The 72,089-nt window shown below is 35.9% G+C and overlaps 5 protein-coding genes across 6 annotated transcripts; 2 read left to right on the forward strand and 3 right to left on the reverse strand.

The window, feature by feature from the left end:
- The first annotated feature begins 4,833 nt into the window (after window positions 1-4,833).
- On the forward strand, window positions 4,834-10,065 carry LOC112013992 (transcription factor GTE12). The gene is made up of 13 exons (XM_024046370.2): window positions 4,834-5,762; window positions 6,075-6,132; window positions 6,234-6,377; window positions 6,457-6,521; window positions 6,702-6,765; window positions 6,844-6,984; window positions 7,064-7,128; window positions 7,232-7,283; window positions 7,381-7,461; window positions 7,556-7,677; window positions 7,821-7,887; window positions 9,446-9,567; window positions 9,665-10,065. Exons 1-13 carry the CDS (start codon window positions 5,007-5,009, stop codon window positions 9,866-9,868), a joined length of 1,941 nt encoding a protein of 646 aa, XP_023902138.1. The 5' UTR covers window positions 4,834-5,006; the 3' UTR covers window positions 9,869-10,065.
- A 5,050-nt stretch (window positions 10,066-15,115) lies between these two features.
- LOC136064229 (eukaryotic translation initiation factor 4E-1-like) lies at window positions 15,116-15,514 on the reverse strand. The gene has a single exon (XM_065765718.1). It carries the CDS (start codon window positions 15,512-15,514, stop codon window positions 15,116-15,118), a length of 399 nt encoding a protein of 132 aa, XP_065621790.1.
- Window positions 15,515-23,059: 7,545 nt separating this feature from the next.
- LOC112013994 (eukaryotic translation initiation factor 4E-2) lies at window positions 23,060-25,797 on the reverse strand. The gene is made up of 5 exons (XM_065765738.1): window positions 25,373-25,797; window positions 24,281-24,446; window positions 24,070-24,195; window positions 23,307-23,372; window positions 23,060-23,184 (listed from the first exon to the last, which is right to left on the reverse strand). Exons 1-5 carry the CDS (start codon window positions 25,669-25,671, stop codon window positions 23,134-23,136), a joined length of 708 nt encoding a protein of 235 aa, XP_065621810.1. The 5' UTR covers window positions 25,672-25,797; the 3' UTR covers window positions 23,060-23,133.
- A 5,113-nt stretch (window positions 25,798-30,910) lies between these two features.
- On the reverse strand, window positions 30,911-33,855 carry LOC112013989 (protein SRG1). Its single transcript, XM_024046368.2, has 4 exons — window positions 33,485-33,855; window positions 33,050-33,294; window positions 32,474-32,798; window positions 30,911-31,329 (listed from the first exon to the last, which is right to left on the reverse strand). The coding sequence occupies exons 1-4, from the start codon at window positions 33,731-33,733 to the stop codon at window positions 31,060-31,062; spliced, it is 1,089 nt and encodes a 362-aa protein (XP_023902136.1). The 5' UTR covers window positions 33,734-33,855; the 3' UTR covers window positions 30,911-31,059.
- Window positions 33,856-36,820: 2,965 nt separating this feature from the next.
- LOC112030631 (uncharacterized) lies at window positions 36,821-41,217 on the forward strand. Of its 2 annotated transcripts, none has more exons than XM_065765748.1 (5): window positions 36,821-37,478; window positions 37,579-38,690; window positions 38,787-38,866; window positions 38,987-40,821; window positions 40,961-41,217. In XM_065765748.1, the coding sequence occupies exons 1-2, from the start codon at window positions 36,842-36,844 to the stop codon at window positions 37,626-37,628; spliced, it is 687 nt and encodes a 228-aa protein (XP_065621820.1). In that variant the 5' UTR covers window positions 36,821-36,841; the 3' UTR covers window positions 37,629-38,690; window positions 38,787-38,866; window positions 38,987-40,821; window positions 40,961-41,217. The 2 variants fall into 2 exon arrangements, with proteins under 2 accessions (XP_065621820.1, XP_065621821.1); XM_065765749.1 differs by having other exon boundaries at window positions 38,792-38,866.
- Window positions 41,218-72,089: the final 30,872 nt, after the last annotated feature.

Below are 72,089 nucleotides of genomic sequence, written 5' to 3' on the forward strand. Positions count from 1 at the left end.
GAGAGAGAAATAGTTTGAAAATTAAAGGAGTCAATATATAATAGTAAAATATTAATATTTGCAAGTGGTATTTGATGCGGATAAGATTTCAATTGCGATCAAATTCATCTTCTCCTTTCTGTTTATTTATTTATTTATTTTCTTTGTTTTATGTGTCTTAGTCTTCATATAATTAGTTTTTTTTTGGTCCTTGTAATTCATTTTAATTAGAAGTTTCTGTATTCCTATTTTATCTAATTAGTTTTGGGAGTGATATTTGATTCGGATTAGGTTTATCTAATTAGTTTTTTGTGGTCTTTGTAATTAGAAGTTGACATGAACAAAAAATCTAATGTTAATCTAATATTAGTTGGTTTTAAATGTTTTCTTTTTAAAATCTAAAAATCTAATTTTTTTTTTCTTCAATTTGGTAAAGCTACTTGGCGCAACCATGATGTCTATTTGCAAGAATCGTGTTTCTTTGCTTTTTGTTAGCTGAATCTACAGATCTTAATAGTCATAAACTCATAATGGATTTTCATTTTGAAAGACAAATCAAGTACATATAAAGTGTAAAAAAATACTTGCCAGTGGTAATAGTGATGTCTTCCATGTCAAACGGCTTCTAGGAGAGGGAGAGAAAGATTTTTATTTTTATTTTAACTAAGAGAAAGACTTAGTTTGAAAATTAAAGAAGTCAATATATAATAGTAAAATATTAATATTTGGAAGTGGTATTTGATGCGGATAAGATTTCAATTGTAATCAAATTCATCTTCTCCTTTCTGTTTTTTTATTTTTATTTTTTTTATGTTTTATGCGTCTTAGTCTTCATATAATTAGTTTTTTTTTGTCCTTGTAATTCATTTTAATTAGAAGTTTTTGTATTCATATTTTATCTAATTAGTTTTGGGAGTGATATTTGATTCGGATTAGGTTTATCTAATTAGTTTTTGTTGGACTTTGTAATTAGAAGTTGACATGAACAAAAAATCTAATGTTAATCTAATATTAGTTGGTTTTAAATGTTTTTTTTTTTAAAATTTAAAAATCTAAAAAAATTTCTTCAATTTAGTGAAGCTATGGCACAACCACGACGTCTAACTCCAATTTTTATTATATAATATATATATATATATATATATGAAATATATGATATATGATATGATATGATATATATATTTCGAATATCATATAAAAAATGGAATTTGTGTGTGATATGTCGCCAACATACCAATTTTGATTTTACATCAAAATGTCCAATTCATTTATTCACAGAAATTTACCTTCAAAATTTTCATAAGATCGTGCTGATTTTTGGCAATCATTAATAGACAATGATCAAACCACCTGGATTTACTTTTCCCAATTAAATTTCACCTTTAAAAAAAAAAAAAAAATCACTAAATGAAATCTTGCTTACAACTTTAAATTGTTATATTTTTTTATTAAAAAATTTATTGACAAGTACATAGTACATGTGAAGTGGTATTTTTTTTTTTTTTTTAATAATGAGATTGACTATTTATTATTCACTTTTCTATACTTTGGGAACTCAATTTTCCAATTAAGAATAGTTTAATGATGCAAAGATCACTTTTAAAAACTACCTAAAGATAAATTTAAAAAATTAATTCAGCTTTCATAAAATTTAGAATACAAACGTTATATAACAATAATTACTAGCACCAACAACTTTATAAAAAAAATAATATTTTTTATTAAAAAAAAAAGCCTCAAGTGACTAATAGATTATTTATTTTCTTTTTGTATTTTTTAATAAATATTAGAAAGATAAATATAAAAAAGGCGTGTTTTTTTTAAGGGAAGAATTCTGTTATGCTTCATTTTGTTCTAATTTTTTTTTATTCTTTTTTTTTTTTTGAGAATCAGTTTATTATTATTATTATTATTATTATTATTATTATTGATGGGAATTTTATGATTATTTATTGTAATTGTTTCAATAATGCCCATCTTGGTAACTTACTTTATTATTATTTTCTAATCAGCTTCACTTCATAACTTTAAGGCTGATTTTAAGAATTACTGTGAGGTGATTGATGATGTAATTGGACTTCCTCTTTCATTGAAAGAGATGAGAGGAAACCAATATCCAAGTTGTGTTGTATTAATTAATCATTGGAAGATTTGTATGGTGGTGATTGTACATTTAATTACCTTTTTACCCCTTCTTTTTGTTACATTTTCCCCAATGTTTTTACCTTTTTACTTTTTCTAAGGTTATTTTGGAGGAGAGGGCATGTTGGTTTGTAAATTGAAGGGTTNGCCTACCCCTCCCCCCCCCCCCCCCACCCAAAAAAAAAAAAACAAACAAACAAACAAACACATACGAAACATGTAAAACAAACAAATTTAGGGTTTCGAAAATTAAACTTACCGGAACTAAATCGGGCACCGAGAAAATCTTCTTCTCCGATCAATTGCTTGAACAAAGAGGAAGAGAGAGAGAGAGAGAACAGCGTAGCAAAACTCAGAGAGAGAGAGAGAGAGAGAGAAAAAAAAAAAGAGGGTTTAGGAGTGTGTTTTTTTTGTTGTGCTAAGAGAAAAGGAGTGAAGTGTGAGAGCTAAGGTTTTTTTTTTTTTTTTATTCATATGTATTTATATATATATATATATATATTTTTTTTTTCTATTTCTATATTTTTTTTATTTAACTTTTTTAAATAACTTTTTAAAACAGAGGGTAACTTTTAGCTTTTAAGGACTTATCAGCATTAATTAACGATGAGACGTGTGGATTGGTTTACTTTTTCTTTTTTTGGGGTATAATGGTATTTATTTTTTTTTGTATTGTCGAAAATAACCCTGTAAAATTGTTATATTTTTTTACAACTTGTTACAACTTTAAATTGTTATATTTTTTTATTAAAAAATTTATTGACAAGTACATAGTACATGTGAAGTGGTTTTTTTTTTTTTTTTTAATAATGAGATTGACTATTTATTATTCACTTTTCTATACTTTGGGAACTCAATTTTCCAATTAAGAATAGTTTAATGATGCAAAGATCACTTTTAAAAACTACCTAAAGATAAATTTAAAAAATTAATTCAGCTTTCATAAAATTTAGAATACAAACGTTATATAACAATAATTACTAGCACCAACAACTTTATAAAAAAAATAATATTTTTTATTAAAAAAAAAAGCCTCAAGTGACTAATAGATTATTTATTTTCTTTTTGTATTTTTTAATAAATATTAGAAAGATAAATATAAAAAAGGCGTGTTTTTTTTAAGGAAGAATTCTGTTATGCTTCATTTTGTTCTAATTTTTTTTTATTCTTTTTTTTTTTTGAGAATCAGTTTATTATTATTATTATTATTATTATTATTATTATTGATGGGAATTTTATGATTATTTATTGTAATTGTTTCAATAATGCCCATCTTGGTAACTTACTTTATTATTATTTTCTAATCAGCTTCACTTCATAACTTTAAGGCTGATTTTAAGAATTACTGTGAGGTGATTGATGATGTAATTGGACTTCCTCTTTCATTGAAAGAGATGAGAGGAAACCAATATCCAAGTTGTGTTGTATTAATTAATCATTGGAAGATTTGTATGGTGGGTGATTGTACATTTAATTACCTTTTTACCCCTTCTTTTTGTTGGGGGGGGGGGGGGGGCTGTTTTGGTTTCCGAGACGCTATATGAAACAATTAGGAGGAAAAACTACATGGATATTTTGAATTTTTAGGGTTTTTGAAGAAACAATGCTTGTGCGAGTTTTATTGGGCTAGATTTTTCGATTGTTTTGGAATTTTCGTTTTTGTGAATTTTGAAATTACAGGAAGTGTTAGTATTTGAATTTCCATCTTTGTTATACTAAATTTCATCTCAAAATCAAAGGGATTTTTTCTTGTAGTAAAAATCTAAGTAATTTCGTTGCTGTAGTTGAATTATCTGTTTCAATTTTTCGTGTTTCTGATTCAGTTGGGTATTTTTAGTTCGAAACCCTAATTCTGTTATTCTAGGTTATCTGGGCTTTCTAATTATGTTTTGTTTGCTTATGTATGAGTTTATTATTCATGTACTCCTGGTTTAGAATTAGTTTTGGGTATTTTTTGTTAATAAATAAAAAGTTCTATTAGAATAAATAATGCCCCAAGTACACAGGATCAATACTAGTAATACATCACAGCTAAGACCCAAGTGATCAGTTTTGGGTATTTTGCTTTATACTCGCATTTCTTGTTCTTGGTGAAACAACATGATTGTCTTGAACAAGTTTTGGGTATTTTAATTTAGTATTACAATTCATTCTTATTTGCAGATTGGATATTGATTCTTTTATTTTTATAAAAATTTTATTTTTATTGTTGGTTACACACACTGTCATGTTCTTGAGTCCATAGCCTGACACTCTGTCCCATTATTATGGTTGGAGGAACTGCATTTTGAGGTAGATTTTAGTGCCAAGATGGTCTTCCAATTAAGTGTGTTGTGTGCACTATAAAGTATGAGATTTGAACAATTTTGAGTTAAGAGTTTCACTAGACATGCATGTGCATTGTTATTGACTTATAGTGTTTCTTTATTTTAAAGCGCATATTCTGAGAACGATTTTGCTCTCTTAAAATGATTCAGACGGAACCCACTGTATTATATGTCTTAGATTAGTGAGCCATTGATTACTGTCATTAGGAGATAAGTCATTAATGATAATTAGAGATTGAACACCATTTTCTTATGCATTCATTGAATTAATTATGCTATCAAAATTAACTAATCTCTTTCTACTTATAGGAAAAATCATATTTCCTTATTAAATATCATACTAACTTTGAATTTATGCTAGTGTCACGTAAATAATCTCTTCTGGTGCTTATCTACTGCAAAATCTTGTGCAGGAATTGTTTCCTTGCCTTTTTCCATAGTCAAGCATGACTTTCCTTTGTTAGGCACGGCTGTGCTTAGTTACAGTGGATTGAGGTCAACACCTGAGAATTGTGAATTCTTGACAGTGACCTTGTTCGATTCTTGTGGTTACTCAATATGATTGCATTTGAAACCATAATGCCAAACAAAGAGCTTAAAGTTAAATTCTCCTCCAAAAGAATAGAAGGCACTACTGGGAGGCAATCATTTGAGCTGGGGCAGCAGCTCTCACTTGGTGAATGGAATGAAACTACTGTAATTTGTGGTGGAAAGAAGTTGGATTCTAAGGCAAAGTCTTCCATGCCAGGGTCCAATAAGCGTGGACCCTCTGACTTGATAGAGTGTCCAAGGGAGAAGCGGCAAAGGATGGATCGTGGTGTGAGTTTGCAGTGTTCCACCATTCTGAAAAAGCTGATGACTCATCCTGCTAATTGGCCTTTCAAGAAACCAGTTGATCCTGTGGAATTAAATATTCCAGATTATTTCTCGATTATATCCAAACCCATGGATCTGGGAACAATAAAATCCAAACTGGAGAAAAATATCTATTTTGGTGCTGGAGAGTTTGCAGCGGATGTTAGACTGACCTTTTCTAATGCGATGCTTTATAATCCTCCTGATAATGTAGTCCACAAGATGGCGGTTGAATTAGAAAGGTTTTTTGAGTCAAGATGGAAACCTTTGGAGGATAAGTGGAATCGTGAAAGCTCAAAGGTAGGACAAGGAAAATTTTCAAGTGGAAGAATGAAGGAGACTAAGGATACAGGACAAAACATTCATAATACACCTCCCTTGCAAAATAATTCATTGTTTAAGAGCTCCATGTCAGCCACTGAAAAGGTCAGAAGGAGCTGTGATGGAAGAGATGTTGAAGTAAGTAATATGTTAAAGTTATTTCTGGTGTTTAATTCTATTTGTCTAGTAACAATGAACAAGCTACAAATCTTTATTTGCTGTTTAGGCATTTGGGTTTTCCGGACTCAAACTAACTTATGTAACTTAAGGCGGATTGTAAACTTAAAGTGGCAACCTAATGTTTTTTTTTTACCTATAAAAAAAAAAAAAAAAAAAAAAAATTAGGTTGCCACTTTTTCTTATTCCCTTTTCATGTATATGTATTCCCCTTAATCACAGTAGATGTTTTCTGTTTTTCCTGAGTCGTGTTTGTTCTGTTAATTGTCACAGCTCGCCAAGACAGCCCAGAAGTGCACGCAGAAGTTGTCAGGAAAAGAATTTGTCAAAGGTATGAACTGCCGGAGTGTACTTTCTGCATTATTAATTTTTGCAGAGTGTATTTCTGCTTTGTGGCTCTTTATAGGAGCTAATTGGCAATTTGTTTTATAGGCACTGACAATGGTAGCAGACATTCTTATGGCTCTGTCAATGCCAAGTCTCCATTGAGCCCGATTGCACGCAAATGTGGTAGATGTGGCAGCACTACATGCCAATGCAGCATTTCGTGTAATTCAACCCATGCATCCTCAAGTGGTTAGTTGATCTTTCCTTTTGCTGCTTCCTTTAGTTATCCTGTACTCAGTTGGCTGATAGATGTTCTTTTTTGGTCCAGATTTATCTGTCCAAAGATCATTGGACAGAGATCATCGTTTATGTGGTGCTGATGCTTCGAGACAGGTATGTTTGACATTATTTTCATTGATGTCATGATTATATTTTCTTATTCTTTCTTCAAGTGTGTGTGTGTCATGATTATATTTTCTTATTCTTTCTTCAAGTGTGTATGTGTCGTGTAATTCCTCTCGATCAGGATAGTTGTTTTCAGTTGTGTCTGAGTTGTGTGTGTTCTGTTTGCAGGCACAGCTTGCCAAGACAACCCAGAAGTGCACACAGAAGTTTTCAGGAAAAGAAATTCACAAAGGTATGAACTATGAAGTGCCAGAGTGGACATTCTGCTTTTATGGCTCTTTATAGAAGCTAATTGCAATGTGTCTTATAGGCATTGACAATGGTAGCAGACATTCTTGTGGTACTGTTAATGCCAAACCTTCATTGAGCCCAATTACTCGCAAATGTGGTAGATGTGGCAGCATTACATGCCAATGCAATTCTTGTGATTCAAGCCACGCATCCTCAAATGGTTAGTTGATCTGTTGTTTTGCTGCCTCTTTTGGGTATCCAGTACTCAATTGTCTGATAGATGTTTTATTTTGGTTCAGATTTATCTGTCCAAAGATCATTGGACAGAGATCATCGTTTATGTGGTGTTGATACCTCCAGACAGGTATGTTTGACATTATTTTGATGTTGTCATGAATATGTTTTGGAGTTGAGAGTTTTTGGCCATGGGTTGAATTAAAACTCTCTATCAAATTTTGGATTTTTAGGCAAAAAGCATGTCAGTATCCCAAATGAGTAAGTCAGATCCAGATTCTGATGGTGAGCGACTTTTTTCATCTGACTATGAATATGTCATATTTGACCTGTTATTTCTCAATAATCTGAGTATTGGCACGCTATTGGTGATGATGTGAAGGGGCTGTAAGTGCTTTGGATGATGAAAATACATGCCTTAGTTCTCAGCTCACAGCTCCCGTCATAGATGCTGCTTCCCAAGGTCAGTAATGCCTGAATAAAGTATTACTTGTTGCCATTTGACTTGGCACATTAACAGCCAGTAACTTTGCTTCTTCCCTGTTTGTTTGTTATAGGATGGAGTGCTCCAGATTTTGCTGTACAGCTGTCACCAAAGAAGGCTCTCCGTGCAGCACTGTTGAAGAGCCGCTTTGCAGAAACTATTCTGAAAGCCCAACATAAGACACTTCTTGACCATGTAAGATATGCTATATGTTTTATTTGTAAAAAAATTCAGATGCCTAAATTTGGACAATCTCATCATGTGATTTGATATCCTATGGTGCTCTATGTTTCCAGACTCACTTATAAATGCTTTTTTTTTTTTTGGTTTATGATTAGGGTGATAAAGCTGATCCTTTGAAGATGCAGCAAGAAAAGCAAAGATTGGAAAGGAGACAGCGTGAAGGTGAATTTTGCAATTTAATACTTGCATTATGTATAAAGATTCAAATGCACTATAGTTTTGTGAGGATCATGAGGAGCTTTGACCTCAGTTCTGAGGGCATTACTTTGACTGTGAAATACACACTCTGCAATGTTGATATGGTTGTTTGTATAAAACAAGTGTGCAATCTTTGCAGTGTTGTTGTATATCCCTAGTTCATGAGTTCTGGCTCAAATGGAGCTTCTTTCTCCCACTAGATTAGATTGAGGATGAGGTCACAGGCTCAAAACCCATTGGGTTGGGTGTGCAACTTTCCAATAAAAAAAAATTGTATAAATCCCTATCTTGTCTTATTATATTATCATTGCAAGATTGGATTTATAGGTGGGCAGTCTAGAAATTTTTTAGCTTTTTTGGACATTGATAGATTTGCTGTGGTTCTCTTCTCTGTGCTTTATTCATTTTGATGTTTTCTTGAAGTTTCTTATAGCTAGAGTGGACTTTATTCCAGATTCATAGTTTTAAGTATATCATACTAGCCTTAGGAACAAAAAATCTAGTGTACTGTGGTATATCTGTTTTTAAGGATCATGAGGAGTTTAACCTTATAGTTCTGAGGGCAGTATGTTGACTGAGTAACGCACATGCTAGATGCATTTTATATATTATGAAGGATGCAATATTTCTTTGAAGTTCAGGTTAGAACAATGATGTGGTTGTTTGTATTATATCCCTAGGTTTTTCATATTATGTTATATTGCATTATTGGATTTATATTTGTGCTCTCCAGCAATTTCTCAGCTTATGTATTTTTAAGATTTTCATGGTTCTCTTTGGTCTATGCATTTTGACATGTTCTTAAAGCTTCTTATAGCTAACAGTAGGTGTCACCTCAGGCTTTGCAGTTTGTGTATAAACTGAAGTCACTACCGAAACAAATTACAGTCACTGCTCATCATATAGCACAACTAGTCACTGGATTTATGTGGCCCTTTTGTGGTACCACCACAGTAACATTGCTGTTTGGTTAGGGAGGTGGAATTGGGGGTGTTGTGTTGGTGGAATTTATAAAGTAGAAAAAAAAAAAAAGATCTGACTTTGATACTACAGGCTGTATCTGAAAAAGGTTAAGTGAAGGAAAGGGTTGGATTCGCTTTAGTAGTCAAATGAACGCATAGAAGCAGTTTGGGGTCTGTCTGAGAATTGGTTGTCTGTCTTTGGAGTAGGCTGGATGTGGGTGTTTTATCTTGTAGAATACAACATTGACAGTATCTGAGCATTACTACTACGAGTAATAAGTAAAATATTTAATGTGCATACACTGGATATTGGAGATTAATGTGCATGAAAAAATGCGTTTGGTCTTTATTCAATTTACTTGTATTCTTGGCTACTTAGTAGTGATTACAGAGCTATTTTTCTTAGCGTGCCTTTTTCTCAGCATGCCACTGTTTCTTTATCTAAATGATTGATTTTATGTAATTTGGTGTGGATGGTGTAAAGGGGCTTATTGAAGTGACAAATTATGTTGGGGCTTGCAAAGAGGACCATATCTCTGATTATGGATTTTTACTTGCAGAGACCGCTAGGATTGAAGCCCAAATTAGAGAAGCTGAGGCTGCCTTACGAAGGAAGGAAGAGGCTGAGTGTAAGCAGCAGCGGGAGAGAGAAAGGGAAGCTGCTCGAGTTGCCCTGCAGAAGGTTTATTTTTGTCTTAATTAATTTCTACAATTTTAACATATAGACTTCGATTTTCTTGATTATCTGGGACTTCTTTCTGATGTTTCTCTCCCTGCAGATGGTAAAAACTGTTGATTTTGAGGAGAATATGGTGATCCAAAAAGAACTTGAGATGTTATTTGGCTGTTCAGTATCATCTCGTCTGCTCCATGGATCTTTCACTCGAACCCAATTAGAACAGTTAGGGTTATTTATCAAAGACGATGATGATGATGAAGAGGGACTTGATTTTGATGGGGAGGAAGGGGAAATTTTTTCGTGACATCCGACTCCTCTATCTATTCAACAATTGTATATAGTTCTTTTTTCCAGCTCTGCTTGTTTATATGATCATAGTGGATGTAAAAGGGGCATTGGTTGTAAATGACTATTTTTTTAGGGGGTGGTACCCTGATAGGGAACTAATAGAAAGTTTTACAAAGTATATAAGTTGCAGTTTTAAACATTTCATCTTTATAATTGGATCTCTCTCATGTTTCTATTTAATTTAGACAAAATATTGCTCTATTTAAGTTCAGGTTCTAGCCGATATGGTTGTCGTGTGGCGAGAACTTTGACAAACTTATAATTGGATGAGCACCGTTATTTGGAGTTATAATCGCGTATTTGCAACCAAAAATAAAAAAAAAGATTATGGCATTGTGAGACCAAAAAAGACCAATGCAGAGACAAACAACAACGATTTTTTTTTTTTTTTTTTTTGAGAAACTAAACTAATTGTCATTGAACATCATATAAGGATCATTAAAAAAGCAAAATTTTGCATTGTAAATTCTTTAGCAAAATGCAGAAGAGCCTGAGATAGCCACAACTGAGTCTAGAATCCTAGAATAAGCCTTTTGAAGTGCCAATAGTTGTTGCTCGTGTAGAGCTTTCGTTCTTAAAGAGCTGACCTCTAATCTCTCTTCCTTCAAGGTTTTCTTACCTTTTAGACTCAACTTTTTGGCTGCCTTTCCTTTTGTCATTTTTCCAGTGTGAGCCGATTCCATCCCTGCTAGGTTGAAAGTTCTCCCAGCTACTTCCCTTCATGGTTCTTCTTTTTGGGTTCCCCGAGGTACTAGCCCTTTGTTCATGAATTGTTAGTCTTCAAGCTTTCTGATTCCTTTTGCATTATTGGGTAGCTGATAAAGACATATCTGCCCTTCGTTTCTTGTGTTTTTTGGCACTCCTTTTGAGCTGTCTTAATCTTATCCTATCTTTCCTGCACGTCCAAGGACCCCGAGCTCCTGGCAACCCTTGGGTATCCCGGCCCAGTTCTTATCACTAGATTCCCTATTGATTTTCTGATCTTGACAGGCTGAGCTTTCTTCTTTCTTCCTTTTGTTTCATGGGCCCTAAGGCTTATCCATTCGTGGGTCTTGGGCTTTAAATCCATTTTTCCTTATTGTGAGCTTAAGCCTTTTATTTTTTCTATGTAGTTCAACTTACTATGCCATTTTGGGCCTTGGTGCAGCATTGCAACTTTTTAGACCTCAACATGTGTTAATTAGTAGAATAGTAGTACATATGTCAAAGATTATATTAGGACTAAAGCAAAAAAATACTTCAATCCAAAAACAAAAAAATGTAATTAAAAGGGAAAAAAAAAAGTACTACTAAAAGAAAAACGAAATAAAACATTAATATGTTTGTGAGTGAAAAGTACTACACACGTTATATAAAAATAAATAAAGAATATGCTCCAATTGACGTACTAAATTATATAAAAATATTAGATTCATTTCCAAATATATGCATTGCTTATAGAATTTTACTAATAATACTCATTACAGTTGCTTCTGCATAAAGAAATTTTCAAAATTAAAATTAATAAAATCATATCTAAGATTGACAATGTCTTAAGAAAGATTAAATAGATTAGTTATATTATCAATTGAAAAAGAGATGTTAGAAGAACTTGAATACAAAAATTTAATTAGTCAATTTGCATCTCAAAATGCAAGAAAAATAGGTTTTAAATGAAATATATCATAATATCATAATATAAAAATATAAAATATTTATTAATTTCATTAATACATAAATATGAAAGAGGCCCTATTTTAATTGTTGCATTAGCCCTAAAGTGTCTGGGGTTGGCCCTGATACTAAAGAGACAGTGATATATATCAACTTCACCATTATTCTTTCGGACTTTGATTAATTTCTTTTGATAAGGACTTTTGGAGGGACATCTGAGTATCTGAGTGATACCAAATTTTTTTGTTATTTATTATTGGAACTTGAAATTTGAAGCTTGTGATTGTGGGTCCCTTTTTTGACAATTCCCAGGCCTAGTGTTGATGTGGGACCTTGGGTTGCTGAAAAAGAGGCTGGATTGATGTTGGGTGAACTGGACTTGGCTCACCGCGGCCTATTTAGACTGTTATACGAATCAATTTGTGTACAAGACAAATGAACTCCCAAAATAAATATGTATTGACAGAGTAAAAGGAAGAAACAACTGTTGATGCCCATTTTTTTGAATTCGTACCCAAAAGCCCATACGGAGGGAAGCCTAATGAAAAGTAAGGCCCAAAGACCCACCAAGAAGATCGAAGAGCAAGAAAGGTCCAAAGAAATAAGTGCAAGGGAAAGCGTTCTACAGCAAAACGCAAATCTACAGCAGAATACAGATCTGTCGCAGAATACAGTTCTTTAGCAGAATGACTTTGACAGATCAAGGCAAATTGAGCCTAAGACCCTTTTGATCTAGTTAACATTATTTGGCTCACAAAGGCCCAAATCCTTTTGTATAAAGGATAGGTGTGGAAAACTAATATGAAGAAGCACGATAAAAAGAAACAAGGAATAGCAGGAAGTGTCAGTAGCAGGAATTACGTAAAGGAAAGAAAAGCCAAACTAAAGGAAATGACAAATACAGCAGGAAACACATGAAGAAATAAAACAAAGACACACAGTAGAATAAAACAAAGGTCCAAAAACCCAAAGACCAAGAAAGGTCCAAAGACCCACCAAGAAGATCGAAGAGCAAGAAAGGTCCAAAGAAATAAGTGCAAAGGGAAAGCGTTCTACAGCAAAACGCAGATCTACAGCAGAATACAGATCTGTCGCAGAATACAATTCTTTAGCAAAATGACTTTGACAAATCAAGGCAAATTGGGCCTAAGACCCTTTTGATCTAGTTAACATTATTTGGCTCACAAAGGCCCAAATCCTTTTGTATAAAGGATATGTGTGGAAAACTAATATGAAGAAGCATGATAAAAGAAACAAGGAATAGCAAGAAGTGTCAGTAGCAGGAATTACATGAAGGAAAGAAAAGTCAAACTAAAGGAAATCACAAACACAGCAGGAAACACATGAAGAAATAAAATAGAGACACACAGTAGAATAAAATAAAGCTAATCTACTATAGCAGAAATGGCGTAGGAATGAAAGAAGACAAAACAGAAGTAGTGGAGTAAATATACAAGAGTCGGAGCACCACCAACTTGTACCCAGCCAATACAAGGGAGGTGGGCCATGATCAAGGGGATTCAGAGGGTGTGGTTTGGTGGTGGGGGGAAAAGGGGGTCTATATTTGGTTTCTAGCTGTGACTTCTTTTGAGAATATACCTTACTGAGATGGTATCTTACCAAAAGAAGTAATAGATGGTTGGGACCATATGATGCATGCCATAGAGTTAGGTAGTGAGGTAGCCCAATTCTTATCCATTTGAACCTAGAAGTAGAGGTATATAGCAAGAACAAACAAAAGTGAATTTTGTCATGAAATAAATAGTGGTGCAGCAAATATATTTTGAGCAGAGTTAGTGGCTAGGCAACCAATGGATTGGTGGGCAGTACTAAAGGAATGCTCACAACAAGCCAAAACAGTTGGTGAAGCACTGGGGGTAAAAAGGAGAAATTCTATTGAATCAGTTCACTATAAAAGGAAGAAGTAGCCATGAATGAAAGGGGGGAGGGACCTAAGGGGGGAACCTATGGTAAGAGAGTAGTAGGCACCTAAGGGAGGCACTGAGAGAGAGAGAGAGAGAGAGAGAGAGGCACCTAGAGAAAGGGACCCAAAAAAGGAAAGACCAAAGGGGGAACAACACACGACAAGAGAGTAGTAAGAAACTAATAGTAAAAAGAACAGAGAGAAAGAAAGAAAGAAAGAAAGTGATAAAAAGAAGGGAGAAAACACGGCAAGAATAGGGACATGCATCAATAGATCATATTTTCTCTTCCTCTTAGCAAACCCACTCTTTGAAGTCCTCAAAAGTAGTAGTCAATAGCCATTTATGCTTATTCTCCAAAATACACAATTTTGATGGCAAAAGCCTATGACAAGGTCGTTTGAGTTGGGGTTTGGGTTTCTTCTTGGTTTACTTATTCTATGGGAAAATTCAATACTTGATTTCAATTGCAAATATATTTGATTTCACTTGTTAAAACTTATATTTGCTGTATTTAGTCGTTCTGCTATAGCACTTTTTTATCACGTTTGTTGCATCAGTTGTCCTGTTGTAGTATCTTTACTTGCTGTACTAGTTATTCTGCTGTAGTACATTTTATTACGTGTTTGGTATTACATGTTAAACATTTTCTGCAGAAACTTTCTTATTTCTTTGTTATTACATGTTTTACTTTTGACACAAACTTATCATTATCCTACCATAAGTATATATACATATACATTGTTTCTCATGTTTTGCAAAAATATATTTTACATATGTATATGTGAATACGTCTAAGTGTATTTACGAATATATGTATGCATATATTTGAGAATATACTAACCCATGTAAACTAACATTTGCTTAATTGGTATTTTCTTTGGGTTTTAGATTTGTTTATGTGTAGGAAGTAGAAAAGTATTTCTATAGTAAAAAATGAAGAGTAGTCATTTATATTGTAGGAAAGTGCAGAAAGCTTTACAGCACAGCAGAAAGCTTTACTATGCAGCAAAAAGCTATACTGCGTAGCAAAAGGTTTTACTGCACAGTAGGAAGCTTTACTGCACTATAGAAAGTTTTAGTGCGTAGCAGAAGGTTTTATTACACAACAGAAAGTTTTATTGCACAGCAGAAAAGTTGGTTCTGTGGCAGAAACCGGAGAAAAGTTCCTTCTACGGAAAAAGCAGAGGATAAGCTCATTTTGCAGCATCTTCTCTTGGACTTTGTACTCATAGTTTGTGCACAAACTGGCAGTGACAGAATGGTACTTTAGAGCCCATTTCGCAAAGCGCCAGGCCCAACTTCCTTCTTAGAAAAAAATCTAGACTAAGTGTTGTCTAATAGCATTAAGATGCGTGTCTAAGGTACAAGAAATGTAAAAGAACCCTCGACAACAACAAGTACATAACATAAAATTGAGCAATGATGATTATAAATGCTTCAAGAAAGTTAAATTTGATTAAGTGTTAGAGTACATTTGGTCCCACCCTGAGGGTATTCCACAAGGTCTAATAAGCTTCAAAGATCACAGTTTTGGCTAATCCCATTTGGGTTCCTAAGACTTAAAAAAAAAAAAAAAAAAAAAAAAAACACAATTCTAAGCAAAATCACACTTTTTTTTCCTTTATTCAATAAACATAAAGATCCAAATTTATGATTTTCTGAGCATCCAAACAAAAACCCAGATAGAAAAAAGCAAAAGAAAGAAAGCAAAACCTCCAGAACCCCTCGACGGTAGAGAAGGTGTAGATGGGTCTCATGGAGCTACCCCAAGCGGCTTGCTTGTTCTTGGCAGATGGGTTATCGAACCAGAAAGTCCAAGAATGCTCAAGAGGGTGAGTCACAGCTGTCGTAGCTGAAGATCCCTTGGACTCATCTTCTCCCCCAGCGATCTCTCCCTCTTCAAGCTCATCCTCTTCTTCTTCCTCTACAGCTCTCAGGTTTGGGTTTGGGTTTGGGTTTGGAGCAGCGTTGGTGTTGCTCTGTTCCTCCAAGGTTCCGGGCTTCAAAGTCTCGTCTGCCACCATTTTCGCCTCTCAGAACTCGTTTCTCTCGCTGTTTGTTTTGTGGGTTTTGGTTTCTTTGTTGTTGGTGTTGATTTTCTCGGATTTCAGAGAGAGATGGAATGAAAGATGGGTGTGTCGGGTAATGTATATGCTATATAGTACTAGTTAGTTATAGACAGTAAATGGGTTGGGTTGGGTTGGGGTTGTGTTGGTTTTTGATTCTTTTGGGTTCAATCCAGGACCATTTTATGAGTATTGGGCTTGCTTTGTAACTTTCAGAGAGAGTGTGTTTGTAAAAATGTGATAGTTGATGAGTGATACTTAATTTTTCGACCCAATGTAAACTCATTTTGGGCCATTTTTATAATTAGTGGGCTTCCTTCTTCCTGAATCATTTTGGGCCATGATTTTGACCCTGATTTGCTTATGAGAAGGCAGTTACTCCTATATTTTGAGGCTGTACTTGGTCATTTTTGTTTTTGATGCAGAGAGAGTACTTGGTCATGATCAAGTGGAAATTAATAAAAAAAAATTATGTTTGTTTTGAATGGCAAGTGTAAGTACTCTCTTTGCATTTATGGAATTGATATTCATTTTCGTTTGAGTTGAGTAAACACTAAACAAGACCAGCCCTTCCACTAAGCCAATTTGGCTATTGTTTAAGGCCTCCAAGTAGAAGGGTGACCCCAAAATTTTGAAAAAACTGGGGTTGTAGGAAAAAAAAAAATTGGTTCAAGAAGAAACCCCAAAAAATCTTGCTACATCCTTTTGATCCAAGAACAAGAAGAAAATTCTTTAGTTTAAACAAAATCAATTGTCCCAAAAATGACATCATTAACCTCTAGACAAACTAAAATTCAACCAGATAAAATACGAATCTGGTCTAAAAATATTACTCACAAAACAATAACAAATATACACAAATTAAAAATCCCAAAATTTTACCCATATGGCCATACCTATTGTTTCTCTCTCTCTTGCTCCCTGCCTCTCTCAACTCTTGCCCTTTACCTCTATTATTCTTCCCCTCCACTGGTCACTCCTCTTAAATCCCTTCTGTTGGTGGCTCCACTTCTCCTCCAATCTAATCTATTTTCACACTCACAACTGAGGACCTGAGCTGGTATTGTTTTTGTCTTTCACTTTTCTTATCTAATGTGTGGGTTTTGTTTTAATTCATCTAATAAATCTTTTGTGGGTGGACTTAGCTATTAAGACTTGTGGTTATGGGCTTACTTTTGGGACTTGTGGATATATTTTTTTAATCTTGTGTTTTTATATTATTTTTTGTTATAGGATCCGTTTTGTAGTGTGTTGTGAGGGTCCTTTTTTGGACAAGGTCCAGGCCCAAGTAGAAGCAAGGACCTTGGGCCTTTTAGTTGTTGTTTTAAGAGACTGGGCTTGGTTCATCGCAGCTAAATGAATTGATTACAAACCAAGTGGTGCACAGAGCAAAAATCCTACAATGCATACATACTAACAAGCAATAAATATATGCATGGAATAATAAGAAACAATAAAGGAACAATGTGTAAACAAAAGGCATAGAATAATTGTTAAGGATCCTAAAAACAATGTTAGATATTTCATTACTTTTCTTAATTGTGTATTATAATGTGCTCACTAAGACGTGTTACAAGATTCAAATAAGCTAAAAAATTACAGACTTAGATGGCTTTCTAAGCCTCTAAGACTTGCAAAGTTTGAATATCTTTGAATTCAAGTATGTTCTACAGTGGCTGTTTGAGGATATCGAACGATATTTTCCTTTCTTTTACTACTTTCTTTGAGTTTTTGACAAAGATTTTCTCAATGATTCTACTTTGATTCCCTATTGCTGAATGCCCCATCACTGTTGGATGCTTCCTCTTTTATAGTGTCATCCTAAGGTTTCGAGACACCATTGATTCCCCTCCTTTGCTCCCCTAGGTACTAGAGCCAATGTTGTGCTAGCAACTTTGGTGGCTAGCCCCTTCCTTGTTTCTCATAATTTTCTTCTTTTGGTGCTTTCTCCCCAAAAAGTCTCTTGCTGACTTTCCATTCTAGGGCATCCCTAAAGAGCTGACCTCTAATCTCTCTTCCTTCAAGGTTTTCTTACCTTTTTAGACTCAACTTTTTGGCTGCCTTTCCTTTTGTCATTTTTCCAGTGTGAGCCGATTCCATCCCTGCTAGGTTGAAAGTTCTCCCAGCTACTTCCCTTCATGGTTCTTCTTTTTGGGTTCCCCGAGGTACTAGCCCTTTGTTCATGAATTGTTAGTCTTCAAGCTTTCTGATTCCTTTTTGCATTATTGGGTAGCTGATAAAGACATATCTGCCCTTCGTTTCTTGTGTTTTTTGGCACTCCTTTTGAGCTGTCTTAATCTTATCCTATCTTTCCTGCACGTCCAAGGACCCCGAGCTCCTGGCAACCCTTGGGTATCCCGGCCCAGTTCTTATCACTAGATTCCCTATTGATTTTCTGATCTTGACAGGCTGAGCTTTCTTCTTTCTTCCTTTTGTTTCATGGGCCCTAAGGCTTATCCATTCGTGGGTCTTGGGCTTTAAATCCATTTTTCCTTATTGTGAGCTTAAGCCTTTTATTTTTTCTATGTAGTTCAACTTACTATGCCATTTTGGGCCTTGGTGCAGCATTGCAACTTTTTAGACCTCAACATGTGTTAATTAGTAGAATAGTAGTACATATGTCAAAGATTATATTAGGACTAAAGCAAAAAAATACTTCAATCCAAAAAACAAAAAAATGTAATTAAAAGGGAAAAAAAAAAGTACTACTAAAAGAAAAAACGAAATAAAACATTAATATGTTTGTGAGTGAAAAGTACTACACACGTTATATAAAAATAAATAAAAGAATATGCTCCAATTGACGTACTAAATTATATAAAAATATTAGATTCATTTCCAAATATATGCATTGCTTATAGAATTTTACTAATAATACTCATTACAGTTGCTTCTGCATAAAGAAATTTTCAAAATTAAAATTAATAAAATCATATCTAAGATTGACAATGTCTTAAGAAAGATTAAATAGATTAGTTATATTATCAATTGAAAAAGAGATGTTAGAAGAACTTGAATACAAAAATTTAATTAGTCAATTTGCATCTCAAAATGCAAGAAAAATAGGTTTTAAATGAAATATATCATAATATCATAATATAAAAATATAAAATATTTATTAATTTCATTAATACATAAATATGAAAGAGGCCCTATTTTAATTGTTGCATTAGGCCCTAAAGTGTCTGGGGTTGGCCCTGATACTAAAGAGACAGTGATATATATCAACTTCACCATTATTCTTTCGGACTTTGATTAATTTCTTTTGATAAGGACTTTTGGAGGGACATCTGAGTATCTGAGTGATACCAAATTTTTTTGTTATTTATTATTGGAACTTGAAATTTGAAGCTTGTGATTGTGGGTCCCTTTTTTGACAATTCCCAGGCCTAGTGTTGATGTGGGACCTTGGGTTGCTGAAAAAGAGGCTGGATTGATGTTGGGTGAACTGGACTTGGCTCACCGCGGCCTATTTAGACTGTTATACGAATCAATTTGTGTACAAGACAAATGAACTCCACAAAATAAATATGTATTGACAGAGTAAAAGGAAGAAACAACTGTTGATGCCCATTTTTTTGAATTCGTACCCAAAAGCCCATACGGAGGGAAGCCTAATGAAAAGTAAGGCCCAAAGACCCACCAAGAAGATCGAAGAGCAAGAAAGGTCCAAAGAAATAAGTGCAAGGGAAAGCGTTCTACAGCAAAACGCAAATCTACAGCAGAATACAGATCTGTCGCAGAATACAGTTCTTTAGCAGAATGACTTTGACAGATCAAGGCAAATTGAGCCTAAGACCCTTTTGATCTAGTTAACATTATTTGGCTCACAAAGGCCCAAATCCTTTTGTATAAAGGATAGGTGTGGAAAACTAATATGAAGAAGCACGATAAAAAGAAACAAGGAATAGCAGGAAGTGTCAGTAGCAGGAATTACGTAAAGGAAAGAAAAGCCAAACTAAAGGAAATGACAAATACAGCAGGAAACACATGAAGAAATAAAACAAAGACACACAGTAGAATAAAACAAAGGTCCAAAAACCCAAAGACCAAGAAAGGTCCAAAGACCCACCAAGAAGATCGAAGAGCAAGAAAGGTCCAAAGAAATAAGTGCAAAGGGAAAGCGTTCTACAGCAAAACGCAGATCTACAGCAGAATACAGATCTGTCGCAGAATACAATTCTTTAGCAAAATGACTTTGACAAATCAAGGCAAATTGGGCCTAAGACCCTTTTGATCTAGTTAACATTATTTGGCTCACAAAGGCCCAAATCCTTTTGTATAAAGGATATGTGTGGAAAACTAATATGAAGAAGCATGATAAAAAGAAACAAGGAATAGCAAGAAGTGTCAGTAGCAGGAATTACATGAAGGAAAGAAAAGTCAAACTAAAGGAAATCACAAACACAGCAGGAAACACATGAAGAAATAAAATAGAGACACACAGTAGAATAAAATAAAGCTAATCTACTATAGCAGAAATGGCGTAGGAATGAAAGAAGACAAAAACAGAAGTAGTGGAGTAAATATACAAGAGTCGGAGCACCACCAACTTGTACCCAGCCAATACAAGGGAGGTGGGCCCATGATCAAGGGGATTCAGAGGGTGTGGTTTGGTGGTGGGGGGAAAAGGGGGTCTATATTTGGTTTCTAGCTGTGACTTCTTTTGAGAATATACCTTACTGAGATGGTATCTTACCCAAAAGAAGTAATAGATGGTTGGGACCATATGATGCATGCCATAGAGTTAGGTAGTGAGGTAGCCCAATTCTTATCCATTTGAACCTAGAAGTAGAGGTATATAGCAAGAACAAACAAAAGTGAATTTTGTCATGAAATAAATAGTGGTGCAGCAAATATATTTTGAGCAGAGTTAGTGGCTAGGCAACCAATGGATTGGTGGGCAGTACTAAAGGAATGCTCACAACAAGCCAAAAACAGTTGGTGAAGCACTGGGGGTAAAAAGGAGAAATTCTATTGAATCAGTTCACTATAAAAGGAAGAAGTAGCCATGAATGAAAGGGGGGAGGGACCTAAGGGGGGAACCTATGGTAAGAGAGTAGTAGGCACCTAAGGGAGGCACTGAGAGAGAGAGAGAGAGAGAGAGAGAGGCACCTAGAGAAAGGGACCCAAAAAAAGGAAAGACCAAAGGGGGAACAACACACGACAAGAGAGTAGTAAGAAACTAATAGTAAAAAGAACAGAGAGAAAGAAAGAAAGAAAGAAAGTGATAAAAAGAAGGGAGAAAACACGGCAAGAATAGGGACATGCATCAATAGATCATATTTTCTCTTCCTCTTAGCAAACCCACTCTTTGAAGTCCTCAAAAGTAGTAGTCAATAGCCATTTATGCTTATTCTCCAAAATACACAATTTTGATGGCAAAAGCCTATGACAAGGTCGTTTGAGTTGGGGTTTGGGTTTCTTCTTGGTTTACTTATTCTATGGGAAAATTCAATACTTGATTTCAATTGCAAATATATTTGATTTCACTTGTTAAAACTTATATTTGCTGTATTTAGTCGTTCTGCTATAGCACTTTTTTATCACGTTTGTTGCATCAGTTGTCCTGTTGTAGTATCTTTACTTGCTGTACTAGTTATTCTGCTGTAGTACATTTTATTACGTGTTTGGTATTACATGTTAAACATTTTCTGCAGAAACTTTCTTATTTCTTTGTTATTACATGTTTTACTTTTGACACAAACTTATCATTATCCTACCATAAGTATATATACATATACATTGTTTCTCATGTTTTGCAAAAATATATTTTACATATGTATATGTGAATACGTCTAAGTGTATTTACGAATATATGTATGCATATATTTGAGAATATACTAACCCATGTAAACTAACATTTGCTTAATTGGTATTTTCTTTGGGTTTTAGATTTGTTTATGTGTAGGAAGTAGAAAAGTATTTCTATAGTAAAAAATGAAGAGTAGTCATTTATATTGTAGGAAAGTGCAGAAAGCTTTACAGCACAGCAGAAAGCTTTACTATGCAGCAAAAAGCTATACTGCGTAGCAAAAGGTTTTACTGCACAGTAGGAAGCTTTACTGCACTATAGAAAGTTTTAGTGCGTAGCAGAAGGTTTTATTACACAACAGAAAGTTTTATTGCACAGCAGAAAAGTTGGTTCTGTGGCAGAAACCGGAGAAAAGTTCCTTCTACGGAAAAAGCAGAGGATAAGCTCATTTTGCAGCATCTTCTCTTGGACTTTGTACTCATAGTTTGTGCACAAACTGGCAGTGACAGAATGGTACTTTAGAGCCCATTTCGCAAAGCGCCAGGCCCAACTTCCTTCTTAGAAAAAAATCTAGACTAAGTGTTGTCTAATAGCATTAAGATGCGTGTCTAAGGTACAAGAAATGTAAAAGAACCCTCGACAACAACAAGTACATAACATAAAATTGAGCAATGATGATTATAAATGCTTCAAGAAAGTTAAATTTGATTAAGTGTTAGAGTACATTTGGTCCCACCCTGAGGGTATTCCACAAGGTCTAATAAGCTTCAAAGATCACAGTTTTGGCTAATCCCATTTGGGTTCCTAAGACTTATCTTAATTATTTTCTATAATTTTAACATATAGACTTTGATTTTCTTGATTATCTGGGACTTCTTTCCGATGTTTCTCCCCCTGCAGATGGAAAAAACTGTTGACTTTGAGGAGAATATGGTGATCCAAAAAGAACTTGAGATGTTATTTGGCTGTTCAGTATCATCTCGTATGCTCCATGGATCTCTCATATGCTCCATGGATCTTTCACACGAACCCAATTAGAACTGTTAGGGTTATTTATCATAGACGACGACAACGATGAAGAGGGACTTGATTTTGATGGGGAAATTTTTTCGTGACATCCGACTCCTCTATTCAACAATTGTATATAGTTCTTTTTTCCAGCTCTGCTTGTTTATATCATCATAGTGAATGGAAAAGGGGGCATCGGTTGTAAATGACTATTTTTTTAGGGGGTGACACCCTAATAGGGAACTAATAGAAAGTCAGTGTTTAAACATTTCATCTTTATAATTGGATCTCTCCCATGTTTCTATTTAATTTAGACAAAATATTGCTCTCTTTAAGTTCAGGTTCGAGCAGATATGGTTGCCGTGTGGCGAGGAGAACTTTGACAAACTTATAATTGGATGAGCACCGTTATTTGGAGTTATAACCGCGTATTTGCAACCAAAAAAAAGGATTATGGCATTGTGAGACCAAAAAAGACTGATGCAGAGACAAACAACAACGATTATTTTTTTTTTTTTGAGAAACTAAACTAATTGTCATTGAACATCATATATACAGATCATTAAAAAAGTAAAATTTTGCATTGTAAATTCTTCAGCAAAATGCAGAAGAGCCTGAGATAGCCACAACTGAGTCTAGAATCCTACAATAAGCCTTTTGAAGTGCCAATAGTTGTTGCTCGGGGTAGAGCTTTCGTTCTAAGAGCTTTCGTTCTTATTGCTCCGGGTTTTGATAACAACTGGGATAAGGCCTCTGCATCCAGAAAACATCTTGCATCCTCTAGGCATCATCCTAAAAACACACACTAAGCAGATCATGTGATGTAGCGATTCTTAGCAGCTCTGTCAAGTTTCTTTGCATCATCCTGAGAGATCAAAACCAAAAATTTACTTATGTTGCACAAAAACTATGACAATGAGCCAAACAAATATAGAAAACCAAATTAGTTCATTCTTTAAAAAAAAAAAAAAAAAAAAAAATTCTTACATGAAATATAAATCCTATGCTGTCATTGTAATCAAGGAATTCCTTCCACTGTTTCCCAATACTTACCTGCAGCAAAAAATATTGACATGAGCCATGCACGTTTAATCAGAATCAAGACAATCATTGAAAAAACAAATGGTGTTCCAAACACGCTGGATAATATCAAATAATGTCTTAGATTGACTTAGGAAGCACTAAGTCAATTCCTAATAATGTACTAGCAGAATAATATTGATATTATCCCAACATTTCAAATGATGAAAAAATGGCAGGTCAAGTATTTACCCAAATGGCAGCTTATTCTTTCCTCCTACTTATCTTATGGAATCAAGGAATTGTTGGGGATGAAAGTTTAGGGTGGTGGAAAAGTGTAATTTTCCTTGAAAAGAACAAGGAGAAAGCCAGGTCATCCTATGGGCTCACTCAACTGCTCCATTTAGTATCAAACTTACTGAGTACTTGGATTCATAAGACAACTATTCCAAACTTGCACATACAACATTTCTTTCTCTTCCTCTACCTTCTTGCCATCCAAGTAGAGGACTAAAAGGGGGAGAAATAAAGGAATAGACATAGTAATATATAAACTAAGGATCTATGTTTATACTCATATATACAGAACCAAAGTTGCATTTATAATTCAGCATCCATATGAAGTAGAATAAGTTAAGAAGTCATCTGGTGGGTCCAAAAGAGTACATGTGAACAAATAATGCATGCAATACAATGGAAATTCATGTTTTTTTGCTTAATAACCAGTTACCTGTGCAGCCTCATTCGTAGCAGTCTTCGTCCATAGAGATATTTTTTCCTGCCTATTTCTGACATTGACAACTGCTCCACAAATTTCATCTCCATGATCAAATTGTTCTCCAATCATTGCTAGTAACTAATACCAGCACATTCAGATAATTAGATACCACATAAAAGGATTTATACAGAGTTTAAATCACTAGGATGGTCTCAAAACATACTGTATATAGCCAACAGGTATCAGATTTCCCTCTAGAAAAGGTTAAAATCCACTTCCCTCCATTAGCACAAACAGGGTCCTCCCATTTTGGCTCTATTTTATCCTTAAAACAATAAAAGTCTGCTCCCACAGCCAACTTGCCTGGATGAGGAATATTGTTGTAAACGCTGTATACAAAATAAATTTTGAGGCAAATTTGTCAGTCATTTGCCTGGATATGATGAAGACACCAGTAGAAAGACAAGAGGTATTACATACAAAAAGGAGAAAGAGTGATCAGCAATCAGTGCATCAATAAGGATATAAACACACACATTCCTTGATAAGAAGTTTTACAAACTATGCCTATGCTTGAAAATTTTTCAAAAGTTAAAATTAATGAGGTATTCTCTATTATTCTCTCAGCCAGTTTATGTTTTATACATATGCAGAAAAATGGAATCCCCATTCCAAAACCAAAAGAGTCAAGAGGGGTTTACATGATTCAATTGGTATTTATATTGGTTTTCCCATAAAATGAGTAAAACAGAATTTACTCAAAATCATAAATTTCAAGTACGAGATAGATAAATACAAGATTGAACAAGTTAAAATCAAAGCTTGAATGCAAGATCCAAACAATAATCTACAGAAAATACGATCAATTCACTTACACATTTAGCAAAACCCAAGAGGCAAGAACCTGTTTGTTCACATGAAAGAATCAAGAATGCTCCAGTTTCTCCTAAGAGAAAGCTATATGTATTTAACCAAGAAAAATGTTCCACCAAAACGTGTCACATGTAAAGCATTTCACTCCATTGAGCCAATTTTCACATTCTTTTTTCAACCCACAACACATTATCAATCAAGAATTCAAGATCATAGTATAAATTCAAGATCCACAAATCTTCGGCTAATTCATTCCCATCAAAGACATCAACAGCCAACAAAAATATTAAAAAAAAAAAAACACAATTCTAAGCAAAATCACACTTTTTTTTTTTCCTTTTTTTTCCCCTTATTCAATAAACATAAAGATCCAAACTTTATGATTTTCTGAGCAGCCAAACAAAAACCTAGATAGAAAAAAGCATAAGAAAGAAAGCAAAACCTCCAGAACTCCTCGGCGGTAGAGAAGGTGTAGATGGGTCTCATGGAGCTACCCCAAGTGGCTTGCTTGGACTTGGCAGATGGGTTATCGAACCAGAAAGTCCAAGAATGCTCAAGAGGGTGAGTCACAGCTGTCGTAGCTGAAGATCCCTTGGACTCATCTTTTCCCCCAGCGATCTCTCCCTCTTCAAGCTCATCCTCTTCTTCTTCCTCCACAGCTCTCAGGTTTGGGTTTGGAACAGCGTTGGTGTTGCTCTGTTCCTCCAAGGTTCCAGGCTTCACAGTCTCGTCTGCCACCATTTTCGTCTCTCAGAACTCGTTTCTCTTCCGGTTTCTCTCGCTGTTTGTTTTGTGGGTTTTGGTTTCTTTATTGATGGTGTTGGGTTTCTCGGATTTCAGAGACAGATAGAATGAGAGATGCGTGGGCTGTGTTATGTGCATGCTAGTTACTAGTTAGTATAGACAGTAAATGGGTTGGATTGGGTTGGGGTTGTGTTGGTTTTTGATATTTTGGGTTCAATCCAGCAACATTTTATGAGTATTGGGCTTACTTTGTAACTTTCAGAGAGATTGTGTTTGTAAAAATGTGGTAGTTGATGAGTGATAATTTTTCAACCCAATGTAAACTCATTTGGGCCATTTATATAATTAGTGGGCTTCCTTTTATGAGTTTCTGAATCATTTTGGGCCATGATTCTGATCCTGATTTGCTTCTGAGTAGGCAGTTATTTTCTCCTATATTTTGAGGATGTACTTGGTCATGATCATGTGGAAATTAATAAAAAAAGTTTATGTTTGTCTTGAATGGCAAGTATAAGTACTCTCTCTGCATTTATGGAATTGATATTTCGTTTGAGTTGAGTAAACGCTAAACAGGGCTAGCATTTTCACTTGGCCAATCAGACAATTACCTAAGGTTTCCAAGTGGAAGGGTGACTCCAAAATTTTAGAAAAAATGGGATAGAAGGAAAAAAAAAAAAATTCGGGTTCAAGAAGAAACACCAAAAAATATGCTACATCCCTTTGATCCAAGAACAAGAAGAAAATTATTTAGTCTAAACAAAATCAATTGTCCCAAAAATAACATCATTAACCTCTAGACAAATTAAAATTCAACCAGTGAAAATACAAATCCAGTCTAAAAATATTACTCACAAAACAATAACAAATAAACACAAATTAAAAATCCCAAAATTTCACCTACCGTTTCTCTCTCTCTCTCTCTCTCTCTCTCTTCCCTTCCATTGGTCACTACACTTAAATCCCTTCTATTGGTGGCTCCACTTCTCCTCCAATTTGATCTATTTTGACACTTACATCTAAGGACCCATGTAGGTATCGTTTCTGTCTTTCACTTTTCTTATTTGATGCGTGGTTTTTGTTTTAATTCATCTTATAAATCTCTTGTGGGTGGACTTAGCTATTAAGACTTGTGGTAATGGGCTTCCTTCTGGGCCTTGTGGATTTTTTTTTTTTTTTAAATATTGCAATTTTATATTAATTTTTGTTATAGGATCCATTTTGTAGTGTGTTAATTAGTAGAATAGTAGTAAGGTTGTCAAAGATTACACTAAGACTAATGCAAAAAAAAGGAAAAAAAAAAAAAACTTCAATCCAAAAAACAAAAAAAATGTAACTAAAAGAAAAAAAAGTACTATTAAAAGAAAATACAAAATAAAACATTATATATGTTTGTGAGTGAAGAGTACACACGTTATGTAAAAATAAATAAAAGAATATGCTCCAATTGACTTACTAAATTATATAAAAATATTAGATTCATTTCTAAATACATGCATTGCTTATAGAATTTTATTAATAATACCCGTTATAGTTGCTTTTGCATAAAGAAGTTTTCAAATTAAAATTAATAAAATCATATCTAAGATCAACAATGCCTTAAGAGGGATTAAGTGGATTAGCTATGTAGGTGGTCGGGATTTTCACCTCAGACGCTTGGCCGATATTGGCTTGACACCCTACACCTACCTTAGAAGGCTTTGTCCTCTTTGGGGAGCCAAGCCCTCAAGGTTTTGTCTTACGAAAGGGTGGGATTGTCCCACATCGCTTAAGTAACCCTGCCACTCATAGTTTATAAGCCCTTGGAGCAACCATGAGTGTACCACTACTCATTTGGGCAAAATTGTGGAGGGAGGTCAAGTTTTATTTTCCTTGAGCACAATTCAAATTAGGCCCTAATATATCTATAAATGTTTTTTTTTTCCCTGCAACTCACGAGCAAGGGCTTTCTTGGGCTCTAGTGTGGCTCTGTCCCTACCTATCTTACGCCTTCTCATCCTCAAAAAGAAAGGAAACATATCCCAAACTACAATATCTTAATAATCATATCATTTGAATGCTAACCACTTGTATAGATTAAGTTCAACACTTTTTATTGGGCTAGTGATTAAATCGCCTAACATGTTAAACAATATGTTTTTTGTCATATCCAGGAAAAAATTGGCCTTTACCCTTTTTAAAAAAATAATTCAGCATTTTGTCATATTTCTCTAACTAATTAGGAAAATGCCCCTTTTTTAAAAATTGATTTTCTCAAAATCGAGTTAAGTTCTATAATGACATTTTTAAGGAGCCTATAGTGACGTTTTAAGGACCTATAGTGGCGTTTTGTAACTTGATTTCCATGAAATCGAGTTATAGGTAAAAAAAAGAAAATAAATTGCATATAACTCGATTTCATGAAGATTGAGTTACAAAACGCCACTATAAGTCCTTAAAATGTCACTATAGACTCCTTAAAACGTCATTATAAGCTCATTAAAATGCCACTATAGGGCTCCAGAATTTTTTATTTTATTTTATTTTAGTTTTTTTATATAACTCGATTTTGAAAAAAAAAAGAATCAAGTTTTAAAAGAGGGGTATTTTCCTAATTAGTTTGGGAAAAGGGGCAAACTGCTGGATTTTTTTTTTAAAGAGGCATTTGTCCATTTTCTCCGTCATATCCCTTTCATATTCTAACTAAGAATCCACTTTACTAGCAAACCATTTGTGGACAATATATGTTGCTTTGATTAAGTTGGCACTATCATTTCGTTTTGTGAATTGAAGGGAGAAAGTTTCTAGTCCAACCATATTTGTATTTGTTTCCAGCCCAAAACGAAAAAACCCTATATTCGTACCTAACACTGGACCACCCATTTCAAATCAAATGTCGTCAAAACTTTTAGATGGGAAAATTTGGCAATTTCATTCTTCTAGTCTTTAATGGCATAAAATCGTAATCTCTTTTGAGTTTCCAAAATCCATGCCATTTGCTCTTTGATATAAAGTGAGGTCTTGAGGGGTCATGGGAACAATGGGCCAATGGTTTCATTCATATGGGATTTTTATTAGTTGGTTGATATGTAACTAAGAATTACTAGAGTTCAAAAGGATTAGTCACACATCCAAGGAAGTGTTAGTTACAGCTAACTTTACCTGAAAATATTTGTCACAATTAGAATTTTGCTTAAGCGCTTATATAGTTCAAACACGACTTGACAATTTAAATTTGTGAACAAACCAATGAATTTGGAGTTAGGGATGACAATGAGGTGGGGTCGGATCTTGAACACCTCCAAATTTTTGTAAAAACCCATGAGTGGAGAGAGAGAATAATGATAAATATGTATAAAAATAAATTATAAATAACATATGTATAAAAATTATACTCTATATCATTGTTATGAATTCCGTTTCGTTCCGGCCGGAACGGACGGAATTTCTCGTACCGGTGTATAATCCGGAACCGGAATACCCTTTGTTCCACCTCGGGTCAAAATCCGGCCAGTTCCGAGGCATTTCGGTCATTCCGGTATGTTTCGGCAAATACCGGCCGAAACTAAAGATTTGGCCGGTATGTGTTTTGGGTTTGGTTCACACTTCACAGTTCATAGAGATCCAAGAAAAAGAAGAAAAAAAAAAAAAATAGAAGAAGAAGAAAGATAAGATTCACATCAGATCGAAGAAGAAAAAAAAAATTCAAGTCATGGACAAAGCTCAAGTGCTGCCATTAAAACTCACTTCTTGAAGCTTATGCCTCTGCCACTTCCAGAGAGAAAAAGAGGGAGTGTGAGACTTTTATGAGGCTTTGAATAAAAAAGCTTTGGAATGTTCCTAAAATCAAAGCCACTGTTTCTCCTTCAGCTTCATCCTTGTTGCTTTGAGCCACCATACTTTGGGCGTGTTGAGATCTAGCCTTTGTTTGTGTGAGGAAGAGTTAAGACTTAAGGATGCATTAAAAAAAAAAAAGCGTAGAAGCTTGTGAAGTAGAAGAAACTAGAAAGGAGTAGATCAGATCAAGAGGAAATTGTAAATGGAAAAATACGTGTGGGCTAATGGAAATGGTGAGGAAACTTCTTGGAAATTTCCCACTTAAAAAACTATTCATAGATACTTAGTTATTTACATCAATGCCACAAGTAAAAAGTTAAAACATATTTACATAATTTTTTAATCCACTTCACTGATTTTTTTAAGGTGAAAGTTTATACACTATATTTATTGTATTATTTGTAGAAAAATTATAAATAAATATTTTTTTAATACCACTTTATTTAAGATTTTTTTTAAAATAAAATAAAATTCATTACTTTATATAATAGTAATAATATCTAGTTATATATATATATATATATATTTTTAGGAATTCCGAAACATCCTAAAACGGTACGCCGAAATAGGCCGGTACCGAAATATTCCGTTCCACTGAACAAACCGAAACGGGCTCCGAAACGGAATGAATAACATTGCTCTATATATATATATATATATATATTTTAAATATATATTAAATGAAATATATACGTGTTCCGATGTTTGGGCCTTCGGGGTGTCTTGTGGGTGAGCAAAACCCATTCCCATCATGTCCCTTCTTCCGAGTAAAGAAAATTAAGTTGTGGGATGGAGTGGGGTAGGGGTGTTTTTATGTCATCCTCACTTGGAGTACTACACTTCTTTTGTAAAAGTAGTTTTGAAATGAAAATGAGTTTTGTTGAAGGTTTATTCAGAAAGACGTTTGAATGCTTGCTTTATGACATGCTGGGGAAAACTGTGGGAGCACTTTTCCAATCCTCTTTAATATTGAAATTTTGTCCTTAATTTGCTAGTCACTTAAGTCGAACTTTTCTTTAGATGATACAATTAAGCTAATTCTATATATCCAAATTCAACTAAGCATTGATTTGACATTATCTTAATATAACTAGTTTTAAAAACTGTTGCATATAATATGAACATCTAACCTTTTTATGTAGAGTCGTTATTTGAAATTATCATGTTTATATTAAGAGGTTTCAAGTTTATATATATATACATATATATATATTCTTTAAATATAATGTTAGCTTATCATTATACCAATAGGTCAAAAACTTCATGCCATTATATATAATATACCAATAAGTCATTGGTGTTAGTGTTATCATTATAATCACTCACGTTTGGAAATTTTCCACAATAATTACATAAAATTTAGTGTTTGATTCAAATACGAGGGTTTTGGTGTTCATATTGTTAAATGGATATTTAGATTCAATCATGCTGAAGCCGAATAATATATATATATATATATATCAGATCATACAAAATGCGCACTAAATCGATAAAGACGCTATTGCCACTGCCAGTACTCAAGCACCACCACACATAATAAATACTATGACATATTAAATTCAGTTTTGGCCATCAATTAGCACTGTTGGCTTCTCCGTTTTTGATCCTCATATAATCTAAGTATGTCCTTCCATTGAGGCTCCTAGAGAAGAAATCCTTGACATACTTTTCCATTCCCACCCTTCTAAATAATGGTGGGTTATTTGGGTTTAACATACTACTTGCTGGCCCAAATTCCGCCTCAAATTTTGGGTTGAAGAACATAGCAATGGAGATCCTTTCTTTCTCTGAATTTACATTTGCTCTGTGCTCAATGCTGTTATAGAGACCATTGCTCAAAATCTGCAAAAAGTACAAATTAGACAGATATATATACTAGTCGAAAATAGACATGATAGATAATCTAATATTATTAAGTCTTTATTTGTTTTAAAATTTTGGGTCGAGTTTTATAAGCTTGCTACTTTCTTGTTATTATATTTGTCTTAGTATTGTTTCTTATATATCTCATCATTAGTTTGGTGTCTGCATGTGGAGTTTTAGTGATGATGCAGAGGAGGCTGTGTGAGGAGAAACTTCATATATACTTATGGCTGTGCTTACTGTATTTTTTGGGGCATTCTGTGATGGAACAATGATTATGTCAACGCCCTTACAGCTGTGACAGCACTCCTGTGGTAGAAAGATGTCGGTTGCACTTGATTCTTGATTAGAACAAGATCATCTCTATTTCATTTGAAATATAGAGAGTCCGTTTCAAGGTTGCAATTTTATTTTATAATATTTAATAATATACAAAGTGCCATATCATAATAAGTATCGTCATAGTAAGGCCATCGAGATAACCATCTCCCTCATAAGTAGTTTTTGCATTGCTTATTACAAAATTTGAATGTTCAATTTTTTTGTATTGGTCATGAGCTAGTTGGACATTCTTATTTTGTGTGAAACCAGACAAGCATTTTTTGTCCTGCAATGTTGCATATATTATTTGTAGAGAACATATATGGATACATGGTCTAATTACAGTATTTGGGTTGGAAAAATTATTGTCTTCATTTAATTTAGATGCATTTAATAGTTCACATTGAATATTACAAATTTAAAAGTATATTTAATATCACATCATTTAAACTTACATAACAAATTCTGTTAGATCCTGAAAATAAAATCTAAATGGTAATTTCAAGTTTGAAATAAGGAGAATCATGGTCCATTGGGTTTTTTAATGTTAGAGTTACCCTAGGTTATTGAAAGGTCGTGATTTTTAATCAGTAAGTTGTTCAATAAATCATTTTTTTAGGGAAAACACATGTTACGTGACTTGTAGGCAATATGGAATATTCATATAATACCTTGTTTGAAAACCTTTTTAGCAAAGAGAGAGGTTTGGATATAATAATGAGGGTTTCCATGAAGTAGACTAGATTCAATATACCATAAATAACTTTTGAAAGGAAGGGAAGGAAAGAAAAGAGTGCCAAACCTCTAGAATGTCTCCTAAATTCACAACAAAGGCATTTGGGAGGAAATTCACAGGAATCCAAACACCATCTTTCTTTATTTGAAAACCTTCGACTCCATTAACTTGGTGGAGGATGGTGATACCAGCTGCGTCTGAGTGTGGTGTGAGACCTACAACCAGCTCTGGCTGTGGGCATGGAGGATAGTAGGTCATCCTCATAGATTGCATCCCATCTTCAAACAACTCCTCCATCTCTCCCATTTCCATCTCTAGGAGCTCTCCCAAATAACCAAAAAGTTGCATAGCAAGTCTTTGTGACTCCAATAAGTAAGCCTCCAAAGTTTCTCTAGTGAAAACCGAAAATTAGTTTGGTGACCCAAAACTTAAGCTTAAAAAAAGAAAGAAGGGGAAAGCTACAAATTTTACTAAAAACAAACTTATATAACAATAAATATAATTGATGCTACTTTAACAAAATTAAAAATAAATATAATTTTTTGTTGTTGTGATTAACGATGTATTAGTTTGTAAAGCTTATGAAAAGAAAAATGATAAATGAGAGAGAGAGAGAGAGAGAGAGAGAGAGAGAGAGGGAACCTCAAATATGAAGGGAGCTCTGGAAATAGATAAGGCTTTCGTCTATGAAGAGGGTTTATTATCATATACATCCTATCACCCCAGTCAAGCCTTTGGTTATCGGATCGGACCACGGTTCCATAGCCTTGAACATCACCTGGCCTTATCTTGTACTTCATTTTTTCTTCCAAAGGAAGCTTGAAGAATCCCTCAATCTCATCATTCAGCTTCTCCAAGAGTGAAGAACTAACTCCATGATTTACCAACTGCGCAACAACAATATGACAACTATTAGGTTGTTTACTTGAGAAGAAAGAGATAATATCTTTTCCAATGCACGCAGCCAAGAAAATTTACAAAGACACATGAATTTCACAAAAAGTGAAATGGAAGCCCAAACTATCATGTTTGTTAATGAATTGAAAACTAATTAAAAATAATAGTTGAGAAAAAAACCTGAAAGAGACCCCATTCTTTGCAACATTCATGCAACTTCTTTTTTTCCAAGTCTTTGGTTTCTAGGGAAACAAGTTGTTTCATGTCGATTGTGGGGATTGGTATAGGGGTTTCTAGAATTGGAGGGTCTTGACCAACGCGAACATAGCGTTCTGGGATAGTGATTTTAGGGTTTTTGGCGAGCTCTTCCTCGAAGCTCAGGACTAAATGAGAAGAACTAGCTAGACACACTGACTGTGAAGATGCCATTGCTTAATTTGCCAATCCAAGTGCACCTACTATTCTCATGGTGTGATGTGCACCTATATAGCTAGATAATTTTTCCAACGTGTGTCAAATAAACTCTAGCTAGTACAAGGTTATTGTAGAAATATACCAGTGGGAAAACTCATAAAGAAATGGAAGAAAAGTCAACCTAGAATGGTGGAGAAAAGTGAAAGACTTTTCAAGGAACCTTTTTTTGGGGTTAAAAAAGGAAGCATGGGATACCTGTTAGAGAGAATTGTGAGTAAAGTTCGAAAGTCAAGAATTATACCCTCATTAATGTAATTTTTTGCTTTCAAAGATAATAAAGGGTGAGATTTGAATCAAAGTCCTTTAATGTTTAGTTCGGATGAAAGGGAAGTAGAGTAAAGTTATTCGGCTAATTTTACCTTAATCCTCTTTACTCCCTCTCCATTTAAATTGACCATACTAGAAAAATTTGAGCTATAATATTAACAAGACTCTAGTTTCATTAATATAATATTCTCTATTTTACTATTTATCGTAATAAAAGAATTATCAAAAAGTAAAAGTAGATTGATAAAAGTTTGGGTAAAATATCATTTTCGTCCTTAAACTATGATAAAAGTTCGTTTTTCATCCCTAAACTTTCAAAAGTTCTATTTTCGTCCCTAAACTATCACAAAAGTTCGTTTTTCGTCCCTAAACTTTCAAAAGTTCTATTTTCGTCCCTAAACTTTTCCAAACGTATTGATTTTCGTCCCTCCCACATCAGCACTCTGTCAAGCCACGTCAGCACTCCGTCAGAACTTTTGAAAATTTAGGGACGAAAATAGAACTTTTGAAAGTTTAAGGACGAAAAATGAACTTTTGTGATAGTTTAGGGACGAAAATAGAACTTTTGAAAGTTTAGGGAAGAAAGTCAATAATTATACCCTCATTAATATAATTAATTGCTTTCAAAAAATAAGAGATTTTGAGATTTGAACCAACTTTCTTTAATGGATAGTTCGGATGAGGGGAGAGTAGAGTACAGTTATTTGGCTAACTTTACTTTAATCCTCTTTACTCTCCCTCCATTTAAACTGACCAGAATAGAAAGATTGGAACTATAACATCGACAAGACTCTGGTTTCATTAATATAATATTTTATCTTTTTTACTATTTATCGTAATAAAGGAATTATCCAAAAATAAAAGTAGATTGATAGAAGTTTTATTTGTCTTGTCTTGTAAAAGGTAACTAATTAGTTGATAAAATCCATATGGCGTACTGAATTACCAAGAGAAGGGAGATTAGGAAGAAGAGTAGCATTCATTAGGTGAATGCTATTTGCTATTTTCCTAACTCAATGGACCAGCAAGAGTCATTGTAACACGACACATACAATGATTATATATAAATCTAGGAGCAGGAGTAGCCACCCTATGGATTGAACATGGTTAGATCAAGATTTTTTCATGTCTGATTTCTTGGAAAAATAATTGGGCTGCTCCAGCCCAGAGAGAGGATGGATTTGGGGCTAAAATTAAATGCACTTTGATCCTTCATGGCCTTGGGTTTAGCCCATATAGAAATCATGCACATGCTCAGGCCCAAGCCCATGTCCCACCCAAGTCGAAGTATTTCTTATCTGTAGGTTGACCAACACTTCAATAAAATGGTATATGCTATACTTAATTAATACAACTATCACCTAGCTTTCTTGGAAGGAGGAGGTATATAATCTGAGGTCCACCACCCCATATAAGAGGGATGACTCATGTATCAAATAAATGGTGTATTTTTTCCATTAAAATAGATTGGATGTTCTACTTAGAGAAACAGAAATTTACATGACACATGAATACTATTCCAAACGAAATACATGAGCAACATGAAATATAATTAATCTTATTGTCCTGAAAATATAAGTGTAGGAAATTAATCCTCTAAATATACCTTTTAGATGAGATAAGGTCTTCTTCACTTTCTTCTCACACCCATAAGAATACGGAGGCACCATCATCTCCACATATTGTGCTTCCACATTCTTGCCAGCTGGTACAATTTGCATGTCAGCCATTATTCAAAACTCCCAAGTTACCATGCAAATACTTGCTATTGTTCTTGATAATATTGTGCAGTTGCTTCCGAACTTTAAGTTCGCATCGTTATATATATATATATATATATATCAGATAAAGGTCTAACATAATCGTAGATTCCCTAGAAAATAAAGATAGTACCCCCTTTTTTACTTTTCCTTGATTTCCTATACATTTTCCTTGGTCATGTTGCTTATGCTTTAACATCCTTGGCCGTTTGAGGTGGTTGAAGAGGATTGTGTCCTATTTAAAAGAGAGTACTTTGATTAGTGATTTGATTAGATAATTTCCTTTATTGAATGGATATGTGGCCTATTGAGTTGGATGAGTGCAAAGCTATGTCAGCATCTCTGTTTGGTTAACCAAAAGTGAATTGTATTCTATACTTATCATAGGAGTTTACATAGTCTTATATGTTGGCTCCCACATGGGTTGTTTTCCTTACCAAAGAAGATTGGTTCTTGTGAATATTGCGATGTTGAAACTTTGGAAACTTAAAGATTATGTGATTCATTAAAATAATTTGAAGTTCTTTTTCTTTGTGAAGAGAGAGAGAGAGAGTACTCAAAGCATCATCATTTTATGCACTCTCATTGATTAGACCACCATGCACATGCATGCATTCTTTCCTTAGATTTGCAATCAGGCCAATGCACCCTTAATCTTATCTTATCCCTAAATTTTATGGTCATTTTTTAATTGATACTTGCTAACAATATATTGATACTTGATATTTGTGTAATATTTGCCTTGCGTTATATTAAAAAGTGGTAAGGATTCATCCTTGCTTGGGATTTGAGGACATTGGAAAGAACTTGGAATTACTTGACTGTTGAGAAAGCATATGAATTGTGCAAGCTAATTACATTTTAAGTTTATAGTTATTTCAGTTTGGACCGTTTAAAACCCTTCAACTGTCATTGTGTTGTAACCAAAATTACTTATAAGTTCATCAAAACATAATTTCACATGACCCCCTATTATAGTTTTGCATTATACCTGCGTTCCTCATTTGATGATGCCCTTGTTTTGCAGGTTCGGACCATGCTTCGGTCTCTACGGAGATGCAACCGAGGGTCCGACATGTACAATGACCTTAAGTTTACACTAGAGGTTGTGGATGAGCTGGGCCGACTTAAATTGGCGGATGCGCTCGCGGAAGCAGCCGACGTTCATACACAGGTCCCGGGTCGCAGCGGGCAAAGTGGTGGGTCTCGAGGGGGTCGACGCCGTGGAGGTGGTCGAGCTGGTCCCGGACGTGCGACTGAGCCGGAACCCATCTACGAGGAAGGGGATGAGTCTGCCGCAGAAGAATCATGGCTTCAGGATGATTGGGTATTCTCTGATGATGGCACCAGGCCATCCCACCCCGCCAGTGATGCTGCTGGGGCATCCCGTACTATGTCCTGTGGTGCTAGGCAGGAGTATGAGGCCCCCCGTATGTCGCCCCCAGTGTTCAGTGGATCTGCCCATGATGGTGGATGCATATTTGTCCCCACACCAGGCATGCCCACCCCACCTCTAGTGCATGCGGAGCCCACCATAGGACCTTCACCTCCAACCCCCCAAGAAGAGGCTGTACAGATTGAGCAGATACCGGGTGAGGACATTCAGCCAGTGGAGGGTTTGCGGAGATCGCGACGCCCTCCTGCGCATGCTCCCGATTGCGGGACCGGGGACGGTATCTTCTTCCTCTACATTGCCCATCGTATTCAGCTAATTGTACTGTGCATTATATTGAATATGTTCGTTTAATTAAGCTGTTGTGTCTGATGAAATAGGTAAGATGAGACCTGTGAGGGCATATGGGCGGAAACGAAAAGGCCATTGAGCCCGTAGTAATCAGTAATTGAGTTTTTAGACTTCCTGTCTATACGTGACTGGAATAAGCATGCAAAGTGTGTGGAAAATTAAGAGCCGGAACACAGAAGGCAGCAGAGTATTTGTGGATATTGCAGCTTCAGGAAAATATATCCCTATTGCACTATCTGAGTGCAAAAATTCTACGACTAAAGTAAAAGAATAAATGGTTTGAGGAAAGTAAAGTACAATATTAGTTTAGTACTTGTATCTTGTGATTGACTGCTTAGTAGACTGATTACTTTGTGATGGACTGCTTAGTAAAGTACAATATTAGTTTGTGGACTGCTTACTGTATTTTGTGATGGACTGCTTAGTAAAGTACAATATTAGTTTCTGGACTGCTTACTGTATTTTGTGATGGACTGCCAAAAAACTTAGAAGAAAGAGGAAGACCAACCAGGCATAATATTAGTTTAGTACTTCTGTTTTGTGATGGACTGCTTGAAGTTGAAGATGCTGTTTTGAGGTACAAGAATAGCTTTTGGTTCTGATCTTACTTGTTGTAATAAAATTAATAACATAAACAGCAATGCAAAAACGATGTGCTGGATTGGGAAAGTGGGTCCCGAATTTGACCCAAAAATTATTTCCCCCTTGTCTTTTCTTTCTTAGCTGTTTCTCTTTCTATTATGTTTCAAGGGTTGTTAAGCTAGATTTGTTTATATGCCGTACTTGTGAGAACACCTCATGAGAAGGGTTTTTTGGTGTTTGGTGTGCCAAATGCCAAATATTTAGCATTTGGCACACCTGATGAGAATGCTCTTAGCTGGTATTATCAGCAAGATTTTGCAGTGTTGTATGCTACATGTATAACTCTATTTATGTGTATGTCAGGGCTATATAAGTATTTCTTACATGTTCTTTCTTTGTTGTTTTGCTATGATACAATTCGTATGCTTCTTAGGAGAATGAACCATTGATGAGAGCACTCTCAAAGCTTATTTCCCTGCACAAGCCAGATCTGGTCTTGTTTGTTGGAGAGGCACTGGTTGGAAATGATGCAGTTGATCAGCTTTCCATGTTCGATCAGGTTTGATTTTTTTATCCAGGATTTCATAAATTGTGTTCCGGCTCTTTTAAAAACATTATCCATTGTATTACAACATTTATTGATGAAACCTTGCAGTGCAGACTCATCCAAAAAGACGTGATTGCAGTCCAAGACTATTTATCCAACACAATGGGTGAAGATTTCAAGCCGTTTGGGTACATACAAATGCTACCTTTTTTGTTAGTAGTTTTCAATTTCCATGTCATATTTCATTTTTTTGTTCATGCAGTTTATACTAATTCCAATTTATTTTGGTTGTTGTTGCTGTCATGCAGTTTCCATTGCTGCTGCCACCATGACCCCTTGTGCCTAGCCACCATTATCTCACACTAGTCCATAGACAATTTGACTTTGCTTGGATCCTCTCCAAAATTTCAAAAAGCTTTTCATAGGTTAATCTTCAATTTTGGAGCTCTCTCTCACTCTCTGTGTTCATCATCACCACCACCGTTTGGCTGCCACTTCCTTCCATCTCAACGTTGGAAACATTTCTGCACTTGTAAGGTACCAATTTTGTTCCTTTTTTTGTTGTACAGAAACTGCTTGCTGAAATGCTTCATAGAGATTCATTTTTCCAAACTTCTTGTTGTTGTGGCCTTGCGTTCTTATTAGTAGGGGCTGTGGGTTCATGTTAGTGTGGTGCTGAAATCTTTTTCTTCCTTTTTTTCTTTTGGATGTAATTGTTTAGGATTTGATATGGACAACAGTTATATGATATGAGGTGCTTGCACCCAATGTAACAAGTGGCCTCAGCCCTCAGATGGATGTTGTAGTTGGCTGAACAGTTGATAAGCTATGGACATTTACATTTCTTCTTGTGCTTGTGGGTAGCTCTGTATTTAGGTGGATCCGTGGAAGGCCTTTTATAAAGAAGGAAATTAATTTCTAGCATGGCATAAGGACATCACGGCCTTTTATCTTGCTTGGTTAATAAGCTGGTGATGTGGTGTAGAGACTTATGTTCTTAGGGTTTCTCTACATCTCCCATACCCAGCTATATTGATATTACCAACCTTACCCCATTCCCGGATGGTAAACCTTTTTTGCTTTAACCATCCCTGTCAAGGTTGGGGTATTATTTGTTTTTGTTATTCCCACTATTAGGTTTAGGGGTTGTCTTCCTTTTGTTTCTTTAAGTTCTTGTAAGGGCAAGGATAAAAGTAACATGATGCTATTCTTTTATAATAATCTGAATGGACTGTTTATTAACATAGTAGTGCTGTGAAAAAAATGTTTTACTGTACTATTTTGAAAGCTTCAATTGCTCTTAGTTTGGTAGTGAGTATGCTTTATTTGTGATCACCAGTGACCAGACATAAGTCAGGTATCCTCAACTTTTTATGGATGATACAGTTACGAGTCTGGGATATGGACCGTGTCAATCATTACAGATGTGCTATTGTTTTTGAGCTCACATCTGCTCCATTTGAACCCTACATCTGGCTCTATAAGCATGTAATTTTGCACTTTGATGTTCATTGAATATGTTGATGGTTATTGAATTCTGATATTATTACCAAGCTTAGCAGAAATTTGTCCTATTTTTGTTTCGTAATTTTTGTAATAGAGACTAAAGAGTTGTAATCTTGCCATAAATAGTCAAGTAGCTTCCTTAACATACGATGGGAGATGCAGTTACAATTCTGGGAAATTGATTGTGTTCATCGTTGCAGATGTTGATGCTTTTAATGCTTGCATCTGCTCCATGCTTGCAGATGTTGATGCTTTTGATAAGTTACTAATTTTATAGTGCTGCAATTTTTTTGGTATTAAGCTGTTGAATCAATTAGTCTGGTCATGTCCAAAAGACCTTGTATGCTTGTCTGAAGAAAATAGATTTTTGTGCTGGCACAAGCATTATGTGGAACTTCAATCTATCTTTTCCTGGCTTTATTTGTTATGAGGTATTGTTTACTTTTAGAAGAACTTGCTTGTATGAAATTTCTTATTTATTAGATGATTGTTGGGTTCTGATGGTATTGGCAAGAGAAATAGATTAAATATTTATAATCTAAATTGGTTCTTGGGATACATGGTGTTAACTTGATACTAAATTTTATTTTTTCAGATAATGCTGGGGTAATCGTGAATCCCAAGGGAGAGATGAAAGGTATGGGTAGACTTATTTAATTTACCAATTATTGTTTAGTGTTAAAATTGGAGCTTCTGTTTTTGGGTTCTGTGGGCTGCAATAATTGTGTTTGTTTAATTTAGGTTTGATTGGTCTGACTGGTTTATTTGTTTTTTAGGATCTGCTATTACCGGTCCTATTGGGAAGGAGTGTGCGGATCTTTGGCCAAGGATTGCAAGTGCTGCCAATGCCATTGTTTAAGGGTTCTAAGTTGCTATCGGTGATATCCTCAGCTAGCCAACTGATGGTCTTTATGTTTTGGTAGAAGTAGAGCATATGAATTTTGCTGGATTTTGTTATATTGGTTTTGGATATTTGTATAAACCGCATGTGGTTAATGTTTGGATTATGGTATTATACTTTTAACATTTTCGAGTTCCTATGAGTTCCTATGACTTTTGCTAGCTTCCGTTTTTTAAAATCATTGGTTCTTTCTCTCTCTTTTCCTTTTATATTGGTCTTTTTAGATGGTTGACAATTTTGATTTTGCTTTGGAAGCCCGAGGTACAGCTTCTTGTGCACGAACTAATTCACAGTGAATGTGCCATGTGTCAAATATTCAGTGAATAGGATTATGTTCATAAAAAAACGCGTCAAATATCATTTTACTCTATTCTGTAACAAGCATATCTGAAGTCTTAACTTATTGTGAGTTCAACTTAAAAGGCGTTTAGAGCAAGTGATGAATCTTATCATTTAGATGAAAGCTTCAAGAGGGTTTGATTTGTACAATTTACTTGGCTGCTATTACTACACTTTTTTGTTAGGTCTATCATGTAGAGGTACTCAAATTGGATCAGTGGTCGACTTATAGGTTTACTGCACTAATAGTTTTTGTTGTAATGCTAATTGGTTACTTCCAAATATGACGCACGCACTCAAAAAATGTAGGACCTTACTCATTGTTACAGAAACTCTAAAGAAACAATGGTATCTCCAATTAATAGCCCCTTTGGATGTAAAATGTATCATTTTCACCATTTCCACGGTGTATGTGACAAATGTATGCATTTTGAGTAGGTTACAAATTTACAATTCTACCATATTTGGCTTTTTTATTTAGTCAAAAATTGATTTTTCGGTATAAATGCTCATGTCCTCTCCCTTACTGACCTGCGGTAATGATTTCTTTGGCATTACTCTGTGGCATAATTTCTTTTATGTTGTCATTTTCATGTCTTCTTTCTTAACTTATGCAAAGCATATGAAGTATTTTCCAATAATTAATTCTTCACTCATCCTTTATCTTAAACTAGCTTTGCTTCTACCGTTTATCCTCAAAAAACATTATCTTTGCTTATGGTTTTCCTTTTTGTGTTTTTTATCCTAGTCTCAAGAAACTTGGGCATGGTATGAAAAATATAACTCATAAATTCCATTGCTTTTAGAACAAATTCAAATAAAAACAATCCATAACTGTTTTTACACCCACTGATGTGGGTGTTTTTTTACTCAAAATGTGTAAAATTTGCATTGTATATTAATTTTAGAAGACTTTAAATGAGCTGATGTGAATGCTCTTATGTAGATAAATAAAATTCAATCCATCTACTAGTAGAAAAACCCACAATACCATTCAAATTATTTTACATTACACAGATTAATAAAAAACATTGGGGGGAAGGGGGGTGGTTTGTGATAAATATGATATTCTGTTCAATTTCCTCGTTAAATCTTAATCGTGTTAATGCTTTGATGCATGTGCTTTTCTCACACCACCTACACTATATGCTAGGACAACATTTTGAATAACGCCAGATCATAAATAATTACATAACTTTTAGTACAACTCATTATACATGACTAGTTGTGAGTGCTAAAGAAGGAGTTATGGGTCTATAACTCTTAACTTTCACGTTCATTTATCTGTACCTTGTCTCGTAGGTGCATCAACTTCATCATCCCTCACAACATGGGCCACCACTTCATTCAACATGTTTGTAGTCAAGGTTGCAATCCTCCTTGCGTGGTCACGCTCCTCAATGGCAACTTCCAACTGATACCTTAACATTGTGTTTGTAATGTCTCCACTGCAGTAGTTGGTTCCTTCGCTTGGAGAAGTGCCCGATGGAGTTGAGGTTGACATGTTCGGAGTTGCCCACGATGCGGATGCACCACCCTGCCCGTCCATACCATTACAATGCAAATACTCCATGTATGCAGCTTCTGCTTCCCTTCGATCTTTATATGATTTGTGATTAGCATTTGGGAACTTATGAACTTGTCTGCTTGCAGCTAGCCAACTGTCGTATATGCCTGGAATACGACCATTAAACACAACATAGGTACGTCCCATCTTCCTCCACAAACATGCAATTGTGGGAAGTTATTGCACCAGAATGGTGGATGCATACCATTCTGGTGTTCAAGACTGGGTACTTAAAGAAAAAATGGCCACAGAACTCGATGATGAGAAAGACGAGTTACCAAATAACTCGATTTTTTCGTAATCGAGTTATAAGTAAATCGCTATATTAATTATCGAGTTACTGGATTGCCATCCCATCAATAGATTCTATGACAGCAGTAACTCGATTACTTATTTGACGAGTTTTACTATAACTCGATTATGTAGATATCGAGTTACGTTGACCCCCTCATTATCAGACCCCATGCACGTGTCTGGCAATACGTGTGCTTTAAACACCATTACATAGTGATTCTGAAAAAAGCAAGCCTACGAGCTGAACAAGTTTCAACTGACCATCTTCTTCCTCCATATTGGATTCTCACCAACTGTCACAAATTATTGTTATGGTCCCCTTGTCATTGTTGTGGCACATCTCTCCTCAAAAGGTATGTCTATTCTTACCAAAAACTGTGATTACACTTGGATTCTAGTGTTGGTATAAATGGCATTACCTTCAACATTATTTATGTGTCACTGTGTATATATATATATATATATATGTGGATGGATATACACACATACATGTTGCTATATATATCTACATATATGTATGTGTACATATATCTATATATAAACATATAGGTATTGTTGTTGTATATAATGTGTGCCATATTATACCATTTATTTTTGGTTGGATTTTGTTTGAAATTGCAAAACCTGCCAATACTCAATCAATTCATAATGCAAATTTCCCAAAAACTGAGCTATATATACCACATTACCAAAATCAATAACACATAAAATTGGTTCAATAACATGTGTGTGTATGTGTATGTGTGACACTGTATACACACACACACACACATATATATAGTAATGTATGTATACAAACCTGAGAATATATATTTAAACAAACATTGTATGGCCACCCTATGATGATGATATATGCATTCATCGATAGGTATCAACTATGATGTAATGTGTGCAATAATTGGTTTAAATTGTATGGCTCTTTTAATTCTAAAAGGCTTCAGTGTGTGGGTTCTACAAAAAGAAAGCCTACGAGGTGAACAAGTTTTGTTGACTGTATTGGAATCAATGTTTGTGTCCAAACGAATCAATGATTGCACTGAATACTTAGGATATGATAGTGCGTATGTAAAGTTATATTGTCCGTTCACGTGCATACAGATTAATTACTGTTGCGTTACCATAACCCCTTATCTTCTGCATGATAACCACAATTATATGTCCTTATGCAGGTCTGCCATGGGTCGTCATTGCTTCTACGTTTACTATGATGGGGAGCAGTATTTCCATGACTTGCATGGGCTGTCCTATGGAGGCGAGTCAATGAAGAAGAAGTTCATTCAGTTGAAATGCAAAACACACTTCAAAAAAATGAACCGGAAGATAATGGAAGCGCTAGGGTTGGACAAGGAGTCACATAAGATATCCATCGTGTACCGTGCTCCCCAGCTACTTGTGAATACTCAGGTTGTTTACAACTCAAATCCGTTGTGTGGCGACGCCGATGTTGACATGATGTGGGCAGTGATTAAGCGGACCCCCCAGTTCATAGCGTCCGACTTGTATGTAACTATTGAGCCTATTGGGCTCCATGATGGTGGAAATTCGCAACATGCCAGTGGGGTGGAAGAGCCACGCTCAGGATATCTTCACGTGCAACCTTCCTTTGCCGATGCCATGCCATTGCCCTACAATACTGAACCATGCAGTGCAGTTGACCATTTGGACAACACCGAATTGTTGGGTGCCACCCAGACACATGACGTGGGAGGGTCTACTCACACATATGAACATGTCGAAGCCTATATGGACAGGGGAATTGATATTGATGCCAGCCGAGATGTGTACGAAGAGTTCATTTATACTGATGGACCGGTGGACGAAGCGGAGGTCTTAGATGGAACACAGCTGAAAGACAACGAGGAGGATTGCCCTATTACAGTGATCCCGGGATGGTTCACATCAAACACATGGGACAATATTAATGACCCATCACCTGCATTGGCTCCAGAAGAGCTTACAAGTTGGCACAAAGGTGACCAGCCGGCGAAGGGGATGCTATTCAATAATAAAGCCTCCGTTCAGTATGTGCTGACCCTTTACTCTGTGGAGCATAATAAGCAATACAAGGTCATCAAGTCTGACACCAATAGGCTACTTGTGCGGTGCACACATGACGCATGTCCATGGTCAATTCGGGCTATTTTCAGCAAAAAGCACAGGTTGTGGGTAATCAGTAAATGTACAGGTCCCCATAGTTGCACATCCCTCCAGGTAGTGACCGATGGACGGATGATGGATTCAAGGTTCATTTCTATTGCACTTGAGCAATATGTACGGGAAGACATTACCCGATCCATAAAGGACTTGCGTAGTATGCTGCATGCGAAGCACGGGCATGACGTAACTATGTACAAGGTTTGGGAAGCCAAACAGAAGGCAGTTGCGCGTATTTACGGGGATTTTGATGAGTCGTACGCGGAATTGCCACGGTTTCTAGCGGCATTGGATGATGCAGATCCGGACACTGTAACTTTGCTCAAATGTGACCCCCGTGTCCCGGGGACTTGTATATTCAACTCCGTGTTTTGGGCGTTTGGTCCGTGCATTAGAGGGTTCAAGCATTGCAGGCCAGTGATAAGCATAGATGCAACGCACCTGTATGGCAAGTACAAAGGGAAGTTGTTGATAGCAATGGCAACAGATGGTAACAATGAGGTTTTTCCACTCGCGTTTGCCGTTGTTGAAAGTGAGAGCACGGAGACATGGGGATGGTTCTTGGCATGCCTGCTGAGCAGAGTTACGGATCGGACCAATTTGTGTATAATCTCCGATAGGCACCGTGGGATACAATCATGCTTTGATGACACTACTAGGGGCTATTTGCAAGCGCCGTTAGCTCATCACCGGTATTGCATCCGCCATTTAGTAAGCAATGTTAACACTAACTTCAATAGCGTGGTGTTGAAGAACTTGGTATGGAAGGCAGCAACCGCAAACCAAGTTAGGAAGTTTGAAAACACCATGGATTGCATCAAGAATGTCAATCCAGATGCGTACGACTATCTGAACGACGTAGGTTTCGAAAAGTGGACACTTGCACATGACCATGGGCACCGATATGGGGCAATGACAACAAACCTGTCAGAATGCTTCAATGGGGTGCTTAAGGGTGCACGTTGCTTGCCCATTACTGCAATGGTGAAGTTCACATTTTACAAAGTGAACTCGTACTTTGATGACCGCCGAAACAAAACCCTAGAGCAGTTGGAAGAGGGGCAAGACTGGTGCAAATATGCCTATGACAAGTTCGAGGCAAATCAAGAGAAGGCAAAGCGCCATATGGTTAGAAGGATGAGTGCACAACATCGCTTATATACAGTGGAGACACAGTCCTCACTACTGAGAATTGGTGGGGGAGCTCACACCCATAGGGTTTCTCTCATGGACAGGACATGCACGTGCGGGAAATGGGAAGCAAACAAGATCCCATGTTCACACTTGATAGCAGTTTGTGCCAAGTACAACCACGATGCAACGGAGTTTATGGATCGTTTCTACCGCGTGTCCGAACGGTATCAGAGTTACGAGCCGATATTCCAACCGTTGAAAGATAGGTTAGAATGGCCGGAGCCGGCAGAAAGGAGAAAAGTGATGCCGAACCCGCGGTTGATTCGAGAGAAAGGGCGCCCTAAGTCGACAAGAATCCGCAATGAGATGGATGACGAGGATAGGGAGTTGCCAACCTCGTTGTGGATTGAGAACGGACCAAAGTCCAAGTGTGGGTTGTGTCGCCAAGAGGGTCATAACCGTCGTAGATGTCCGACTCGGAACGTGGAATCAACAAGCCGGGGTTGTACATAGCAGGTAACAATTACAAGTCCTAGTAACGAGGGGGGGTATTTCATAAGATATTCTTATTTAGTGTTGTCAATTATTCTTACAAGTCATAGGTTTTTCTCACAAGTCCTGCTAGTAATGTGTACATTGTAACCATGATAGTATGGTTTTCAAATATGAGTACAACATGCTGTATTGAAGTATTTTTTGTTGTACTTGTGCAGATATGGGATTTGTGGCAAAGGGGCAGTTGCTGTGCCAGTAGTTCAACTCAAATGTCTTCTTGTAAACTAAATATGACAAAACAACCTTTATATGTAAATGGCTGTACTTACATTGTCAACAACTTGGTTCAATGGTTTTATGGTAGATAATGGCTCCTTATTGCCATTGCAGATTGTATGGATGATTTTCACTTCATGTGATTGGTTAATGAAGTGATTTGGTTGGAATTGTATGGATGATTTGATTATAAAAGTATTTGGAACAATATGGATGAGTTGTTGACCAATGTGGTTGTGTACAGGTCCACCTTTATTATGATGAAAGTGGAAGAATGAATAACCCGATTCCTACATAATCGAGTTACTCGAAATGCTCCACTGCACGTAACTCGATAATTGAATAGCCGGGTTACGTGGAAGATTCATCTGGATGGTTGGATTCCACTTGGACTGCATATGGATCAGTCCAAGTGGAACCATACCAAATAGACCAAAATGGACTGAATAGACCGAAGTGATAACAATTGGATCGAAATGGATCTAATTGGACCAAATCAACAATGTTGGACCGAAGTGGTTTGAAGCTTAACTCGATTCTTGAATAATCGAGTTACGTGGAAGATTGTTCTGGACAGTTGGATTCCACTTGGACTGCATATGGATCAGTCCAAATGCATATGGGCTGGGTGTGGAAGCCCAGCGCACGTAACTCGATTACTTACATATCGAGTAATAATGAATAAACCGATTTCCTTATAATCGAGTTACTTGCAATGCCCTGCTGCACGTAACTCGATTATTCCATAGCCAGGTTACGTGGAAGATTCTTCTGGACGGTTGGATTCCACTTGGACTGCATATGGATCAGTCCAAGTGGACCCATATCAAATGGACCAAAATTGACTGAATAGACCGAAGTGAAAAAAATTGGATCGAAATGGATCTAATTGGACCAGATCAACAAACTTGGACCGAAGTGGTTTAAAGGGTAACTCGATTATTTGATAATCGAGTTATGTGGAAGATTCTTCTGGACAGTTGGATTTCACTTGGACTGCATTGGGATCAGTCCAAATGCATATGGGCTGGGTGTGGAAGCCCAGCGCACGTAACTCGATTACTTCCATATCGAGTAATAATGAATAAACCGCTTTCGTTATAATCGAGTTACTTGCAATGCCCTGCTGCACGTAACTCGATTATTCCATAGCCGGGTTACGTGGAAGATTCTTCTGGACGGTTGGATTCCACTTGGACTGCATATGGATCAGTCCAAGTGGACCCATATCAAATGGACCAAAATTGACTGAATAGACCGAAGTGAAAAAAGTTGGACCGAAATGGATCTAATTGGACCAAATCAACAAACTTGGACCGAAGTGGTTTAAGATGTAACTCGATTATTGATAATCGAGTTACGTGGAAGATTGTTCTGGACAGTTGGATTTCACTTGGACTGCATTGGGATCAGTCCAAATATCTGGGCTCGGTGTGCAGCCCAGTGCACATAACTCGGCTAACTAGTTATCGAGTACTGTTACAAGTAACTCGATTTTAGGAATCGAGTTATGTGCAAGCCTATTCCCACATCATGGATTCCTTTCAGTTACAGCGCACACGACATGGATTCATTACAGTTACACTGCACATAACTCGATTAATAGTAATCGAGTTATGTGGAATATTTAACACATATTTCGTACTCTGTTTCAGTACTCCCCAGTGCACAGTCTCTCAACAACAGTTACGAATCTGAGCGAAGAAACAGTTTGGAGAACTCCAGAACGATGACTTCTCAATGGCAACCAGTTGATGTGGATGATCCTGCTCATCTTCCCACACACTTTTTCAAGATTATTATGCCTCAAACACTTCAAGAAGGAAAGCTTGTAAGTAAACTTCATTTCATTGCCGAGTTTGATTGTTGAAAATCATATGGGAATTTACGAAATCAGCTTTTATGTTTTTTAGTTGTGATGATTGAACAAATGTACATTTCTGGTTGACCAAATTCAAGAAAAATGCTATGTGATAATGTTAATCCATGTTACATGTATAAAATCAATGATTATTATTTCCAGGTCTGTTCTTCTCATAGTAGTTGCTTTATATATTATTATAAGGGTCTACAGAGCAAATACAAAAATTACAGAAATCAAGTAAATACAAAATTGAAAAAAAGGGTTGGTTTCTCCACACTGACAACTAGTCCAATAATGTTATAAAAAAGTATAAGTTGAGATCAGGTATAGAATGCTCACTATCTTCAAAACACCTATTATTTAGTCATATTTAGTCTATTAAACTAAAATTATAATGCTATAGACAGAAAAGATAGTAAAAATGATTTTCACAAACACTAGCATTGTTACTAAGAATAAAATAATAAAAAAAAAAATTTTCCTCCCTAGTTACTCCTCAAAGAAGCTCTTACAGAAGGAAAACCTCAGGCCAGTGCACTTTCACTTTTGATTAGCTGGCACAAACTATGTCTATTTAAGAAAATTCTAAAACTTAAACAACTTGAGTTCTCATTTCTTCACTACCTACGTCTGAACCAAATTGTTGCTGATCTTGTACATACTGTTTCAGGGCTTCAATCTCATTGACAGCCTGAACAGCAAAATGTGGAAAAAAACAAAAAAACTATAATGGAGATGTAAGTTCATTCAGGAATAATTTCAAGTTGAATAATAAACTTAATTTGAATATTGAACTTATATCCAGTACATATCACTTTTCATTTGACTCAAGTCCAATTCACCCATCTATTAAAGTAATCTTACCCCGTCGTATTCTTGCACTTCACTATCTTTTATTCCATGCAGGTAATCTGGAAACCATAGGCATTATGTTTTCAATTTTTTAATAATTATGGTAATCTTAAATAATATAAAAGGAAAAAGCAGACTAAATACTGACCTGAGTATGCCTCGTGATTGATTGATTGCATGTGTTTAGTTACAAAGCTTGCATTTATGTTGATGTTCGTCTTTTTACAGTGGATTCCAAAGAAGTTTATAAGGGACTATGGCAGTCATCTGTCAGATATGGCCTATCTTACGATTCCAAATGGTACAAAATGGAAAGTGAAGTTGACAAAGTCTGATGGGGAGGTTTGTTTTGGAAATGGCTGGTGTGAATTTGCAAGCTCTCATGCTCTAGCCCTGGGGCACTTCCTAGTGTTCAGATATGATGGAAATTCAGAATTTTATGTAGTCATATTTGACGCCACTGCAACAGAAATAGAGTATCCTGCAGCTGAACTCCAATATGGTACAGGGGAGAAACCACCAGTACCTCTACCTCAGAAGAGGGCAAAAACCAATCCATCAAGTTCTAAGGGGTCAAGGTTAGAGAAATCGAAAATGCCATTTGGGGTATATTTGACTAGGGGAGAGAGTTCAGGTATGAATCTTACAGTTCTGTAAGGAACTCGTTGATTTTGTAAGCCTGGTCACTATAAATTTCATGTGCATGACTTCATATTTCCATGTCATTTCAGGATCAGCTCATGGGGTTGCTGGTGTAGCTGAAACTCTTGTGAGAGCGAATGCTTTGAAATCTGAAAATCCCCTTTTCACGGTTACCATTCATCCATCATACATTAATGGCAAGGATCGTGCGGTAAGCTTTCCCAGTTGAACATATTGTTGGGTTTTAGGAATGCAACTCTCATTAACTTACAATTTCCATAGATCAATTAGAAAGCATGTAGCAGAGACTTGTTGATTTGCGTCATTGTGTTAGTTCAAATAGTATCATGTTTAGGTGGTAGAAAGACATCAATAGTACTGCCTGAAAACTGCATTTCATAATAATGTGTAACTCTTTTTTAATTGTATGTCCGATGACATTTTTTGTACAGAGTTTACCCCATGGCATTATCAACTACTTACCAAGAGAAGGCTTTACCAAGGACTACACCACCAAAGGAAGTACATTCACTGTGAAGCTCGAGGTTGTGGACCGACTATGGCCTGTGAAGTTATACATTTATGAAGGAAAATACACATCCTGTGTCGTATCTGCTGGTTGGGCTGCATTTGCGAGGGACAATGCATTGCAATTAGGAGATGTGTGTGTATTTGAAGTGATTATGAGGGACGAAGTTGTGTTCAAAGTCCACATTTTCAGATGCCCTCATTAGGTGGTTACTAACTTTGCATTGACAATAAAAGGTTGGATATGTACTGTTCTGGACTATGTTTCAGCAGAACAAATGTCAAGACTTGTGAACTTGTTGGGTTGTTAGTATTTACCAGTGTTTATGTATAGACTGGATAGCTGATTTATGTGTTGGTATTTTTGAGTTATCATCTATAGTGGTTGAGTTGTTTTGTGTGATTTGTGTGTTGGTATTTATGATCTATTTACTGTTGAATCCTGTTATGATTTGATATCGGTTGTTCTATATTATGATTTCTTAATACATGCAAATATGCAATTAGTGAAGTTTAATGGCTCTTGCATAAACTGTAAACGTGATTGCAAAGTGATGGAAACCAAAATCAATTGGATGAGAACTTGAACTAGACTTGCATTAAAATTAAGAATTAAAGATGGAATTACACAGAAACTGGAGAAACAAAGTTTCTGTCCAGGTCTAAAACAAAGTTCAATTCAAATCAAAAACTGGTTGTACTCGTACATAGCTATCCTATATTCTTTAATTATTAGGAAATAAAGTAGCCAATAGTTACATAAGTTAAAGCTGTAATCAATAGTTACATAAAGTAGCCAATAGTAGCAGATGCTCTGAATTGGACAGAAGCGGACTGAATTCACCGAAGTGGACCTAATAGAGTGAAGTGGACAAAAGGACCAAATCATTTGGGACCTAAAAGACCAAGGTGGACGAAATGGAGCAAAAGGACCTCATGGACTAAAGTGTACCTAAGGGACGGAAGTGGACCAAAATGGACCATAAAGAGCGAATGTAAGGTGGTGGACTTCTGGACCAAATGGACTAAAGTAGACCTTCGGGACTGAAGTGGACCTCACTGGACCAATTATATTTGCTGCAAGACCAAAGTGGACTGAATGGACCAATATGAACCAAATGGACCAAACTTGACCGAATGGACCGAAGTGCTGTAAATTGGACCGATGTGGTTTGACGGGACTAAATGGAGTGGTATGCTGCACAGAACTCGATTCTAGAATAATCGAGTTATGTGGAAGACCCTTCTGGTCAGTTGGAATCCTATTGGACTGCATCTGGATCAGTCCAAGTGGACCCATATCAACTGGACCAAAATTGACTGAATAGACCGAAGTGATAAAAATTGGATCGAAATGGATCTAATTGGACCAAATCAACAATGTTGGACCGAAGTGGTTTGAAGCTTAACTCGATTCTTAAATAATCGAGTTACGTGGAAGATTGTTCTGGACAGTTGGATTCCACTTGGACTGCATATGGATCAGTCCAAATATAACTGGGCTGGGCTTGGTTGGGGGACAGCACATAACTCGATTTACGGATTATCGAGTATAAAGGTAACTCGACTTTTAGGTAATCGAGATACGTTTGTACCCACATTTATTAACGCTCCCCCTGTTCTGCAGAATGTGCAGCAGTCCGAAATTACATCTGAGCTTGCTCGCAGCTGCATCCGCTAGAATCGACAATTTTTCCGCTGAAAATCTTCGAAGGTTTTACATGGTAAGACTCGTTTAACTGTTATTGTCTTTCAAATTACACATTGGTGATGCGTTAATCATAAAAGCATCATTTTTGGATGATGCTTCAAACTTCAATGTCTATGTACATTGGGATGAAATAGGGTGTTTCTCCAGTCAACTGGTTTGTTGTTAGTAACGTTACTTGCTTATCTCTTAGGTTGTCTTCAACTAGTCTCCTTCCACAAAATGAACTTGCCAGGGGCTCCATATGTGTGTGGTAGTCCTTATGCTGTTTCTATGTCTTAGTTGGTACATTGTGCAATTTAAGGTTGTTTGTACAAGTTGGTGAAACTTACTACATGTAGCTACGAATTTCGAAAATGTTTCAGCTCTTACATCCACATCTCCGTTTCCTGTAGAATATTATTGCTGTTAGTGCGTGACATTATTGATCATTTTGATGTAATTATTGATCATTTTGACATTATTGCTGTTAGTCCGAAACTTACTATTGGTGCGTGACATTATTGATCATTTTGAAAAAAATCAATATGTTAACAAATTGCATGTTCGTTCTTTGAGTTAAACTGAAGTTTATATACCATAGGTCAGAGATCTTCAAATTATTGAAATGCATTACAAATATTTCACCAACTAAACTGCCATGTTGGTAAGAATATTGTTTTTTCAGTGTATTGTTGTAAACTGCTCTAGTTGGTACATTGTATGGATGATTTTCTACACATGGCAGTACGTTATTCAATGGTTTTTTCTTCTCTGCTTCAAAGAAAAAAATCTTCGTTGTCTATGTAGATTGTGATGAAATGATATGTTTGGCTATGAAAATATGAATGGGTTAGGTAGTAGGAATGTTGTGTTTATCTCTTCGAAATGCAGATTTTGGTTATGTTTTGTTGATGCCTAATCGTGTTTCCACTACTGACCATGAATTAGTTATGGCTCCGAAGAGGGGTAAGAGAGGAAAATCCAAAGCTGCATCCAAGCCTAAAGTGGTGTTTGATCAATTACGGTTCAACAAGCCTGAAAATGAGCAAACCTTTGAAACCTTGATTAAGCATAGGCGTATTTGGGGAGAAAGGCAAATCAATCTACATGAATTGCATCCTTCTGTCTATGAGAAGCTACAGTCTAGGCATTGGCTGTCCCTGTGTACAAACATAGAACCCCCTCCAGCTGAATTGATTAGAGAATTCTATTCGAATCTCTCGGTGCATGAGGAGTGCGGTGGTCACACAGTGGCATCGTGGATACGTGGTGAACAGTTTACAATAACTAGGGCCATCGTAGCTGCAGCTCTTGATGTACCTAGAATTCGCACACCTACTTATCCATACTCTGTGTCTCCTCGTATTGATGATGTTATGAATGTTCTTTGTGGACGATCAGTCACTCGGGTTTCTAACCGAAGTATTAGCTCGAGTGAGTTAACTGAGCTTAATTATATCTTCTTTAGGATAGCTTGTCACAACATTTTTCCTATCTCTCATATCCATACAATCCCTATAGACAGGTGTTTCTTTCTTTACGCCCTCATCACCGATAGTTCCATTTGTTTTCCTTCCCTTTTCATTGAAACCATTGTGGAGGTGCGTAGGAGCAAGTATAAGAGGCATGGTCTATTCTTTCCAGTTCTCATCCATAGGGTCCTCAAATATTTAGGATTACGGAACTTTCCTTCCCAAGAGGTGGTTCACATCCAAGCCCCCATAGGAACCAATTTTCTGAAGCAGCGAAGTGCCCAAAAGAAGTTTGCCGAACCTAGTGTTGGTTCACCCAAGAGACCACGAGTACAGTCTACTACTGGAGATGATGTTCCATATGAGGACATGCATGGAGATCCCACAGCTGCTGTTGTCGAGGATGGTGATGATGAGGTAGATGTTGACACTACCGCTGCAGCGCAAACAGGCCCTCCTCCTCCCTCTCTTCGTGCTATGATGGAGACCATTATGACGACTCAAGCAACCCATGGGCAGGTTTTATATGGTCTTCTTGCCGACATTGCAGCTCTGCGGGCAGACGTAGCTGACTTTAGACGTCAGGTTCCACCTTCTCCATCATCTGACTCTTCATGATTGCCATTGGCCATTGTACCCAAGGGGGGACTTCCTTTTTAGTACTTGTTGTAGCATATTTGGAGAATTGTATTCACACCAACTATGATGTGGCTTTCAGCCAATTGTATATGTTGTTATTTTAGTGGCACCTTTGAAGAACATCATATGGTGGAAAGTAATGTTATGCTATGGACATGATGGTTAGTTTCATGCTCATCGTTACTGTTATTAGTATTATTGAAATGGTTGTAACTGTAACAATTGTTTATGTTATTATGTGATTCTAAATAATATAAAGGACATCCGAATATGTAAATAAGAATTATTTCATAATTCTATACGGCGCTCACGTGTTATTACATTATAGTAATTAGTAATACAAATTGAAGGTTTGTGAAAGCACAATTGGTTTATAGGGTTTGATATTGCCGATGAACCACGTAGGAGATGTTCCTTGGAGCAATGGCTCAACCTATATATTGACTTCAGGCAATTGTTTTTATTGGAGGTTTTGCTTTTCAGTTATGAATTTTAGAGAGGGTAATTGGATATGGTTGTTGCTCTTAAATCAGCAGTTATATTATTCTGAATTTGATCCCCGTTTGGACTATACCTCATGCATCATATTTTGATTACAACATTTATTGATGAAACCTTGCAATGCAAACTCATCCAAAAAGAAGTGATTGCAGTCCAGCCATGACATCATGACTTGGACTGCATTAGATGTAACGGTTTTCTTTTTAATCAAATATGGAGGGTATTGATTTCGCGCTACTGCAATGGAGTATACGAACGGTAATTTTATAGAATGTTAATCTTCATTGTGTTGTTCAATCGCACGGGTTAGTCGCCAGTGATAATCATAATAAGTACAATAGCAATAATAACTACAATGGGCGCCAAGTCATTCCCAAACAAACAAAAAAAAAAATAGAGTGAGAGTGATGTTGACCAATCACACACACAGTCCTCGCTGTGTCACATTAATTGGCTACTATTAGAACAGATATTTCACTGTTTCGGGCTGTGGGGCTGCATAATTTCTAAGAGTGATGCGTTTAACCTCTAAATGTTTAATGACCAAATATAATAAACACTGTGAAGTTTACACACCGTGATGTGTAAACACCTTCAAAATGACCAAAGATAATAAACGCTGTGATGTTCAGGATACGTTTTGTGAAAGTGCTGCCACAGGTAAAGTCATTAATATAGTGTAATTTAAGCGTATGTCGCTATACACAATTAATATAGCAAAGTTTCAAGAAGACCAAGTTCGAACTTTGAGGGCACGTCACCAGCCCGCTGCTGTAGCACCAACTCTAGTCATATCAAATTCCTTCAATCGCAGCACATGCGCCAACAGACGCTGTTGTTTATATTGTCATGTTCGCAATTCTACATGTGCTGCTTAATAGCTCGGCACTGTTTCACACCCACACTCACGTGGATACACAATTGTGGAATTGGATGCACAGATGTCCCATTTACATCTAATAATGTTGCAACTATTTCCCACGTTTGACGTGACATTGGAAACCTTTAAAATCCTGTACCGTATAATGTTTTTCCAGCCTGTATTGACATGACAAGCCCTAATAACTGACATTGTAATGCTTGGACCATGACATTACATTATAAATGCAACACAATAATGATCTTCTTTCTACCCTGCTAACTTCGTACATTGATTAAGCTATGCGTCGCAACGCCTCAACATCAAATTGTTCAATGCGAAACAAGTTTCAATCTACTTCAACAAATGAATCATCACAAGTTCCAACAGATCAACAACTACAGATATACACAGACCACTATGGAGGGAAATGGTTTGGAAAGAAGAGAGATTTCGTTAATATGCCAATATACACGTATGAGAGTCTTGGAAGCGTCGGGCACATCATGGTCGGCAAACCTACAAAACTAAGTACAGATACCACCGCAATAGAGTTCACTGTAGCAGAACCACCATGGTCAACCCTACATGAGAAGAGGTGTGAGTTAGAGGTGTATTGTCGATGGCACGGGATACGAGTTCCTAAGGCACGCTCAGCCGAGTTACCTAGAGATGAACCTGCCAACATACTTGCTCGTCTTGAACAGGAGAACAATCAAATGCAAAGGCGACTAGACCGTTTTCATGCAATCCAAAAAGCTAGGAAGCATCTAAAGGGGAAGTCACAAGAGCGAGCCATTAAGTCTATTAATGAAATTACTGCGTTAGATGATGAAAGAGATATTTCAGACTTCTCAGATTCAAGCAATGATGATTTCCAAAAATTTCTACCTACGAACATTAGACGTTGTTGTTAATATCTACACATTCTGTGCAATACAAAATGCTATTGTTAATGTTTGACAAATGATGATTATATACGTTCAACTTTTTCAACTCTACAGATTAATTGTTCATTAGTTTTGGCTAAGTAAAAGTAAAGTTGTTTCTCTTATTTTCCCAGTTGTTCTTTGTTGCTGCATATGATTATTGTGATTTGGTTGGACAATGTCCTCTGCGTTCTACTGTATGAAAAACCTTAGATATGTTCATGTTTCCAATGTTCTGCTGTGTAACTTGAAATGTTACACATATAACACTCATCACCCAAATTAGATTTATTGCACATTGCTTGTAGGAAAATTTAATAGATTCAAAACATACAGACTCATCCAAACCACACAGACCAACCACACATATGATGAAATAATACAAATAATTCATTTATATGAGTTGATTAAGTCGTTGTGTCATATACACGTATTTGTGTATCTTATTTCTGCTAGTGTACTACTTTATATAAATACATTACATACAGACTCATCCAAACAAAACTAAGCACTCACTCACTCACTAAAAATCCATATGGCTCACACAAGGTCATCATTACGATGATATTTGGCTTACTTAGGAATAGGCCAAATGCCTAAAAGCCTGCTTAGCCTCTAAAATGTTTCATTCAAGTTATTGGTTTGTTGTAGCATTGCTCCAAAGCCCCCTAATGCTGCAATTGTGATGATCAAAAGTCATTGATGTAAACCTTGGAAGCATAATTGCACTCATGTAATTTTACATTCATGTTGAGAAAATGTAACTACATCTTGTACTCACAAAGACTCGCTGGAAAGTTTGTAAGGGAATATGGGGGTAAAACTCTCCAGTGTTGATACACTCACTACTCGTAATAGTAGCATTTGGCAAGTGAGGTTGGAGAATGCTAACATACATTGGTTGGAATTGTTCAGCCAATTCATGTTCACAGTGCTGCATGTGCTGCTCAACAGCTCGTCACTGTTGAACCTTGTTAAGTCATATCATCAATGCTCACGTGAAAACACAGATATGCACTGTTTTCAATGCACTGTTTTCACTGATGCAGGGGATCCCTCAACAGTGTAGGCAAAATTTTAGGGGTAAGCTATCCACCATTGCTACATTGATGTTTTCAATTCTGCATGTCATGCTCAACAGCTTCGTACTATTGAACCCTGACCACACGTACCCATCCCCTCTCACGTGAATACATGGATGTGCAACCCTTCCCAATGCACCGTTTTGTAGGAGGCAGAGCATCCCTAAATTGGTTCATTATAATTTTGGGGGTGAGCTGTCCACCATTGCTACATTGATATTCGCAGTGCTGCATGTGCTGCTCAATAGCTTCGCACTGTTAAACCCTATCCAGTCATATCACGTACACGCATGTCAATACACAGATATGCATCCATTTGCAATGCACCGTTTCCAAGGATGCATAGCATCCCTGAAAAGTTTATAATACATTTAACACAGCTCGGCACTGTCTAGTCAAGTCATGTCAGATGAAGCACAGGAATGCTGAATAGTCTCCAACAAGACATACCAATATAAACATAAACATCACTAGTTTAAATTTTAAACAGGTTATCCTAGTACGAACTCTAATGGTCAACCAGGAATACAATATTGAGACACTAAGCACAATAGGCTTCCTCTCAATCACCTCGAAGACACAAACATCTCCTTGTTCTAAATTATTGTCTTTCGAAAATGCACCCCATCCCTTCCCGAATCTCGTTGCTGAATAAGTTTTGATGGGGGGTAATAGCACAAGACATTGAAGTGTGACAATTTGCTTCCCAATAATATACTTGGTAAAAAATTCAGCAGGTACATACTGCACAAGAAGGAGAAACAACTAGGCATTAAGAGAATATCACAACCACATTATGTATAAAGGCTCACCACCTTATTATGCGGCCGCGAGATACCCATGAAAGAAGGATTTTTAGGCTTCAACTTTTCAGCTGCTTGGATTGCTAGAAAATATTATGGTAACAACCATTTTCTCTGACTTCATGTTTTTTGGGCAAATCATCTGAGGGAGATATGCTTGTATCTCTTCATCTAAGTCTATTCTATCTACCTGATGATCTTTCAATTTACAGTTCTTGATGGGTGGATATTGAATCCCAGTGGCAGTCTTATCAAATATAAGAACATGAAAGCTTAAACTTCCTTCTTATTTAAACACTAAAAAATAACCATAACAGATACAATGATATTCAACGAAATCCTACCAACCAAGTTTCTAGACCAAATGTTGTTATCAGCTTTCTTCAATCCCACTTGCCAAATACCACCATAGGGATCATCAAGTGTTGCATAGGATAGCTCAGCACTGTTGAACCTTAACCACAAGTACCATCCACTGTCTCGGTACCCATCCACACTCACGTGAATACACATAGCATCCCTGAAAAGTTTATGCATCAATTTTGGGAGTGAGCTGTCCACCATTGCTACACTAATGTTCGCAGTGTGCTACGCAATAGGTTCGCACTGTTGAACCTTGTACAGTCATATCACCTACACGCACATCAATACACAGATTTGTATCCTTTTGCAATGCACCGCTTTCAAGGATGCAGAGCATCCCTGAAAAGGTTATGGTACATTTAACACAACTCAGCACTGTCTCGATACCCATCCACACTCACGTGAATACACATAGCATCCCTGAAAAGTGTTTGCATCAATTTTGGGGGTGAGCTGTCCACCATTGCTACACTAATGTTTGCAGTGTGCTACGCAATAGGTTCGCACTGTTGAACCTTGTACAGTCATATCACCTACACGCACATCAATACACAGATTTGTATCCTTTTGCAATGCACCGCTTTCAAGGATGCAGAGCATCCCTGAAAAGGTTATGGTACATTTAACATAACTCAGCACTGTCTCGATACCCATCCACACTCACGTGAATACACATAGCATCCCTGAAAAGTGTTTGTATCAATTTTGGGAGTGAGCTGTCCACCATTGCTACACTAATGTTCGCAGTTTTGCGTGTGCTACGCAATAGGTTCGCACTGTTGAACATTGTACAGTCATAACACCTACACGCACGTCAATACACAGATATGTATCATTTTGCAAAGCACCGCTTTCAAGGATGCAGAGCATCCCTGAAAAAGGTTATGATACATTTAACACAACTCAGCACTGTCTCGTCAAGTCATGTCAGATCAAGCATAGGAATGCTGAATAGTCTCCACGTGAATAAATACACAACCTCCTTTGCAGTACACATCACCAAACTCACTGTTGTAGCACAAGCTATAGCTATATCAACAGGTGCCACTGTATAGCCAAGTCGAGTCATATCATCTTTATTCACGTGAATACTTACCCTTACAGTCACATCAACGTGAATACTTGCCCTTGCAAAACTCCTATATAAAGTCCCATTTACATCTACCCATGCAAAACATCTACACATACCAAAGTCCCATTTACATCTACCCCTTGCAAAACATATACACATACCGATCAGAAGTCACATTTTCCAATGTCAATGCGCAATTGGATGCTACCTCGTTTTCCAGATAACTATAGGAAGGAGAGAGATTCCAACGAGACGGAATACTATGCCGGACTGCGCCGGGAATGGGACTTTCGCGTGAACGAGTCCAACGCTCTACACGATGATCTCGTGCGACTTGGATCGCCTCTTGTCGACCGTACCTCGCTCACACTGCCACGGAGAAACATGCACCAATATGAGCGTGCGGTGACAAAAATAAGAAAAGAGAACAATCTGATGATACTTCGTAGGTCCAGGTATCACATGCTACAACTGGCAGAAGAGTTGGCTGATGCAACGAATAGGCAACTCACTCCGACGGAACGTAACAATGTCCTCAACTACGAGGACTACCTGTCAGAGTGAATGCCTATGTGGTATATGTGTTGTGTCTAGGGTTAAGTTAATAATATTAGTAGTGTCAATGTTCAATATGCAATGCATGCATATTGGTGACATTGTGTAAGTTATTTTAAGTTTGTTGTGTTATGTTGTAGGTGCTTATTGAAAAACATCATGTCTGAGAATATTTAACTTCTATGCGTTATGTGAGAATAATCTAAATTACGAATAACGTGCATGCAAATCAATAATAAGGTTTACATAGTACAAATTCAACAACAATGACACACATACATTTAAAACATAGTTAACCAAAACCAAAATAGTTCTCTAACAAAGTCTGATTACACCACAACACAATTACTCTTCATCTGACATCTCCACATCTGACTGATAAATGGGATCACCAAGAAGTGATTGCATGAATTGTGCGTGCTCGTACCACCCTCCCTCTATTGACTCTCGAATCTCAACTTGGGTACGATATCGATTAAGACGTATTTTCATTCGATTATTTTCTTCTCTTATGCGGTTCAATGCTTTACGAAGTTCGTCGATCGTGTCTCTGGGCATTTGCGATGCAAGTCGCCGAGGCACTGGCAACTTAAAACTAACCAACTCATCATAAAACATTTGTTGTTCACGAAATAACCAAGCCCACTCCTGTCTCATGATATTGTGAACGTAAGCACTATTTCGCAGATTTGGATTGATTGGATAGCTGAACTCATCTTCCAATACCCAGCAACGACCCATAGCAGTGAACACATCGTGAGGCCTATAAATTTCTGGGTTGCCAGAACCAGACATTGACTCTGAATACAATAACAACAAATGATCAAGTTAACAATGTGCATTAACTTTTAGAAAATAATGATTATGTGCAATATAAAATGTTGCTATAGTCAAGATTTCAATCTCTTCTGACCAACATTTACTACAACAAACAACCAAAATCACACCAATGTACTTATTCAACCAAAAAAATACAATTTCTTCTAACCAACATTTACTACAACAAACAACCAAAATCATACCAATGTACTTATTTAACCAAAAAAATATCATTGCCATAAAATTAAAAATTTAACCAAAAAAATTAAAATTCATTACAATATCAAATAAAAATACCATTGCGATAAAATTATGATGTGAGTTTTTTACCTGAAGTGATACAAATTTTACTTGAGTCCGGACGCAACTGTGGAGCAGAGCTGTAGAGTGCAACCAGTTCAGCCGAAATGCAAGACACTCTCAATGGGGAGGGATGGGCAGATAATATATGAGAATAACTCGACTCTAAGGCTTTCGAGTATAATTTATAACTCGATTAATACAATATCGAGTTATGTTCAAGACTTGTACCGTACACCTGACACCGAGACAGGATAGACAGATGTTGAACAAGCGCATAACTCGATAGCTGCATAGTCGGTTATATAACTCGGTTTTCGAATTATCGAGTTTTTCAGAAACAAATTGCCGCCACGGAAGTTCAAGTTCACACATAACTCGCTTATATAATAATCGAGTTTTTCAATATAACTCGATTTCCGGTTTGTCGAGTTACAAAACAGGGGCATTTCCCTATATAGTTTGGGGAAAAGGGCAGAAAGCTGCTATTTTTGCCCAAACAGGGCATTTCCCAATTTTGTCCTCATATCGATTTAAGAAAAGCCTTATAAATGAAAAGGCAAAGTGTTAGTATTGACATAAGTGGTCTTAGAGAGTGTTTCATGGTCTCGCTTTAGAACTCCAAATGGATTCACTATGTGATAACATAACCCACAGTCAAGAAATGTTAAGGAAATATACCTTGTGTCCGTAAAGTTTCCACATTGGACCTTTTTGGTATCTAATGTTTCAAATGAGCTTTAGTTCCTAAAATTTCACAAACGAGCTTTATTGGATATATCTAATTCATTCATTTTTTTTTTTTTTTTAATGTATTTGACTAACAAAATTTTAAGATTAATGGTAACCACGCGGGGAATGGTGGAATTGTAAATTTCACCGCTAGTATTGTTGCATAGTCCTTATCATCATGTGGATTTAAAAAAATAAAAAATAAAAACTTATGAATGAAATTGTAAAGAGCTAGTATTCATATAAGTGGTGTTACAACGTTTTTCATGGTCTTGCTTTAGAACAACAAACGGTTCCACTCTCTGATACCATAACCCATAACCAAGAAATGAAAAAGAAATTTCTCCAAAAAAGAAAAAAAGAAAAAAAAAAGAAAAGAAATGAAAAAAATAAAGGAAAATAAAATTTATAAAATTAAAGAGAGAATATACATTGTGTCCATAATTTTTTATCTAAAAAACAAAATGGTCCCTAAAGTTTCCACACTGAGCCCTTTTACCATATAATTAATGTTTAAAATGAGCAATTTTAGTCGCAAAAATTTTAAGAACGAGCTTTATTAGTACCTTTTTTTTCTAATTCGTTATTTATTTATTTTATGTATGTTACATTGTTACTAACAACAGTTTAAGACTAATGGCAGTAACCATGCAAAGAATGGCGAAATTGTAAATTTCACTGCTAGCACAGTAGCATTGTTGTGTAGGCATTATTGACATTGTCATGGGGATTTAAGGAAACACTTATGAATGAAATGGTAAAGTGTTAGTATTCACAGAAGTGGTGTTACATTAATGTGTTTCATGGTCTTGCTTTAGAACTCCAAATAGATTCAATTCTTGATACCGAAACCCATAATAAAGAAATGTAAAAGAAAAAGAAAAAGAGAATGTGGAAAATTAAAGAGATAATAGCATAAGGTCATAATTTTTTTTTTCTAAAAATAAAAGTGTCAAAGTTTCCACATTGAGCTTTTTCGTTTTAGATTTTTAGTATCCAATGTTTCAAATGAGCAATTTTAGTCCCTAAAGTTTAAAAAACGAGTTTTATTAGTACTTCTGTTTATTTATTTTTTTAAATTAATTTTTTTTTTTTAATGTATGTGACTCACATAAGTTTTGAATTAATAGTATCCATGCTGATGACGGTGGAATTGTATATTTCAGTACTAGTACTGTTCTGTAGGCCTTATCTTCACGCGGATTTAAGGAAACATATATGAATGAATAGGTAAAGTGTCAATATTCACATAATTGGTGTTACAATGTGTTTCATGGTCTTGCTTTAGAACTCCAAATGGATTCACTATGTGATACCATAACCCATAATCAAGAAATGTAAGAGAAAAAGAAAAAGTGAATTTAGAAAATTAAAGAGAGCACATAAGGTCAAAATTAATAAATTGTGTCCATAATTTTTTTCTCTTTTTTTTTTTTTTTTTTTTTTTTTTTAAAAAAAATTACTCCATGACTACGAGCAAACTCAAGCTACAGCGGCTACTTGAAAACCCTATCTCATATAAGTACCGATTCATATAAAATTAAAACTCAAGGCATTAAAAAAAATGACAGAAAGAAATTACAAATATACGAACTACCGATCATCCAAAGGTGCAAATTTACTATACATAAAAGATTAATACTTTTCTATACACAATCAATTAATATTAAATTGGCTATACGCTTCTTAAAAGTTATTATATATTTTGAGTGGAGTTGTGGTATGTCTTTGTATTAGAACCCATTTTTCTCTCCCGTGTGTGTGTGTTTGTTTCTCAAAAAAAAAAAATTTGGCTATACGCTTGATTCTTTCTCGCTTTGGCTTCCTGGGAGATATGCTTTCATAAGCATTTAAATAAATAAAAATATTCAAATAACAAAAATAAATAAAATGAATAAGAAATAAAAAATCTCTTTTTTTTTTTTCGATCATTTTCTTAGCAACGAAACCCAAATTAACTAGAGCTAGGATGCAAATATATAAATTACTCTATCGGTAACATTAAAAAAAAAATATATATATATATATATATATACTTTTAATTTCCTGCACTGCAGCTTTGTTCCTCTCACCAATAATGGTTGATCCCTCTGCTACATTTGTTGTCGCTGTTGGGTGAACCTTCACACCCCCACACCAAAATAAATGAAAATTTTGGCATCAGACCCTACAAGGAATTTATTGAAATATAAAGCTCGATGTACAAACCAAGAAACAATTTGGCAGAAATTTCAAATAGATCTCCCAAGCGAGGATACAGATCAAACTAGAGTTTGATGGAATTGGGTTGGTCATTTGGAATGGTTTCAAAATTCAAGTGTGCGTACACATGAATCAAGTGTGTGTGCGCACACTTGAAAGATGCATATGCACACTCATTTTCTAGGTAGTAGAACTTCATTTTTAAGGGTCCAAAACATCATTCTTTGATGTGAGTTGACCCCTAGACCCTTGGGAACGTTTATAGACCTCTAAAAAGCTCCCAAAATCCTAATTTTAACTTATAAATATTCACCTTATGTCTCCAATCATAACCCTAACTAGAGAGAGTTTATTTTTGGCTCCATCTTTCTAAAACCCAAGTTCATCTTCTCTAATCACCCACACATCACCTAAGAACGTTTTTTATAGATTCAAAATTTCTCTTTAGTTAGTTCTAAGAAAGAAAGTTTATTTTCCAACTTGTTTTTAAAACCTTTTTCAATTATAATCTTGTTCTTGAGTTGTGATTAACTAAGTCCTATCGTAACTCTTTGATTATCTTGTTCTCTCAATCTAATCTTTGTATTGTATGCACTAATGGGTTAGTTAAACAAATATCTAAACTCATAATCTAAAGCAAGGTGGATATTCTTTCCATGAGTTCTTTCTTTGTTCAATATGATTCACATGATTTTCTTAACATAGTTTTTATAATTGTTTTATTTGATTTATTTGTTGTTCATGATTCTTTTGACATGTATTAATCTGACTTTTGGGCAGATTATAATTTGTTTTGTTGTTCTTGTTTATTATTTTGGTTTTAAGTGAAGTTTAACATGTTTATTTATTTAATGTAGTTTAGTATAGTTATTGATTTGTTTATGTTGATGCTTTTTTTTGTTTCCTTTATGTTAGTTTAGTCTTTAGGGTTTCTAACATGCTTCTTTATTTTCTTTGTTAGCATATTTATTTGATTAAATCTATAAAAATGTGATTTTCCGGATTTTGTGTGGAAGGATACATACACATCATCGAGTATGCATGCGCATGGTTTCAACCATGCGTACGCACCCTAAACCCAGATTTGACAAAAATATTGTTTTTTTTTTATTTAATCATTTTTCACATGTTATTTGATTATATTTGACTCTATTTTAGGTTAATTAATTGTGTTTAATTATTTTCCATGTTTGTTTGAGTCTTTTTGCCATGTTTGGTTTATTTTATGATCTTTCCTCATGTGTGTGATTTAATTGTTATCTTTTCCTTCTTAGGATAATATGTTTGATTTGGTTTTAATTTGTTTCATTATGAGCTGTGATGTGATCTTTAACATATTGTGCTTGTTATTTTGTTTAAGTACATGATGTATGTTTAAGTAAGGTTTAGGGCTCCCTTAATAATTTCTTTATCCAAATATGGCTTAGCAATACATAATGGAGGTTAGCTCAAAAGCCGAGAAGTCTTGGGTGCCTAACACCTTCCCAAGTCGTACCTAAATTTCGGACCCATAATTTGATATGTAGATGCATTTAAGTAAATGGCCCAAAATGCCTAATTTGGTTCTTAGACCTAATTTAAGTGGTGACTCCATTTTTCACCCTCTGCCCAGTCCACTCCAAGGCTGAGGTGTACTTCCCGTCGAGGAAATCCACTCATTTCGTGGGTGCTTGTGCTCACAGTGGTGCACTCAATAATCTCCCCCTCTAGCACACAAATGGGAGGAGATCTTCATTCTATCTCTTAAATTCAATTCCATGCTAGTCAAGTCATCACAAGATTTGACCTTCTTCATTATCTTCACCAACACCGAGAACACCTCACCAATGCCAATACTTTTCATTATCAAATAATTAATTTCATCTTGAATTTCCTTTATCCAATCTCTTGGCTCCCTATCATCAGAAGCCCAATTATTCTCAAAGCTAACAATTTGATGTTCTCTAGTAGTCCTCTTGTCTTGAGGTTCAACAATCTCTAGTAGAGAATATTGCTCGCACTGCTCAAGACTTCCAAGGTCTTTCACTTTATCATCATCCCATGTAGTTTTAACATCTTCGTATTCTTTATTACCTATCACTTCCTCATTTGAAGCACTATCAGGCAAAGAGAATTTTTCTCTCTTGGTATCAACATCAATCTCAACTCTTAACTGTGGAGTCTTCTCAAAATCTTTACTCTCATTGAACTTCTTCTCACAAGTCTTCACATGAGTCTTGTATATACCGCAACAAGCATGCCCTCTTGCAACAATCAATGATCCCTTAGTAAGTTTCCATCTTCTATTACCAAGGTGGTTGCAATAACCCGCTCGATTCATAGCAAATGTAGAAAACACCTTCATCCTTAAATCTAGAACATGTTGCAAATCCTTCAATATCACGGTGCTACCAACATTGGTTTCGATGCATACATAACCAATTCCCATAATTTTTGAATAATTAGAATTACTTATATTCATAGTACCAAAGTCTCTTGCTTTGTGCTTTGTACGTGGTAAACAACCCTTTCGTAGGAATAATATGGTGGGAGACTTGCAAACCAACACATTCAACATCACTATTAGCAACATGCTCACACTTTCACTCTTCAATAGAGAGCACCACAACATTCTTAGCAATCACATTAGCTATAGAATTTTTCTCATTTTCATTCTTTCATCTTTGCCTTCAATTTGTTATTTATTCCAATGCCAACAATTTCTTCTTATGTGGCCATTTTTCCACAATAGAGGCATTCTCTAATTTCCTTAAACTGAGACCTATCTCTTAATTGTGACTTATCATTAAACTTAGCCCGATCATTAGGTCCTATGCTTCTCCCTTTACTCTTGTTCTCCGTGACAAAAGCTTGATTTTGTGCATTGTCTATATTCTCATCTCTTCTATGAACATCTTTACTTAAAATCAAATCTCGAATATCATTATATTTGAGTTTGATTTTCCCTGCAAAAACAATTACTACCATTCTCATAGTCTCCTAACTATTTGGTAAAAAAAAAACCCAAAATAATCAATATACGAATCTTATCATCAAATTCAATTTCTACCAAGGATGATTGTTGTGATCGTATTGAACTTACTCAAATGCTGAGCTACAAGAAAGCCTTCTGCCTTCTTTAGATTAAATAATTTCTTCATCACATGCACCTTGTTGTTATCTAATGGCTTGTCATACATGCCAGACAAAGCCTTCATCATATCCATTGTGGTCTTTTCCTTCCCAACATTATGTGCAACTGATCTTGACAGAGTTAATCAAATAACACCTAGTACTGTCTATCAAGAAAGTTTCATTCTTCATCCTTCATAGTATCAGGTTTCATGTAACGACCTAAGGAAAAGCGCTAGTCACATCTGCATTATACCTCAAAAGGACTAGTCACAATTGAGGCTCCTTGTAGTTGTTAATAAAGTCCAGATCTACCCAGTAAATACCCAATGTGAGACTTATCACACACTCACACACATCACACAATCAATCAAATTGGGGCATCACAATCTCCCCCATTTAAATCCCTAACGTCCTTGTTAGGGCCCACTTTGTGGGGTAGTGTCTCTGAGCCCACACGGGGTTACCGAGCCGGCTTTGATACCATATATAATGACCCAAGGAAAATCACTAGCCACATCTGCGCTATACCTCAAAAGGACTAGTCACAATTGAGGCTCTTTGTAGTTGTTAATAAAGCCCAAATCTACCCAATAAATATCCGATGTGGGACTCATCACACACCCACACATATCACACAATCAATCAAATTAGGGCATCACAATTTCCCCAAAAGAGACATATGCAACTTATTCTCATAGAGATAATCTTCAATTTGCATCCTTTAATACCCAAAGCCTATTCCATCAAACTTCTTGATTCCCAAATCCTTGTATCAATTTCCCAAACAATACAAGTTAAGATAACACATTTTTAGTATTTCCAAATAATACCACAAATCCATGAAATCCATTATCAAAGGAATTAAAAGATGCTTATTTTTTTCCGTGTCAAATACTCATGCATTTCCCCATATGCCATATTAAACATAATGTGCTTTTCATATATAATCATATATATAGTAGTGTCACAACACGAACTTTTTAGGAAAACATAGTTCCACACATAATTTTCCAAAATGTATTTAACCTAAAAACAGCTTTTTATGCAATATAATTTTTAGAAAAATCTCATTAAGAAGCCACTTATCTAGGAAGGCCAACCAATTTTACCTCAACCGGGCACTAGGAAATCAAACAATCCAATCACTAGGTCCATCACCAAGAATCTTGGAATCTAGAAACACAAGGATGGCCTATCGTAAAGTTTACCATCACATTTGTGTTTAAAATCGAGAAGGGTCCTCTATATCAAACCAACGACACTAAAGTCAAACTTGGTCATCCTAAGCCAAGTACCACTTTCCCAAATGGGAACCAAACAAGCATACAAGAACTCATAGTGCCACAAAACAAATCTAAAGCGTTCTAATTCTCAACCGCAAGAAAATGATTAAACCAAACCGTAATTAAAATCAATTTAAGTAAAACACATGTCAAGGAAAACACATGAATTTACAAGCCAATCCATTCAACAAAGGTTTGAAGTAAATTCCACAAAACCTCAACGTTTTTATTGCACTTTCAGATTCACTACATAGCAGGGCGGCCACTTTGTAAAAATGGTTTGGTCCATGAAAAGTTATCCAATTAATTCGAAAATTTAAGGGAACATACCCCTATATGTATACAATGTACCACAGAAAATTCAGCCCAAAAGATATTTTCTATAATTTATTAAAATTCACGCAGTGCAGCTGACTCAACTCTATCCCTGACAGATTTAGGATCCCAAAACAAAATTGCTATATTTTTTATACTAGCCCAAATGCTTTGAAACTTGATTTTCATTAAAAACCACATGTCAAAGCAATTAAAAACAAGGAATGAAACTCATAATTTTATATAAACAATTCATCAAACACTTGGTATGCAAGAAAAACACATGCTCACATCACTTACACAAATTTATAATTAACGCTAAAGTCACACCCACGTAAACTCAAGTCATTCAAAATGCAAGGAAACCCTCTTTCAAAAATTAATCCCAATCTCCCATATACATAAAAAAACCCACATGATTCTCAAGAAACCCAACTTACATGGTTGCCAAACAATACATCCATTTCACCGCATTAAATTAAAAACCTCCAATCAAGTCTTAAATGTCCCAACAAGCATAATAAAACAATTCCTAAAACAAAACTCACAATAACAAAGAGCAATCCAATTATAATAATAGGATAAAGAGCAAGACTTAGGTACAGTACTTTGGTGTTGTTCCTTAGGTTCCCCTTTTAAGATTTTGCCATGTGGATTTTTTCTCATGGGAAGGAAATGTATTTTTTTAGTTAAATAGTCACATGGCTGAATCTTAAGAGGGGAACCTAAGGAACAGCACCTAAGGTACTATACCTAAGTTTTGTCCTAGGATAAAAATCCAAAGATATTAAAAGGTGGGTCATTTACCTTATTTACCTTAAAGAAGATGAGATGTGGGAGCTTAAGAGGTTCTTATAGAGTTTTTCGAGTAAAACTTTCTGGAAAAATAATTGTGGAGGTGGAGTGATGCACCGGTGGGAGATATTTGCAAGATTGTGTGGTTGGGAGATAAGGGCTAGGTGAGGGCTCACGTGTTGGTCAAAATTCTGACCCCTCTTTCTTTTCTTTCTTTTTCTTTCTTTCTTTATTTTTTTCTTTAATTTTTTTTTTTCACTTTTAAATGGGTTGGGGCATTACATAAACTATCACCAATCATATTTATTGCCAAATAAGAACCTGCTATTATGTCATTAAGAAAAGTCCAGGTTTGTTGGGGGAATTGTTTTTTCCTTGGACTTTATTAGGATTGTTGTTTTGAACCTGCTAAAACAAATTCTCTAAAAGTATATGAAAATTTTTAGGGGTAATTGTTGTTGAAATATGAAGCTAGACTTTTCTTCTAAAAGACATCTACTATTTTGCATAAATAATATCCGATAGGCGAAAAACACATTTTTGTCCCTACATTTTCATGCGATTTCTATTTTGGTTCCTAACTTTTTTTTTTTTTGCCGCTTTTAGTCCCTATCTTGGAAAACGCGTCTCGTTTTTGTCCTTGTCGTTATATCAGAGACGAAAATTGCACAAGTGGCAAACTGAAGATGATGTGGCCATTAAAATAATAATAAAAAATATTATTTGGCATTAAAAAATGCCACGTCAGCACCTAAATTAAAAAAATTAATTTATTAATTTTAACTAAATAACAAAATTAAAAACTAAAAATCACATGAATTGAGATCTAAGTATGTTTTGAACAATAACACAAACTTAGATTTAAGAACACAAACCCAGAAATTATAAAAAAAAAAAAAAAAAAAAAAAAAAAAGCTCAAAAACACAAACGCCCTAACCCTTTCTAGCTCCCTCTCTAACCCTCTCCCTCTCATCTCTTCCACTCCATGCCAATTGCGCCGTCGCTCAGCCCACCACGTTGCTGGTTTAACCCCAAGATAGACCCAACACACCACCGACCCACGCCTCCCTGCCCATGTCGTCGCCGACCTAGCCTTCCCTGCCCACACCGCTGCCGATTTAGTGAGACCCTTCCCCTTCCCCTCCTCTTATCTCTCTCTCTCCCCAACCAATTGAGTGCTCTGGTATGGGGCTTGGTCTAGATCGGGTCTCAAGCTCGAGTTTGCTTCAAAAATGGAGCTTTGTGGATTAGTGAAGTGGCGAGATCGGCGACTAGATTCATAGGTTATAGATTGGTTTGGGTAGTATGTTGATTTGGATTAGCGAATTATGGA

The sequence above is a fragment of the Quercus suber genome, unplaced genomic scaffold, assembly GCF_002906115.3.
Source record: "Quercus suber isolate HL8 unplaced genomic scaffold, Cork oak 2.0 scaffold_649, whole genome shotgun sequence".
Lineage (NCBI taxonomy): Eukaryota > Viridiplantae > Streptophyta > Magnoliopsida > Fagales > Fagaceae > Quercus > Quercus suber.

Bases quoted from the DNA above. Each gene is read 5' to 3' on its own strand.
- LOC112013992 (XM_024046370.2), top strand. From the start codon at position 5,007: ATGATTGCATTTGAAACCATAATGCCAAACAAAGAGCTTAAAGTTAAA. The intron at 7,129-7,231 runs GTATGTTTGACA...TTGGATTTTTAG, and splicing joins GTGTTGATACCTCCAGACAG to GCAAAAAGCATGTCAGTATC. The intron at 7,678-7,820 runs GTAAGATATGCT...GTTTATGATTAG, and splicing joins ATAAGACACTTCTTGACCAT to GGTGATAAAGCTGATCCTTT.
- LOC136064229 (XM_065765718.1), bottom strand. From the start codon at position 15,514: ATGGTGGCAGACGAGACTTTGAAGCCCGGAACCTTGGAGGAACAGAGC.
- LOC112013994 (XM_065765738.1), bottom strand. From the start codon at position 25,671: ATGGTGGCAGACGAGACTGTGAAGCCTGGAACCTTGGAGGAACAGAGC. The intron at 24,196-24,280 runs GTATGTTTTGAG...TGCTGGTATTAG, and splicing joins ATACCTGTTGGCTATATACA to TTACTAGCAATGATTGGAGA. The intron at 23,185-23,306 runs GTAAGAATTTTT...TTGATCTCTCAG, and splicing joins GCATAGGATTTATATTTCAT to GATGATGCAAAGAAACTTGA.
- LOC112013989 (XM_024046368.2), bottom strand. From the start codon at position 33,733: ATGGCATCTTCACAGTCAGTGTGTCTAGCTAGTTCTTCTCATTTAGTC. The intron at 33,295-33,484 runs GTTTTTTTCTCA...GTTGTTGCGCAG, and splicing joins AAGAATGGGGTCTCTTTCAG to TTGGTAAATCATGGAGTTAG. The intron at 32,799-33,049 runs GTTCCCTCTCTC...GGTTTTCACTAG, and splicing joins GAGCTCCCTTCATATTTGAG to AGAAACTTTGGAGGCTTACT.
- LOC112030631 (XM_065765748.1), top strand. From the start codon at position 36,842: ATGCTTCGGTCTCTACGGAGATGCAACCGAGGGTCCGACATGTACAAT. The intron at 37,479-37,578 runs GTATCTTCTTCC...CTGATGAAATAG, and splicing joins CGATTGCGGGACCGGGGACG to GTAAGATGAGACCTGTGAGG.